Source organism: Anolis sagrei, chromosome 1, assembly GCF_037176765.1.
Source record: "Anolis sagrei isolate rAnoSag1 chromosome 1, rAnoSag1.mat, whole genome shotgun sequence".
NCBI classification, from domain to species: Eukaryota; Metazoa; Chordata; class Lepidosauria; order Squamata; family Dactyloidae; genus Anolis; species Anolis sagrei.
In genome coordinates this window covers 2,013,397-2,084,716 of record NC_090021.1, presented here as the reverse complement: position 1 = coordinate 2,084,716, position 71,320 = coordinate 2,013,397, and the positions used below count along the sequence as shown (strand labels likewise).

Sequence of the window (71,320 nt, the reverse complement as noted above, 5' to 3'; positions counted from 1 at the left end):
CTCTAGGTGCTCTTACTGCCTATTACAGGGAAAACCAGCTGATCCCTAATCCATCTAAAACACAGACATGTGCCTTTCACCTTAGGAACAGACAAGCATCCCGAGCTCTGAAGATCACCTGGGAAGGATCCCACGGGAGCATTGCAGCGCACCCAAGTACCTGGGAGTCACTCTGGACTGTGCTCTGACCTACAAGAAGCACTGCCTGAACATCAAGCAAAATGTGGACGCTAGGAACAATATCATACGAAAGCTGACTTGCACAACCTGGGGATCACAACCAGACACAGTGAAGACATCTGCCCTTGCGCTGTGCTACTCTGCTGCTGAGTATGCATGCCCAGTGTGGAACACATCTCACCACGCTAAAACAGTGGATGTGACTCTCAATGAGACATGCTGCATTATCACGGGGTGTCTGCGCCCTACACCACTGGAGAAATTACACTGCTTAGCCGGTATTGCACCACCTGACATCCGCCGGGAAGTAGCAGCCAATAGTGAAAGGACCAAGGCAGTGACATCTCCAGCTCATCCCCTGTTTGGGTATCAGCCAGCACGTCAATGACTTAAATCAAGAAATAGTTTTCTTATAGAATCATAGAATCAAAGAGTTGGAAGAGACCTCCTGGGCCATCCAGTCCAACCCCATTCTGCCAAGAAGCAGGAATATTGCATTCGAATCACCCCTGACAAATGGCCATCCAGCCTCTGCTTAAAAGCTTCCAAAGAAGGAGCCTCCACCACACTCCGGGGCAGAGAGTTCCACTGCTGAATGGCTCTCACAGTCAGGAAGTTCTTCCTCGTGTTTAGATGGAATCTCCTCTCTTGTAGTTTGAAGCCATTGTTCTGCGTCCTAGTCTCCAAGGAAGCAGAAAACAAGCTTTCTTAGATCTACAGAGACACTCGCTGGAATACCTCAGCAAGCGAGAGTCCAAAAGTGGCAGGCTCAAACCCAGAACCTCAACCTATGGCTGATACCAGATGAGAGACTTCCCCCTGAGCACACAGAAGACTGGGCAACTTGGAAGGTGCTGAACAGACTGCGCTCTGGCACCACGAGATGCAGAGCAAACCTTCAGAAATGGGGCCACAAAGTGGAATCCACGACATGCGAGCGTGGAGAAGAAGAAACCACTCACCACCTGCTGCAATGCAACCTGAGCCCTGCCACATGCACAAGGGAGGACCTTCTTGCGGCAACACCAGAGGCGCTCCAAGTGGCCAGATACTGATCAAAAGACATTTAATCCACTACCAAGTTTGCAAAATCTGTGGGGTTTTTTTATCTGTGTGTTTGTTTTGTTCTGTTAGAAATGTAATACAATGGTCTGGTTGCTGATGACACGATAAATAAATAAAATAAACAATTCTTCCTTGGGTCAAAAGTAATGGTGTTGTTGCCACAGGGCCAGACAGAATTCCTCATTACATTGCTTGACTCCCAAGTAATGTCATCATTCCTAGACAGTTCGGAAAACACCCAGGCAGATCTGCAAGGAAAGCGGAAAACAGACCGACCATTTATTTATTTACTGCACTTGTAGACCGCCGTTCTCAGCCCTAGGGCGACTCACGGCGGTGTACAACATATAAAACCAGGTACAATTTACAACATAAGCAATATCACACAACAATAAACAACATCACTATCAATAATACAATTACACTAAATCATTCGCGACGTCTCATCATTGAATCACAATCCAAATCTCGTTATCCATGTTCCGTTCCAGTCGTCATTGCCAATTGTTGCAGCACTTACTCAAACGCCTTCTCAAACAACCACGTCTTTAGTCTCTTGCGGAATGTCATAAGGGAGGGCGCCAGTCTGATGTCCACAGGGAGGGTGTTCCACAGCCGGGGGGCCACCACCGAGAAGGCCCTGTCCCTCGTCCCCACCAGGCGTGCCTGTGAGGCAGGCGGGATCGAGAGAAGGGCCTCCCCGGATGATCTCAAAGTCCTCGTGGGCTCATAGGCCGAGATGCGGTCAGACAGGTATTTTGGGCCGGAACCGTTTAGGGCTTTGTAGGCCAGCACCAGCACCTTGAATTGGGCCCGGTAGCAGATCGGCAGCCAGTGGAGCTGGTACAAGGGCGTTGTGTGCTCCCTGCGCTCCTGTTAGTAACATGGCTGCCGCGCACTGGACTAGCTGGAGCTTCCGGGCCGTCTTCAAGGGCATCCCCACGTAGAGAGCGTTGCAGTAGTCAAGGCGGGATGTGACCAGAGCATGTACTACCGTGGCCAAGTCAGACTTCCCAAGGTACGGGTGCAGCTGGCGCACGAGACTGAACTGTGCAAATGCTCCCCTGGTCACCGCTGACCATGGCTGCTGCTCTCCTCCCTCTATCACACTGTTATTCAAGTGTGCCCCTGGAACTTGCAAAACAAATGTGAAAGTAGCAGGGAACACAGGACGGTGTTTGTACTTTAAATGTTATTTATTTATTTCTTTATACCCCGCCTTTCTCACCCTGAAGGGGACTCAGGGCGGCTTACATAATTGGCATTATTCCATGCCCAAACAATAACAATTAAAAGCAATTAAACAACAATCTAAAACAACATTAAAACAACTTATGTAAACATTAGATTTATTTATTTATCGTGTCATAGAATCATAAAATCCTAGAGTTGGAAGAGACCTCATGGGCCATCCAGTCCAACCCCCTTCGGCCAAGAAGCAGGAATATTGCATCCAAATCACCCCTGGCAGATGGCCATCCAGCCTCTGTTGAAAAGCTTCCAAAGAAGGAGCCTCCACCACACTCCGGGGCAGAGAGTTCCACTGCTGAACGGCTCTCACAGTCAGGAAGTTCTTCCTCATGTTCAGGTGGAATCTCCTCTCTTGTAGTTTGAAGCCATTGTTCCATTGCGTCCTAGTCTCCAGGGAAGCAGAAAACAAGCTTGCTCCCTCCTTCCTGTGGCTTCCTCTCACATATTCATACATGGCTATCATATCCCCTCTCAGCCTTCTCTTCTTCAGGCTAAACATGCCCAGCTCCTTAAGCCGCTCCTCATAGGGTTTGTTCTCCAGACCTTTTATCATTTTAGTCGCCCTCCTCTGGACACATTCCAGCTTGTCAATCTCTCTCTTGAATTGTGGTGCCCAGAATTGGACACAATATTCCAGGTGTGGTCTAACCAAGGCGTAATAGAGCATGGGGAGCATGACTTCCCTGGACCTAGACACTAGGCTCCTCTTGATGTAGGCCAAAATCCCATTGGCTTTTTTTGCCGCCACATCACATTCCTGGCTCATGTTTAACTTGTTGTCCACGAGGACTCCAAGATCTTTTTCACATGTACAGCTCTCGAGCCAGGCGTCACCCATTCTGTATCTTTGCACTTCGTTTTTCCTGCCAAAGTGGAGTATCTTGCATTTGTCTCTGGAGCCAGAAGGGGAAACTATGCTCTGGAAGGCCAAGGGTTTGAGCGTAAGCCCCATGGAAAGCGCATCAGAGGCTAAAGGTCAGCCACAAGGCATAGAGCCATCAGTTACAAGGAAGATGGTTCCTTGTATTGTCGAAGGCTTTCATGGCTGGAATCACTGGGTTGTTGTAGGTTTTTTTGGGCTATATGGCCATGGTCTAGAGGCATTTTCACCCTTGGAGACAAATACTGGAGCATACTGAGAGTTGCTTAAAACCTATTCTGTGGGTTGGCTTGATGACAAATCTCTTTTCCTTCCTTCCTTCCTTCCTTCCTTCCTTCCTTCCTTCCTTCCTTCCTTCCTTCCCTAAAGACTCCAGCAGCCGAAGCAAGCACAATGCATCCCTTGCACCTGGTAATTTTAAAAAGGAAAGAAAGAGAGAAGATCTGAGGGAGCCTTGACCCAGATTAGTCCTCCTCTGCCTCATCCAATTAGCTCAATGCCTCTCAAAGACGGAATTAGAATCGGGGTCAGCAGGGAAAGAGGCGGAAAGGTGGCAGGGATCGCGCAGAGGGACTTTCCTGAAGAGACGGTCCAGAGCGCTGATGTCCTTTCGCTTGGACAGAGAAAAGGAAAGAACAGCAACCAACAAATGGTCAAAAGGGCCTTCCCTTCCCAAGAACTAGCCGCTCCCAAAGAGCCAGCAAGCCGTATCCATCATCATCATCATCATCATCATCATCATAGACCAATGTCTGATCCCACAGCAAGCTGGCTTCAGGAAAGGCAAAAGCTGCACATTGCAAGTGCTGAACCCGATTCAGCACATAGAAGATGGCTTTGAAAGGCAGCAGATCATAAGAGCTGTCTTCATAGACCTGTCAGTGGCTTATGATACCGTAAACCACCGCCTCCTCCTGAGAAAAATGTATAGTATCACAAAGGACGACCACCTCACCCGCCTCATAGGAAATCTGATACAAAACAGGAGCTTTTTTGTTGAGTTCCAGGGCCAGAGAAGCAGAGGGCGGAAACAGAAGAACGGCCTGCCTCAGGGGAGCGTGCTTGCTCCATCCATGGTCAACATCTACACAAATGACCAGCCACTGCCAGAAGGGACAGAAAGTTTCATCTATGCTGATGATCATGCCACCACCACTCAAGCAGGGAGCTTTGAGATGGTTGAACAGAAGCTCTAGGTGCTCTTACTGCCTATTACATAGAGATGGCACCCAACTCCAAAACTCTGGATGACCTCTCCCAGCGGTTTCATGTAGATGTTAAAAAGCATGGGAGACAGAATGGAACCTTGCGGGACCCCACAGGTCAAAGACCAGGGGTCTGAGCAGCTGTCCCCCAGTTTCACAATCTGGGAGTGGCCCTCCAGGAAGGACCGGAGCCACGACAAAACCGTGCCCCCGAGACCCATCCCGGAGAGTCGTCCCAAAAGGAGACCATGATCGATGGTATCGAAAGCCGCTGAGATTTTGATTATAATAGGAGTGTGTTAATAATATTTACACTAATAACACTATGTAACATGATTTTTTGTTCCCAGGTTATGAATGTCATATGATTTTGTTCCAATTCCCCTTCCAGCTTGCTTTCATCCATTCATTTACTCATTCGTTCATTCAGATTTCACTGCAGAATATCGTAGCATTTCTTCAGTCCTTTGCGGACCCCCTCTGACAACATTGCGGCCCCCCAGGACTCCCCGGACCCCAGGTTGGGAACGACTGCTATGGTGGATATTTGCAACCATACAAATTGAAACGTAATAGAAGTGACACATGCATCCACAGCTTAGTGAACCAGCTAATCCTTTGAATTCTTTTCTTCTGTTGTCACGGATATTCCAGGATGACTCAGGTGCGCAGACAGACCACAGCCAGATGTATTAAAGCTCCCATAACAAACCTTCTGGGAACAGATGTTTGTCAGTTCCAGGAACTAATTTGCACTGAGACACATCAATGAGAAAAATGCCCTCTCTAGACCTGATTTTGCTGAAACAAAACTGTAATTGGGTTTTTTGGGTTATATGGCCATGTTCTAGAAGCATTCTCTCCTGACGTTTCATCTGCATCTGTGGCAAGCATCCTCAGAGGTTGTGAGGTCTGATGGAAACTAGGAAAATGGGGTTTATGTATCTGTGGAAAGTCCAGGGTGGGAGAAAGAACTCTTGTCTGTTGGAGCTATCTAGTTAAACATAAAGGACAAATAAACAAATGAGGTTCAGATACCATTGACTATAAAATTTTAAAGTAATTAAACAAGGAATATTTCACTGCTTTGTACCTGTCATCATCAACTGTTAAGGCTCCCCCAAAATACTTGTCTTTTCCACTCTCTGAAGCAGTTCACGATTTTCAATCATCTGGAGAGGCTCTGCTCGCGATCCCACCTGCGTCGCAAGCGCGATTGGTGGGGACGAGGGACAGGGCCTTCTCGGTGGTGGCCCCTCGACTCTGGAACTCCCTCCCCAAGGACATCAGGCATGCCCCATCGCTAGCAGTCTTTAGAAGGAGCTTGAAAATGTGGATGTTTCAGTGTTCCCAGAATAAGGAAATCCAAGCAATGTGTCCCAAATGTACTTTACGAGAGATTTGGGATTGTCTGCTCACGTACCGATCTCTAAAATATCTGTCCTATTTCACTTGGACATGTCTAGCATTTTTAAAATTTTAACCATTACATTTGGCCCTGCCTCAGGTTTTTAATGTGTCGTGACATTATTGTTATTGTTTTTGCTTTGTTTATGAGTTTATTTATTGTTGTATTGTTGTCGTTGTTTTTTTATTGATGTATTTGGCCTCTTGTAAGTCGCACCGAGTCCTGCGGGAGATGGTAGCAGCATATAAATAAAGGTTTATTATTATTATTATTATTATTATTTCACTTTGTTAGCACACTCTTCCTGAGAATGGATCATTATCAAGCACATTTTGTTCAAGAATCACTTTGCAAGACAGCACCAATACTCAATTCGATGAGACTTATTCCCCACCATGATTTTACAACCTACTGAGCAGACAGAACGTTACTCCTGGAGTTACCATGCTACGTGGACAAGACACACCACTCTCTGGGGGATTGCATTACAATTCCATTGGCCACATGCATTCTGCTCTCCAAGGACTGCCACTATACTTGACAGAAGCTTATTGCAGATCCCAAAAGTTCTCCCAAATCTTCATGTGTGAGAATTCCAGGGCCAGAGAAGCAGATGGCGGAAACAGAAGAGCGGCCTGCCTCAGGGGAGCGTGCTTGCTCCATCCATGTTCAACATCTACACAAATGACCAGCCACTGCCAGAAGGGACAGAGAGTTTCATCTATGCTGATGATCGTGCCATTACCGCTCAAGCAGGGAGTTTTGAGATGGTTGAACAGAAGCTTTCCAAAGCTCTAGGTGCTCTTACTGCCTATTACAGGGAAAACCAGCTGATCCCCAACCCATCTAAAACACAGACATGTGCCTTTCACCTTAAGAACAGACAGCTCTGAGGATCACCTGGGAAGGAATCCCACAGGAGCATTGCAGCGCACCCAAATACCTGGGAGTCACTCTGGACCGTGCTCTGGCCTGCAAGAAGCACTGCCTGAACATCAAGCAGAAAGTGGGTGCTAGAAACAATATCACGAAAGCTGACTGGCACAACCTGGGGATCACAATCAGACATAGTGAAGACATCTGCCCCTGCGCTATGCTATTCGGCTGCTGAGTATGCATGCCCAGTGTGGAACACATCTCACCACGCTAAAAGAGTGGATGTGGCTCTTAATGAGACATGCTGCATTATCACGGGGTGTCTGCGCCCTACACCACTGGAGAAATTACACTGCTTAGCCGGTATTGCACCACCTGACATCCACTGGGAAGTAGCAGCCAATAGTGAAAGGACCAAGGCAAAGACATCTCCAGCTCATCCCTAGTTTGGGTATCAGCCAGCACGTCAACGACTTAAATCCAGACACTGTTTTCTAAGATCTACAGAGACACTCGCTGGAACACCTCAGCAAGCGAGAGTCCAAAAGTGGCAGGCTCAAACCCAGAACCTCAATCCGTGGGTGATACCAAATGAGAGACTCCCCCCTGGGCACACAGAGGACTGGGCGACTTGGAAGGTGCTGAACAGACTGCGCTCTGGCACCACGAGATGCAGAGCCAACCTCAAGAAATGGGGCCACAAAGTGGAATCTCTGACATGCGAGTGTGGAGAAGAGCAAACCATTGACCACCTGCTGCAATGCACCCTGAGCCCTGCCACATGCACCATGGGGGACCTTCTTGCAGCAACACCAGAGGCACTCCAAGGGGCCAGACACTGGTCAAAGGACATTTAATCCACTACCAAGCTTGCAAACTCTGTGTCTTTTGTATGTTTGTTTGTTTGTTCTGTCAAAAACGTAATACAACTGTTCAAACAAACAAACAAATAAATAAATAAATAAGTGAGAATGCCCCAACACCACAGATTTGTGAACTTTTCTGTTGTGGTCTCCAAAGTTATTAAGTTCCTTTCCAATTATACTTCCAGTAAGAGATTAAGCAATGCAGGCTCACAATATAATACAACAGCAATTTTGGTTACTGAGCAGCCAGAATCCTTAGACCATTTCTTACTCAGAGGGATTCTCTTAATGATGGTCTGTGATCTTGTTGGTAACGATAGTAAAAGGCAGGGCACAACTTGAATATGTTTGTGGCATTAAGGCATGAAAGACACGTCAGAAAATCTTCCTTGTGCAAGTGATCACATACTACAAGAAGAGTTTACTTAAGCAAAGAGGAGTTAAGACTAACAACAGCAGCTGTTTACACAAAATATCACATACAGATTGCATATGCAGAAGGCAAAGCTGAAAAGCAGTAACTCAAGGTAGCAACAAAAAAAGCCAATGGGATTTTGGCCTGCATCAAGAGGAGCCTAGTGTCTAGATCTAGGGAAGTCATGCTCCCCATGCTCTATTCCACTTTAGTTACACCACACCTGGAATATTGTGTCCAATTCTGGGCACCACAATTCAAGAGAGATATTGACTCTAAGATGGAATGTGTCCAGAGGAGGGTGACTAAAATGATCAAGCGTCTGGAGAACAAGCCCTATGAGGAGCGGCTTAAAGAGCTAGGCATGTTTAGCCCGAAGAAGAGAAAGCTGAGAGGAGATATGATACCCATGTATAAATATGTGAGAGGAAGCCACAGGGAGAAGGGAGCAAGCTTTCTTTCTGCTTCCCTGGAGACTAGGACGCAAGGGAACCATGGCTTCAAACTACAAGAGAGGAGATTCCACCTGAACATGAGGAAGACCTTCCTGACTGTGAGGAGCCGTTCAGCAATGGAACTCTCTGCCCCGGAGTGTGGTGGAGGCTCCTTCTTGGGAAGCTTTTAAAGGGAGGCTGGATGGCCATCTGTCGGGGGTGCTTTGAATGCAATTTTCCTGCTTCTTGGCAGAATGGGGTTGGACTGGACGGCCCACGAGGTCTCTTCCAACTCTAGGATTCTAGGTACTAAAACAGTTTTACTCTATCCTCCTCCTCCAACCTGCTGACTGAGGGGCCCCTTCCTTCAATTGTTAATTTCAGTATGGAAGGGCCAGGGTTTCAAAGTTGTCAGTTTTCCTGGCACACTGCACTTGCCATAAGGAATCCCACAGCACAAACTTTTGCTTTGTGCTAGTCTACCTTCAGCTGTGCAGTGATAATATGCACTACAAAGGAAGATCTAGACACAGGGGCTGCGGTAATGCATCACTCTTAAGTGGTTGGGGACTCATTGCAGAGCTTGCCCTGCAAAATGTTTCTCAGAAAAGGAGCGCATCCAAAAGCCAAACTGCCAGCCTGGCACCCAAGGCCAGAGTGAAGGGAAAGCGGAAGAGAAGGGCAGGTGGGAAAGGAAGCAGCTGTTTGGCAGGTTTGGCATTTGGGAAAGCCAAGGCAAGCCTTCCAACCCAGCCTCCCTTCAGAGGCCCAGCCTTATATCAAACTGGCCTTGTTTCCCCTTTCCTAAAACTACTCCTGAAGCCTCCTCTGGATGCATCTTCCACACTGTACCACATCTTAACTGTCATGCTTCAAGGCAATGAAATCCTGGGAACTGTGGTTTTATTACTACATAATAATGCCCTCTGCATTATTATTATTATTATTATTATTATTTACACAAAAGCACAGTATAGCGATATTGTCCTCTGCAGCAGCATTATTATTTTTATTATTATTATTATTACATGAAACACATCAAGATTAGCATACAGGAAATAAGATCACTATTCTGGTTGTTGTATTGGATCACACGTCGGACACTTCCCAAGTATCTAGGACTATGTGATGTATCGGCGAATTATGTGTACAGATCCCAGTAAGGTGGCCTTTTGCACCTGGCAGGTGGAGTTTTTGTATTTTTAGGGGTGATGGTCACTTGTTGGCCTGGTAAGTGTCTTATGTCCAAATTTGGAGTCAATTCACCCAGTGGTTTTTGAGTTATGTTAATCCCACAAACGAACATTACATTTTGATTTATATGCCCCTCCACTCTAGAACTCTCTTCTTCCCAGGGAAGCCAGAAGGTCTCTTTCCTACTGTTCTTCAGGCAGCAGGCTAAAATCTTTTTATTTAGACAGGCTTTTAATAATAATAATAATAATAGTAGTAATAGTCCCAGTGGTGATCGGCGACACTAGGTGCAGTGCTTCAAGACCTTGGCCTGCACTTAAACACAATCGGCGCTGACAAAATTACCATCTGCCAGGTGCAAAAGGCCACCTTACTGGGATCTGCACGCATTATTCGCCGATACATCACACAGTCCTAGACACTTGGGAAGCATCCGACATGTGATCCAACGCAACAACCAGCAGAGTGATCTTGTCAGCTGTGGACTCATTTTTTTCTGTTTCAAATAATAATCTATTTGCCACCGAGAAGGAAGGAAGAAGGCCTTATTCTCTCCACCAACCAAGCTTGAGAGGGAGGTGGGACTGAGAGAAGGACCTCTCCTGAAGGGGATCTCAGGGCCAGGGTAGGTTTGTACAAGGAGATGTGGTCAGCCAAATAGCCTGGAACTGAACCGTCTAGGGCTTTAAAGGTCATAACTGGCACTTTGTATTGTACCCGGAAACAGATGAGCAGCCAGTGGAGCTGCTGCAGGAGGGCAGTTCCCTGCTCCCTGTCTCCAGCCCCAGTGAGCAACCTGGCTGAAGCTCTCTAGGCAAGTTGGAGTTTCCCAGCACTCTTCAGAGGCAGCCCCATGTACAGTGCATTACAGTCATCCAGATGGGATGTAACTAAGGCATGGACCACCGTGGGCAGATCTGGCTTCTCAAGGAACACATGCAGTTGGCACACAAGTTTTAATTGTGCAAATTTAATTGTGATTTGAATGCAATATTCCTGCTTCTTGGCAGGGGGTTGGACTGGATGGCCCATGAGGTCTCTTCCAACTCTTTGATTCTATGATTCTATGAAATGCTCTCCCAGTCACTGCCAACACTGGGTCTCCAGGTTCAATGTTGCGGACAGCAGGACTCCCAACTGCGGACTGTGTGACCCTGTCCAACACAAGCTGAATCTCTATTCTCCGGGATGCCTTCCGACTGACCAGGAGCCCTTCTGTCATGTCTGGATTAAGTTTCAATCAGTTTGCCCTCATACAGTCCTTTACTGGTGACAAGTGCTGGTTTAAGGTCAGGACAGCATTGGGTGAAAAGGAGTAGTAGAGCTAGGTGTCATCCGCATACATGTGGCACCGAACTCCAAAACTCTGAATGATCTCTCCCAGTGGTATCATGTATATGTTAAATAGCATGGGGGACAAACAGAACCCGGAGGAAGCCCACAGGATAATGGCCAAGGGTTCAAACAGGAGTCCACCAACACCACCTTCAGGGAACGGCCCTCCAGGAAGGACAAAGCCACTGTAAAACAATGCCTCCCAATCCCATCCCGAAGAAATGGCCCAGAAGGATACCACAGTCAATTTTGTTAAAAGCAGCTGAGAGGTCCAGGAGAACCAAGAGGGACGGACACACTTCCCGTCTAGCCCTCTGTGTAGGTCATCCATCAAGGTGACCAAAGCTGTTCCATAGCCGGACCTGAAACCAGACTGAAATGGATGTAAATAATCCATCTCATCCAGAAATCTCCAGAATTGGGAGGCCACCAAATACTCCAAGACCTTGCTCAGAAAGGGGAGGTTGGACACTGGCAGATAGTTGTCGATTATAGAGGGCTTCAGGGATGGCTTTTCTAATATAGGTCTCACAATGGTCTCCTTTAAGCAAGCTGGAACTTTGTTTTGTTCCAAGAAGGGATTGACCACCCCCTTCACCCACTCTGCCAGTCCCCCTCTGACCTGTTTGATCAGCCAGGAAGGGCAAAGATCTAGAATATATGTGGCAGCTCTTACCTCTCCAAGGACCCTGTCCACATCTTCAGGCTGTACAAATTGAAAGGTATCCATCAACAATGGATTAGGACACTAAGATCTTCTGGGGAGGCCCTGCTCTCGGTCCCACCTTCCTCACAGATGCATTTGGCGGGGACGAGAGACAGGGCCTTCTCAGTGGTGGCCCCTCGATTGTGGAACGCCCTCCCCAGGGATATAAGAGCAGTGCCCTCCCTCCTGACTTTTCGAAGAAAGGTTAAAACCTGGCTTTTGAACAGGCTTTTGCTAGTCCAGCATAATTATACGAAATCACGGAATGACCTGACGATGCAATTGAATAACGATTTTAACAAGGAGACGCACACGATAGTGTTTTTGTGGCTTTGTACGGTTTTTATATTTTTGTATTTTATACAAATGTTTTTAATAGTATTTTATGATTGTTTTATTTGTTAAACAGAGGCCGGATGGCTGTCAGTTAGGGGTACAGTGATTGTTCTTTTCCTGCATGGCCAAATGTGGTTGGACTGGATGGCCCGTATAGCCTCTTTCAACTCTATTATTCTATGATTGTATGAAATGTTTTGAGATGTGAGCCGCTTTAAATCACCGAATGGAGAGAAAAAGCGCAATATAAATAAACATCATAATAATAGGTCACATCCAAAAGCTGAAGAAAGGTGTCTTCTCTAAGAGAATCCTAGAATTGGAAGAGACTGCAAGAGACAGGCAAGAAGATACCATCAAATCCCTTCTGATAGATGGCCATCCAGCAGCTGCTTAATAATACTAATAAAATACCAGAGTTGGAAGAGACCTCTAAGCGGGCCATCCAGTACCCCTGACAGCCATCCAGCCTCTGTTTAAAAGCCTCCAAGGAAGGAGCTGCCACCAGTATCTGAGGTAGAGAGTTCCACTGCTGAACAGCCCATATGTTCAGGAAGCTCTTCCTCATGTTCAGGTGGAATCGCCTTTCCTGTCATTTGAACCCATCGCTCGTAGTCCTAGTTTCAAGGGCAGCAGAAAACAAATCTATACACCGTAAAATATACAAGTATACACCTCTGACACCTGGACCTCCAAGTTCAGCGCTGAGTCCAGGAGGGAAACCTGCAGACCTGGGAGGTTGGTAAGGAAGCGCAGGTAAGAAAATTATATATAAAATAATGTATAAATATTAAAATTAGTATGGCGTTCCTACTTTGCAGATTTTCACTTATTGTGGGTGGTCCTGGAACAGAAACCTCGCAATAAGTGGGGGAACACTGCATTAAAAAAACTCTACAATTATAATAGTAAATAAAGAATGACACCCAAACACAGGGGAACTCCAGACAAGACAGTTATCACTTCTCAACAAAGGTTTCCCCCAGGCAGTAACAATTTATTTATTTTATACACTTTTACCCCGCCCTTCTCCCCCCAAGGGGGGACTCAGGGCGGCCTCACGTACGCATTGTACGATCCTGTCAACACATAAATAACCAACATATAAATAACCAACGATTACTTTAAAACATTAAAAACAAAGCATTAAAACGATAGTCACACCAGTTTAAAACCAAATCTAGCCTGGGTTAATTCAATGTCGCAGTATCTTTCCAATTGCCGCTATCCATTAAACGAACACCTGGTCCCAAAGACAAGTCTGGAGTTTCCTTCTAAAGGACAGGAGGGAGGTGTTCAACCAGATGTCCCTGGGGAGAGAGTTCAACAGACAGGGGGCCATTGCCGAGAAGGCCCTGTCCCACGTCCCCACCAACCACGTTTGCAATGGAGGTGGGATCGAGAGCAGGGCCTCTCCTGAAGATCTTGTGATGGTTCGTAACAGGAGATATGTTCGGTCAGGTAGTCTGGGCCAAAATCATTTAGGAGTTTATGGCTTAAAGCCAGCACTTTGAATTGTGCTCGGAATCAGTGGAGCTGGCGTAACAGAGGAGTTGTATGTTCCCTGTATGCCGCTGCAGTGAGCGACCGTTGGACTAACAGAAGCTTCCGAGCAGTCTTCAAAGGCAGCCCCACGTAGAGTGTACTGCAGTAGTCTACTCAGGATGTAACAAGCCACACCGTGTGAACGCACAGCACGCGTCTGTCCTGGCCTGCCACCCCCCTGCCACCTCACCCGCCTCATAGGAAACCTGCTACAAAACAGGAGCTTTTTTGTTGAGTTCCAAGGCCAGAGAAGCAGATGGCGGAAACAGAAGAACGGCCTGCCTCAGGGGAGCGTGCTTGCTCCATCCATGTTCAACATCTACACAAATGACCAGCCACTGCCAGAAGGGACAGAGAGCTTCATCTATGCTGATGATCGTGCCATCACCACCCAAGCAGGGAGCTTTGAGATGGTAGAACAGAAGCTCTCCGAAGCTCTAGGTGCTCTTACTGCCTATTACAGGGAAAACCAACTGATCCCTAATCCATCTAAAACACAGACATGCGGCTTTCACTGTAAGAACAGACAAGCATCCCTAGCTCTGAGGATTATTACCTAGGAAGGAATCCCACTGGAGCATTGCAGCGCACCCAAAAACCTGGGAGTCACTCTGGACCATGCTCTGATCTACAAGAAGCACTGCCTGAACATCAAGCAAAAAGTGGGTGCTAAAAACAATATCATATGAAAGCTGACTGGCACAACCTGGGGATCACAACCAGACACAGTGAAGACATCTGCCCTTACGCTATGCTACTCTGCTGCTGAGTATGCATGCCCAGTGTGGAACACATCTCACCACACTAAAACAGTGGATGTGGCTCTTAATGAGACACGCCGCATTATCACGGAGTGTCTGCGCCCTACCCCACTGGAGACATTACACTGCTTAGCCGGTATTGCACCACCTGACATCCGCCGGGAAGTAGCAGCCAACAGTGGAAGGACCAAGGCAGAGACATCTCCAGCTCATCCCCTGATTGGGTATCTGCCAGCACGTCAACGACTCAAATCAAGACATAGTTTTCTTAGATCTACAGAGACACTCGCTGGAACACCCCAGCAAGCGAGAGTCCAAAAGTGGCAGGCTCAAACCCAGCACCTCAATCCATGGGTGATACCAGACGAGAGATTCCCCCCTGGGCACTCAGAAGACTGTCCTGTGAGGAAGTTTTTCGCCAAGACTTCCAAGCTTCCTACCGTCCTGGCGGCCTCGGCCCAGGTCCTGCCCTTCCTCTTCTTGCGGCCTTTCTCCCTCATGGCTGCGGGTGAAGCGCGAGAGAGGAGAACCGAGGGGCCGAGCAGGAGGAGAACGAGGGAGGGAAGAAGGGAGGAAGGAAGGCAGCCCTCCCGCTTCAAGAGCTCCTCCGCCTCACGGCCCTCGCTTCTCCCGCTGCTGTCGCTGCTGCTTCTCCTACTCTCGCCGCCATGTTGGGAAATCCAGCAGCCGTCACGTGACCGCCAACAGTCCCTAAGTAACGAGAGAGTGAGGAAAAGGACGGGGCGCAGGAGGGGCCAAAAGTGATTTTCTTGTTTGGACAGGAGGCTCCGCCCACGGTCGAAGGGGATTGGATGATGAGGGATGACGAAAGAGTGCGCCTGCGCACTTGCGAGAGGCAGGAACGAGTCATTTTCTCATTTCCCCGCCCACAGCGAAGGGGATTGGATGATGAGGGATGACGAAAGAGTGCGCCTGCGCACTTGCGAGAGGCAGGAACGAGTCATTTTCTCATTTCCCCGCCCACATCGAAGGGGATTGGATGATGAGGGATGACGAAAGAGTGCGCCTGCGCACTTGCGAGAGGCAGGAACGAGTCATTTTCTCATTTCCCCGCCCACATCGAAGGGGATTGGATGATGAGGGATGACGACATCTCGCGCCTGCGCAGTGGAGATGAATAGAACCGATGCTTCCTTCCTCAGCTTTTCCACGATTTTCCTTCCCCGCCCACGTCGAAGGGGATTGGATAATGAGGGATGACGACACCGTGCGCCTGCGCACTTGCGAGAGCCAGGAACTAGTCTGCTTTTTTCATTTCTCCGCCCACGTCGAAGGGGATTGGATAATGAGGGATGACGACATCGCGCGCCTGCGCACTTACGAGAGCAAGGAACGAGTCTTTTCTTCATTTCCCCGCCCACATCGAAGGGGATTGGATAATGAGGCTCGCGCCTGCGCACTTGCGAGAGCCAGGAACTCGCGCCTGCGCACTTGCGAGAGCCAGGAACGAGTCTGTCTCATTTCCCCGCCCACATCGAAGGGGATTGGATAATGAGGGATGACAACAGCTCGCGTCTGCGCACTTGCAAGAGCCAGGAACGAGTTTTTTTCTTTTCCCCGCCCACATCGAAGTGGTGACGACAACTCGCGCCTGCGCAGTGGGGAGAAACAGAAGCGATGCTTCCTCTGCTTTTCCACGATTCTCTTTCCCCGCCCACATCGAAGGGGATTGGATGAAAAGTGGATGACGACAGCGCGCGCCTGCGCAGTTTGGAGAAAGGGCAAAGAAGCGATTTTTTTTTCCGGCCAGGAGACTCCGCCCACGTCGAAGGCGATTGGACGATGAGGGAATGACGACGGCGCACGCCTGCGCAGTTGAGAGAAACAGGAAACGAGCCTTCCTCCGGCTGCTTTTCCACAACGATTTTCCTTTCCCCGCCCACGTCGAAGGGGATTGGATGACGATGAGAGATGACGAAAGCGCGCGCCTACGCAGTTGGGGAAAACGGGAAGGATGCTTTTTTTTTCTAATGATTTCCTTTTTTTTCCGGCAGGGGGATTGGATGGTGAGGGATGACGACAGCGCGCGCCTGCGCAGTTTCGCTGCTTTTCCACAATGCCCTCTCCGAGAAAGGGGCGTGTCCGACACCACGCATGCGCAGTGCGTTGACAGCCTCCTTGTCACCTGAGGGGGACGTGGCCTCCTGTCATCACCGAGACCACCCCCCTTCGGCCTTCCCGCTCGATTTCCTCACACCGCTGAGGCCCCTCAGAGCAAACTTGGCCTTTCTTCAGCGGATAGAGTTTCCCTCCACACAATAGGTGTGTGTGAGGGGGAATTCTGCAGCACTGCTGGTCACAGCTGACCTCCAACTGGAGCCCTTCCCAGTTCTCAGTGTCTATGCCAGACTTTTTAAGGTTGGCTTTGAGCCCATCTTTCAATCTCTTTTCCTGCCCACCAACATTCTGTTTTCCGTTCTTGAATTCGGAGTAGAGCAACCGCTTTGGGAGACACCGTGGTCAGGCATCCGGACAACGTGGCCGGTCCAGCGGAGTCGATGGCGGAGGAGCATCGCTTCAATGCTGGTGGTCTTTGCTTCTTCCAGCACGCTGACGTTTGTCCGCCTGTCTTCCCAAGAGATTTGCAGAATTTTCCGGAGGCAGCGCTAATGGAATCGTTCCAGGAGTTGCATGTGACAGTCCACGTTTCACAGGCATATATCAGGGTTGGGAGGACAATAGCTTTATAGACAAGCGCCTTGGTCTCCCTACAGATGTCCCGGTCCTCAAACACTCTCTGCTTCATTCGGGAAAATGCTGCACTCGCAGAGCTCAGGCGGTGTTGTATTTCAGTGTCAATGTTGACGTCTGTAGACAGTCCACGTTTTGCAGGCGTATAGCAGGGTTAGGAGGACAATAGCTTTATAGACAAGCACCTTGGTATCCCTACGGATGTCCCGGTCCTCAAACACTCTCTGCTTCATTCGGGAAAATGCTGCACTCGCAGAGCTCAGGTGGTGTTGTATTTCGGTGTCGATGTTGACTTTGGTGGAGAGGCAGCGCTGATAGAATCGTTCCAGGAGTTGCATGTGATGCCTGTAGACAGTCCATGTTTTGCAGGCATATAACAGGGTTGGGAGGACAATAGATTTATCGACAAGCGCCTTGGTATCCCTACGGATGTCTTGATCCTCCAACACTGCACTCGCGGAGTTAAGGTTGTGTTGTATTTCAGTCTCAATGTTGACGTTTGTAGACAGTCCATGTTTCGCAGGCATGCAGCAGGGTTGGGAGGGGAATAGCTTTATAAACAAGCACCTTGGTCTCCCTACGGATGTCCCGGTCCTCAAACACTCTCTGCTTCATTCGGAAAAAAGCTGCACTTGCAGAGCTCAGGCGGTGTTGTATTTCAGTCTCATTGTTGATGTCTGTAGACAGTCCATGTTTCGCAGGCATAGAGCAGGGTTGGGAGGTCAATAGCTTTATAAACAGGCCCCTTGGTCTCCCTTCGGATGTCCCGGTCCTCAAACACTCTGCTTCATTCGGGAAAATGCTGCGCTCACAGAGCTCAGGCGGTGTTGTATTTCAGTGTCAATGTTAACTTTTGTGGAGAGGTGGCTGCCAAGGGAGCGGAAATGGTAAACATTTTCTAATACTACACCATTAAACCGTATTTCTGGGATTGGCTGGTGACTGCTGGAACAGCACTCTGGTTTTTTCAATGTTCAATGACAGGCTGAGCTGCTCGTATGCTTCTGCAAAGGTGTTTAGAGTGGCTTGTAGATCTTCTGAATGGGCACAGACAACATTGTCATCACTATCATCAATGTTGTTCTATAACAGATCTTGTTGTAACCTTGGTTTTTGCTTCTAGTTTGCTGAGGTTAAATAGCTTGCCATCTGTCCGAGAGATGATTTCCACTACAGTGTATATATAGTCGATACACATATATTTGTGTGTCCATGTGTCCACTGTCTGTCTGTCTCCATATCTCTCTCTCTCTCTCTCTCTCTCTCTCTCTCTATATATATATATATATATATATATATATATATATATATATATATACATATATATAAAGCTTCCCACAAGAAAGCTTTATCTGGCCCTGGGGACTTGAACTCATTTAGAGCAGCCAGGTATTCCTGGATGACTTGTTTCCCAATTTGGGGTTGGATGTCCTCCAATCCCTCTTCCACTCCATCTTGCTGAGGTTGAAGATGACTTTCTTTTTGTGAGAAGACCGAGGCAAAGAAGGCATTAAGTAGTTCTGCCTTTTCCCTATCATCCCCTGTCAGCATTGCCCCATCTTCTCCTCAAAGGGGCCCCATCGCCTCCTTGTTCTTCCTTTTTCTACTGACATAAGAAAAGAATCCCTTTTTATTGTTTTTAATGTCCCTGGCAAGCCTGAGCTCGTTTTGTACTTTAGCCTTGCAGACCTTTTCCCTACAAGGGTTGGCTATTTGTTTGAATTCGTCTTTGGTGATTTCTCCCTTTTCCCACTTCTTGTGCATGTCTCTTTTGTGTTTTAGCACTGCCTCCAAAAAAATCCTGCAAATCTCTTGGGAAGAAGACAGGCAGACAAATGTCAGCATGCTGGAAGAAGCCAAGACCTCCAGCATTGAAGCAATGGTCAACTCCGCTGGACTGAAGGCCAAGTTGGCTGAATGCCTGATCACCACCTCCCAAAGCAGTTACTTTCCTCCCAACTCAAGAACAGGAACTGTAGTGATGCACAGGAAAAGAGATTTAAAGTTGGGCTCAAAGCCAACCTTAAAAACTCTGGCATAGACACTGAGAACTGGGAAGCCTTGGCCCTTCAGCACTCTAACTGGAGGTCAGCTGTGACCAGCAGTGCTGTAGAATTGAAAAAGGCATGAATAGAGGGCGAAAGGGAGAAAAGTTTCCAAAAGGAAGGCGCATCAAGTCCGACTGGGACCACCTTCCATCAGAAACTGATATTGTTTTGGTTTTTTCTTTATTGTAATTGTTGTTTGGGCTTGGCCTCATGTAAGCCGCTCCAAGTCTCCATCGGGGAGATGGTGGCGGGGTATAAATAAAGATTATAATTATTATCATTATCATTATTATTAAACTGATGTCCTCATTGGACAGAACATGCGGGTCAAGAATAGGGCTCTACAGTCACCTATGTATCCACTGCCAAGACAATGAGGGGATTGTCTAAGTAAATAAAGTCTATACACACATATATACACACACACTGTGCTGTCGCACGCTGGGCTGTGCTCTTTGTGCCCAGCGGGAAGCCGGGGTGCCTCAGATGAGAGGCCCTATGGGTTTTCCTATACCAAGTCTTTAGAGGCTTAAAAGTTTAACAAAGTTCTTTATTATTTATTTATTTACTTACTTTGCTTCAATACGGCTGTATCTCAATCCCGAAGGCGACTCACAGCGGTTCACAAACAGTAAAAACAGTAGAAACAGCAGTGGTTCCATACAACATATAACAATTGACTTAACACATTATCCATAAATTACCAATAAGCAATTACAATGCACAATTATTACAAAAAACAACCGTACCCAATCTTCTCATCATCCAAGCGTGATCCAAATTCGTCGTCCATTGTTCCATTCCTATGTTCCATTACCAAATTGCACTAAATTACTCAAACGCCTGCTCAAACATCCAGGTCTTCACCTTTTTGCGGAATACCATTAGAGATGGTGCTAGTCTAATGTCCGTAGGAAGGGCGTTCCACAGCCGAGGAGCCACCACCGAGAAGGCCCTATCTCTCGTCCCCGCCAGCCGAGCCTGAGAAGCAGGCGGGATTGAGAGCATGGTCTCCCCGGAAGATCTCAAAGTCCTGGTGGGTTCATAGGCAGAGATGCGGTCAGATAGGTAGCTTGGGCCGGAACCGTTTAGGGCTTTAAAGGCCAACGCCAGCACTTTGAATTCAGCCCGGTAGCAGATCGGTAGCCAGTGGAGTTGGCGCAACAGGGGGGTTGTATGCTCCCTGCGCTCCGCTCCTGTTAAAATCATGGCTGCCGAGCGTTGGACTAGTTGGAGCTTCCGAGCCGTCTTCAAAGGCAACCCCACGTAGAGAGCGTTGCAGTAATCTAAACGGGATGTAACCAGAGCGTGGACTACCGTGGCCAAGTCAGACTTCCCAAGGTACGGGCGCAGCTGGCGCACAAGCTTTAGCTGTGCAAATGGTCTTCAACAAACAATCTTAGATCTTCAACAAATCAAACAAATTCTTCTTAACTCGTCTACAATAGACAGGCTTGAAGAACTATTTCTTTCCTTTACGAGGAAAACCCTTTTTAACCCCTCCCTGGGCAATCTGCTTTCTACGCTTTGCTGATGTGGGCTCTACTCCCGGCTCCAAAATGCTTCTTGGGTACCCGAGTAGACCTACCAGCCTAGGCTCTGAAGAAGACCTACAACTTTCCCAAGAAAGTTGTAGGTCCGTTTCTCCAACCCCAACAAGGGTTCTGCTGTAAAGTTGTTTCTCTTAAAAGCCTTTCTTTAGAGACTGTTCTTAAATCTGCGAGGCTGTAAATTCCCCAGCCAGAGCTTTTGGGACTGTTATCCCCCGGACTTTGTAAGAAACGAAGCTGCTCTACAGGTAGAATACTTTCGCATCCTATAGCTGAGCTTCCAACTGTAAGACAGAACTAAAATGCTTCCCTTTCCCTCCTGTACCTGGAAAAAAGGGCGGAACTAAAGGTTAACGATGATAGACAGGTGGCTAGCCCCATGACTGCAGCCTACCAGGAACTGTTGTGGTTCAGCCTGAGTTTGAACTTGAACCTGATTCTCTGTTTGTTCCTCCTGATGCTAATGAAAGTATATTTACTGATGCTAATGAAAATGTACCTTTTGATGCCAATGCTCCTGAAATTAGTGAGGAAGAAACTGCTGTAGGTTTGGAAAATGCCAATGTTCCTGAAATTAGTGAGGAAGGAACTTCTGTAGATTTGGAAAATGAAAGTACCAGTGTTCCTGAGAATGTTGCAGAGGGAGACCTTGAACTTTCCCTCCCTTCTGCACCTGGTAACTGTAATGACAACAGAAGGAGCCAAATTTGGGAAGACAGAAGTAAATCACTCAGTCGATCCTCCCGAATTCAAGAATTAAAAACATTGGCTTCAAAAAAGAAGGGCGGTTCACAGAACCAATTCTTGAGTTAATTGCCTTCCGCTGAGCTGACTGTCTCAGTTCAGGCATCGTTTCAGAATTGATGAAGACCTTGGCAGTTCTCCCGGTTCCCTGGCCATAGTTTGGGAAGATTTCTAGGATATCAAGTACGGTTAGTGGGTTGCTAACAGGTTCCAGTATTTTACAGTGTGGCTTTGGGTTTTGTTCTTGTCCATTTAAATTCATGTTTGCTGATTTTGCTGTGGCTTTTGACTTGCATTTTTCCTTTATTTTGTAACCATTTTCCTTCAATAAAAAAAGGATTGTTTTTCACAGCCAAGTGTGGTGGATCTTAGGGCCTCGTTCCCTGCTCCGGATTGCAACAGGAACCATCCAACTGCAAAATGCATGGCCAGAACAAGCACATGCAAATGCTCACAGAACGAAAGTGAGTTTGGAGCTCCTGGTACAGCCGTACCAGCACACACACACCCTTATATATCTGCCCCCCCAACCCCTACCACCACGATGCTGATGATGGTGACAGAGAAAAGGAGAGAACGTGTTCAAAAAAGCTTGGAAATTTTTTTATTGAAGTTTTATTTCATAATAGGGTTTTTTTGAGTTCTTTTCTTCTCTTAAATACAATAAATATTTCACCAGTAATAATAATAGCATGTCGTGGCTCAGAGTCCAAACCCACGGTGCATTAAGACAGACACGGATCGGGACGAAGAGGGCGGCCCCTCCCCAAACACACACGTTTCCTATTACAGTTTCAGTCAATAACAGTAGTAGTAGTATTGTTGTTATTGTTCTCCGCCATGGCCAGATTTGCCTTGACCTTGGCCACAGCCTGGGGGCCATTAGAACCAAGAAAGGGGGGCCCCTCCTTGGCCGCATTCTCTACAAAGAGCACCAATGAGACACAAAGGGAAATCCCCCCCCCCCAAAATAAAAGACCCAGACTTGGGTCACCCACCTGGACAAACCTGATACAGAGACGGACCCCCCTCCCCACCCCAAAATGTTGAGACCAAACAGTCCCGTCACCCAAATGCAGCCACAATCCTTGCAAGCAAACTATCCCCCCCCCCCCAAAAGGACAGATCAAAAGGGGATGGCACTGAACTCCGAACCCCAAACGTTGTGGTCTCTGACAAGGAAGGGGCACCCCAGGTCCACTTCCTTTTGGGGGGGGTCAGCTAATTCCTTTGTGGGTGTCCAGACCTGGATTCAAGGGGGAGGAAAGGGAAGGATCAGACCCAGCCTGCACTCCAATGGGGGTCAATGGGAGCTAATTCAAACCCCTTCCATCTCTCCCCCCACTCTAAAAAAAAAGTTTGGCTTCATTGGGGTGAGCCCAAGTTTTGGGGTGTCCCTTGCCCAGCACACTGGATCTGAGGTCAGATTGCACCTGTCTCAATAAATTGAGGTTTGCTCCAAAGAAAACTGAGGTTCACGCTGAAACAAAGGACGTTTAATGCCAAAGCAAACTGGGGTTTCACTTCAAAGCAAATTGCGATGCGTCCCAAAACAAATTGGGGTTCACTCCAAATCTAACTGGGGTTCACTCCAAATTGGTGATTCCTCCAAAGAAAATTGGGGTGTGTGCCAAAGCAAAACGGGGTTCACTTCAATCCAAATGAGGTTTGCTCTGAAGCAATCTGGGGTTTGTGCCGAAGCAGATTTGGGTTCGCTCCAAAGTAAATTTGGGTCGCTCTAAAGCTAATTGGGGTTTGCACTGAAGCAAATTGGGGTTTGCTCCGAAGCAATTTGGGGTTTGCGCTGAAGGAAATTTGGGTTTGCTCCAAAGTAAATTTGGGTTCGCTCTAAAGCTAATTGGGATTCATCCAGAAATAAATTGGGGTTTGCACTGAAGCAATTTGAGGTTTGTGCCAAATCTAATTTGAGATCGCTCTAAAGCTAATTGGAATTTGCTTCAAAGCAAATTGGGGTTTTTACTCCAAAGTAAATTTGGGTTCGCTCTAAAGCTAATTGGGATTCATCCGGAAATAAATTGGGGTTTGCGCCAAAGCAAATTTGCGTTCGCTCTAAAGCTAATTGGGATTCGCTTCAAAGCAAATTGGGGTTTGCTTTGAAGCAATTTGGGGTTTGCGCTGAAGCAATTTGGGGTTTGCACTGAAGCAATTTGGGGTTTGCGCTGAAGCAATTTGAGGTTTGTGCCAAAGCAAATTTGAGTTCGCTCTGAAGCTAATTGGGATTTGTTTCAAAGCCAATTGGGGTTTGCTCTAAAGCAATTTGGGGTTTGCACTGAAGCAAATTTGGGTTCACTCCAAAGTAAATTTGAGTTCACTCTAAAGCTAATTGGGATTTCTCCCAAAGTAAATTGGGGTTTGTGCTGAAGCAAATTGGGGTTTGCGCTGAAGCAAATTGGGGTTTGCTACACAACAAATGGGGATTTGCTCCAAAGCAAATTGGGGTTCATTCCAGAACTGACCTCTACCCCCAAATGGACCTGGACCTTGCAAAGTAGGTTGATGTGGCCACTGTTCCCCCCCCCCCCCCCCAAATATATATATATCCAAATTGAAGAATGGTTTTGAGGTGCCCCTGCCTTCATGGGGACAAAGGGAGCATGAATCAGGGGGAATGAAGAGTGGAGGGTGAAGGGGCAGCGTCCCTTCAAAAGGTCAGTGGTGATAACTCCAAAGGACCCTAAAACTAACAGAAGAGGACCCCTGCCCTGTTTTGCCCTGGATTCTCACCCAATTTGCAATAGTCTTTCAACGCATTGAATAGCAACTCAATATAGCTTCCCCCACAAAAGCGTATCAGAAATGCCACTTTGATTGACTATTCCTTTTAACTAGGACTTTAGAAAATACTTTTGGCCTCAATTTTAGGAGTCGTTTAAGGCACCAAGTTCCTTCAATGCAAAATCCAGATGGGGGGGGGGGGCACAATGGATAATAGATGGAGAAATGGGCCTCCAAAGGAACGCCATTGTTTGTTTGTTTGGGGGGTTTTTTTTGGGGGGGGGGGGTTGAATTAATGCAGCCTCCAAACCCTTATTTCCAGCTTTCTTAAATCAACTGCTCGGTTTGCTGGGGCTCCAAAGCTGCAGCAATTGGGGGGGGGGGGGGGGGTGGGACGACGACAATATTTTGGGGAGAAGGATTTGCCTCCTTAATTCCTTCTTTTTCCTCTCCTGGCATTAAGGACCCCAAGACCCTGTTTCCAAAACAGTAACAACAACGTATTGTCGAAGGCTTTCATGGCTGGAATCACTAGGTTCTTGTGGGTTTTTTTGGGCTATATGGCCATGTTCTAGAGGCATTTCTCCTGCATCTATGGCAAGCATCCTCAGAGGTTGTGAGGTCTCATTGATCAGAAACTGAAGCTGGATTACTGCAGCACCACTATCATGTTGGCAGTAGCATTCGACTCCTGGCCGACCAAAAAGCCTTAATGCTCCAGTCTGAGTCCCAATCGCAAGTATCTTCTGAACAGGATCAAAAGCCAAGGCCGAAGGCTGATAAGGAAAACCATGGCGTACAGTCTTGCAGACTGTACATCAGGAAGGTCCTGGACGGACTGACAGCCGGCTCGTCGTCGTCCTCTTCGGCTTCCTCCTCCTCGCAGCAGCCACAGCCTGCGACCCGGGAAAACGACATCCCAGAGACCCTCCAGCTCTGCAAGACTGTATGCCATGGTTTTCCTTATCAGCCTTCGGCCTTGGCTTTTGATCCTGTTCAGAAGATACTTGCGATTGGGACTCAGACTGGAGCATTAAGGCTTTTTGGTCGGCCAGGAGTCGAATGCTACTGCCAACATGATAGTGGTGCTGCAGTAATCCAGCTTCAGTTTCTGATCAATGAGACCTCACTACCTCTGAGGATGCTTGCCATAGATGCAGGCGAAACGTCAGGAGAAATGCCTCTAGAACATGGCTCTATAGCCCGAAAAAACCCACAAGAACCTAGTAACAACAACAATAATAATACTAATATATATCCCCCCCCCCCAAAAAAAAAGAGACACTGAGCCACACACTTGCACAATGATTCCTTACTCAAAACACCCCCCAAAACAGACTCTTTGGGGGGGTCAAAGGCAGCCCCCCTCCCCATTTCGTAATGTTGCTTGTACGATTGACAAATGATTACTGAATTACATTCCAAATGCGACATACCACCCGGTCGTCAAGCACGCTTCGCTTCTTTTGTTTTCTTGTGCAAAGTAATTTCATTTTTTCTTTAAAAGAAAAAGAAGAAGAAGGCAAATCTCCCCGAACCTCCTCGATTTCACAGCCACAAAAACACAAAAAAGGATGAGACAAATCAGCAAAAATCAGGATTCTTTCCTCGCCTAGGCCCCAAATCCAGTCCTTTCTCCGCTGATTTTTGGAACGCTCACCTCGTAAGACGTCGAGCCGACTCTCCTTTCGCTTCCCAAAACGCCAATCGTGGCCAAACTCAAGATGTCTTTTTTTTTCCCCCATCAAAGTAAGACTTATTTACAAGGGAAGGGGAGCGAGGGTCTCCGAGGATCAAGGGTCTCCGCTTGGACGTTGCTCTCATCGACATAATGCTTCAAGTTTACAAAGGAAAAGATAAATAGCCGTTCGCGATTCCAACAAGGGAACCCCGTTTCCCTGCCCTCCCACCCCCCCACCCCACATGAAAACCCACCGCCCTGCCTTCGATTCCATAGGAATATCTTTGCTGTGCTCCGTTTCTTCCGGGTGCGGCCCTTCCAAGGCGCCTGGGTTGAGGCCGCACTCTTCATACACGCACAAAGGACACACACAAAGGGGAAGCAAAATATTCTTCGTCAAATAAGGCTGCCGACAGAAAAAAAAAAGGGGGGGGGGAATGGACCTCTCATCCTCACCGATGGGAAAAGAAAAGGAGACGGGGAAGTGGCTCCCCGAAAACGCCAGGAAAACGTTGACGGGAATCCAATTCGGGGGGTTTCTTTTGCCAAGGAAAGCTTCCGAAAGGATGGAGAGACGGACACGCAAGGGTCTGCGGAAGGGTCATCCTCCTGTTCACCTCCCGCGTCCATCTTGGCACAGCATACGGTCCCTTTGGCCACACTGTCATACAGGAGGAGGAGGAAGAGCTGACCGTTCTGCTCCGTAACAGGGGATGCTCACAGCACGATTTTTGGGGTCCTGTCCAAGTCCTGGACTTCAAGGAGGAAGAAGAAGGTGAACGTCAGAAAGCTCTCCTTAAAGGACTCAGCTCATGTCTCAGTCGTGGTCATGCGTGCTCCCTTCCAGACATGAGGTTCCTCATCTTTCTTCAAGGCATGGCACTTGAGTCCTAGCATTCAAGCAAATGGCTGCGTGTTGGTGGAGAATGCAGCCTAAACGCCACTGGTGGTGGTCATCCCAACCCCAACGTGGGCCCTTCCAAAATATCAGGACATGGAGCAAACACCATCTGCCCAAAGACACCAACACAGCCCCGTTCCAAATAGTTCCAAATACCAGGCTCCTCCTGCTTCTTCTCTGGCGTGGATGAACTTGCCATTTCGGACACGGAGTGGTCACCCTTTCCTCCTCCAAACCCCAAACGCTTTCACAAGACTGTGGCCACCCCACAGCCTCAGAGTCTTTATGGACGGTATCTCAATGGCACAACCCACAGCTGGAGGACAAAGTGGCCCCACCGACCTCTGTCCACTTTAGTGGCGTGGCCTCCTGCCCAAAAGGTTGCAGTGTCAGTAATAACGAAGGAAGGAAGGAGGGAGTGGAGGAAAGACGCCCCCGCAAGCCGCCACGCCTGGCACGTCCTCTGCTCCACGGCTGTCCAGAGTGGGTCCAAATCCAGTTCTGTGGTGAAGGCGAAGAATATTTACAGGACAGGCGTCCGGATTTACAACTCCTCGGCCGAGCGCAGGGCGACCTTCTCCTCGGCTCCGGCCGCCATGGCCTCCTCCACGCCTAGTCAGTCCGAACTGGGCTTCCGGAGGGAGAAGGTCCGGATGTGGAAATGCTGGCTCAGCTGGCTCACCTGGAAGGAAGGAAATGGTGAAATGAGGCCTCAGGGATTCATGGACCCAGTGTTTGAGGGTGAAGCACCACAAGACAAGACACATTCACTCCTGTACACAGAGCCATTGGGGACAGAGGGAAGAAGATCTACGAGTTGGAAGTGAAGACACATCCACACTTGTATACTAAGCCATTGGGGACAGAAGGAAGAAGGCATAGGAGATGGAAGTGAAGACACATCCACGCTTGTATACTGAGCCATTGGAGATATTGGGAAGAAGGTTTAAGAGTTGGAAGAGAAGACATATTTACACTTGTACACACAGCCATTGGAGACAGAGGGAAGAAGGTCTAGGAGTTGGAAGTGAAGGCACATCCACACTTGTATATTCAAGTGCCATTGGGGAAAGAGAGAAGAAGGTCTATCTAGAACAAGGGTTCTCAACCTGTGGGTCCCCAGATGTTTTGGCCTTCAACTATCAGAAATCCTAACAGTTGGTAAACTGGCTGGGATTTCTGGGAGTTGTGGGCCAAAACACACAGGTTGAGAACCAGAAGTTTGAAGTGAAGACACCTCTACACTTGGATGCTGAGCCATTGGAAATATTGGGAAGAAGGTCTAGGAGTTGGAAGTGAAGAAACATCCACATTTGTAGCTTTTAAGCAGAGGCTGGATGGCCATCTGTCAGGGGTGATTTGAATGCAATATTCCTGCTTCTTGGCAGGGGGTTGGACTGGATGGCCCAGGAGGTCTCTTCCAACTCTTTGATTCTATGATTCTATGATTCTATGTATATAAAGAGAGCCATTAGGGACAGAGAGAAGGTCTAGGAGTTGGAATTGAAGACACATCCACACTTGTATCCTAGGTTATTGGGGACAGAGGGAAGAAGATCCAGGAGTTGGAAGTCAAAACACACACAGACTTGTATATTAAGCCATTGGAAATATTGGGAAGAAGTTCTAGGAACTGGAAGTGAAGACACAACCACATTTGTTTACTGAGCCATTGGAGAAATTGGGAAGAAGGCCTAGGAGTTGGGAGTGAAGACACACCCACGCTTGTTTACTAAGCCACTGGAGACAGAGAGAAGGTCTAGGAGTGGGAAGTGAAGACACAGCCACAGTTGTATATACAGAGCCATTGGGGAAAGAGGGAAGAAGGTCTAGGAGTTGGAAGTGAAGACACATCCACACTTGTAGATACGGAGCCATTGGGGAAAGAGGGAAGAAAGTCTAGGAGTTGGAAGTGAAGACACATCCACACTTTTATATTAAGCCATTGGGACGCAGGGAAGAAGGCATAGGAGATGGAAGTGAAAACACATCCACATTTGTATACAGAGCCATTGGGGACAGAGGGAAGAAGGTCTAGGAGTTGGAAGTGAAGACATATCCACACTTGTATAATAAACCATTGGAGATACTGGGAAGAACATCTAGGAGTTGGAAGTGAAGACACATCCATGCTTGTATACAAAGCATTGGAGATATTGGGAAGAAGGTCTAGGAGTTGGAAGTGAAGACACATCCACACTTGTATGCTGAGCCATTGGAGATATTGGGAAGAATGTAGAGGAGTTGGAAGTGAAGACACATCCACACTTGTATACTAAGCCATTGGAGACAGAGGGAAGAAGAAGAAGACACATCCACACTTGTATATACAGAGTCACTGGGGAAAGAGGGGGGCCCTGTGGTGCAGACTGTGTTGCACCTCTGTTTCCTAGACCTATATATCTCAAGGTGGTTTTGCTTCTTGCTTGCATCTGTTAGTCCTTCTTTCCCACAGTCTTGTGCTCTTTACCTTTTTTTTTGAGGTGGGAGTGCTAGGAGGGCCTCTCTCTGTTTCAAGACGCCCTACACATGACATGACAGTCAACATTAGGGATTCTTCTCCCAAAGTTAAGGAGCTCTTTCTTTTATCTACTCTTTTATCTGAGATGTATCACCTGTAGGTTTTAATTTGTTTAACCCTTAGCAGAGCCTACTTCCTCTCCTGTTTCCTCCCATAAGGTCATACATCGCCCTGGCCACACTGCACCCTGTTCTGCTCTTGACACTGAATATCCTTCCTGCAGAAATGGGGCTCCTGACCCCATTCTTCTACCAAAGTTAGGGAACTTTCTTTTATTCATCTACTCCTATATATGAGGGATATTCACTTATCTATGTTTTTATCTGAGATATACTATATTTCCTCACTTAGTAGTCGCAATCCCCCTCCTTTAATCAAAAAGGGGGATGCGACCATTACGTGAGGAAAAAGATTTTCTTCATGTCCTTTTTAAATAAAATGCCTTATTTCCGAAAGGGGAGGAGCAGGAGGAATGATCCAGACTGAACAGAAACAGCTCCATTTCTGTTGGTTTGTATGTAAACTGCAGGGCCATTTGGGGCTGATTTTTTTCCTTCTTTCCTCCTTTCTCCGAAGGCAAAGCAGTTTCAAAACTCTAAAAGGGTGGTCTCTCCAGCTGCATTCCATGGCCATAAGGCAGTTTACTAAACCTGGATTGGAACTCTTTGGAGAATGGAGGAAAGAAGGAAGATCCAAGTTCCAGAAATCTGAATTTTGTTGTTTTTAAACTGTCCCGGAGAAAGAGGAAGGAAGGGAGAATCAGCCTTAAATGGAGGTTGCGACTATTATGCGAAGAAAACAAAAATTCGTAATTTTTGGTGCCAAAAACATGGGGTGTGACAATTATGCGAGGAAATATTACCTGCAACAAGAAACAAGAAGTCTGATCTGGCCACAGTGGTCCACGCTCTTGTCACATCCCGAATAGACTACTGCAACGCGCTCTACGTGGGGTTGCCCTTGAAGACTGTTCGGAAACTTCAACTAGTCCAGCGAGCGGCAGCCAGATTGCTCACCGGAGCGTCATACAGGGAGCATACCACCCCCCTGTTATGCCAGCTCCACTGGCTGCCGATTCAGTTCCGAGCACAATTCAAGGTGCTGGTTTTGACCTACAAAATCCTGTACGGTTCCAGTCCAGCGTATCTGTCCGAACGTATCTCCCTCTACGTCCCACCCCGGACCTTGAGATCATCTGGGGGGGCCCTGCTCTCGACCCCACCACTCTCACAAGTGAGGCTGGTGGGGACGAGGAGCAGGGCTTTCTCAGTGGTGGCTCCTCACCTGTGGAACTCACTCCCCGGGGAAATCAGGGCAGCATCATCCCTCCTCACCTTTAGGAGGAGGGCAAAGAAGTGGTTGTGGGACCAGGCCTTTGGGCACTCCAGCAATTAAAGCAGACATTCAGGCGAGTAAGACCAGCAGGACTGATGTAGTGGAACAGGAAACTAGAACTATGAATGAGCAAACGCTGACCATGTAAAAGGAGAAATTGGGTTTGTATGGGGTTTTTATTGATTTTATGGGAATAATGTATGAATTTATGTATGAATTGTTGTTAATTGTGATTTGATGTAATTTTGTGTATACTTGTTTTATGATGCAGGCACCAAATTGTGCCTTTGCTACTGTAAGCCGCCCTGAGTCCCCTTCGGGGTGAGAAGGGCGGGGTAAAAGAACCCCAAATAAATAAATAAATAAATAAATAAGATCCCCTCCTCTTTTCTAAACCCTACCAGAGCGTATCCTGCGTATTTTCCCACCCGTTTCCAGCATAAGCTCATAAATAGCACAGGCAACACCGCACTCTGTTATAGAGACTGATATTATTCCTAGTGATTATGGACCCAGGGCAGTTCTGCTGAATCCGGTTCTGCCACAGATTTCGAATGTTCCTTCACTGGGGGGGGGGTGTATGTCCCTCACTTACCACGCTGACACCGTAGTGGATGTGGGCCGCAGTGATGAGGCAGGTGAGCAGGTAGAGGAGGAGGGTCTCCTGCTGGGCCAGGACCCCCGAGACGACCGCCAGGATGACCAGCGCGAGGGGGAGCAGCAGGATGTTGAGGGGCTGGCAGCGGGTGCTGCTCATCTGGCAGACAATCAGCCGGCACTAATGGGGGGAGATGGGAAAGGCACTCCGTGAGGGGCGTTCAAGGGAGGAGGCGGCACCAGCACCTCCCCATTCGCAGCCCCCCAACAAGGGCAAGGCCCATGCAAAGACTATTGGAAGTCAACCACATCCTGCCATGTTGGTAGTCCTCATCAATGAATTAGGCAGAGGACTTACTTGGCAGATAATTTCCCCCACTGGCCTCTCTGTCTGCCTGTCAGTCTCTCCTGACGTTTCACCTGCATCTAATGCAGGCATCCTCACTGCCTCTGAGGATACCTGCCATAGATGCAGGTGAGACATCAGGAGAGAATGCTTCTAGAACATGGCCATACAGCCTGAAAAACTTACAACAACCCAGTGATTCTGGCCATGAAAGCCTTCAACAATACATGCAAGAAAAGCTGTTCAACAGTGGAACTAGGTGCCTCGAAATCTGTTGGAAGCTCCTTCTTTGGAGGCTTTGAATCAGAAACCGGATGGCCATCTGTTGGGGCTGCTTTAATTGTGCTTTTCCTGCATAACAGATCTGGATGGCCTTTGAGGTTGCCAAGTCTAAGATTCTATTGATGTTGTTGTTGTTGAGCAGAGGCAACTTTGCTTGTGCTTTTCCTGCATGGCAGAATTGGGTTGGACTAGATGGCCCATGTGGTCTCTTCAAAGTCAATTACTCTATGATTCTATGATTCCTGCCTCCATGGGACCAGTGCCTATCATGTTATTTACCTGTGTTTCATCAAATACATCATTTCTATGCATTTCCTAGGTCCTCCAGTGCAACTGTATGGCATGCGTCTGCCAGAGGCTAGTTGTAGTATCCTGCCAGAAGGCTCAGCAATGCTCAGAGATGCACCTTCTGAGGGCATTTCCCAGCTCCTCCTGGGCCCACGGGGGTGCGTGGCCGGAGGGAGACTGACCAGTTATCCCCATGATCGGTCAGTGAGGCCCTGAGAACTGCAGAAGCAAGGATGTTGCACTCACCGAGATGTTGGCGAAGGCGGTGCCGACCATGAAGTAGAAGAGGCGCGGATGGGCTTCCAGGATGTCGGTGGGCGACCAGAAGATCCAGGCAGAGCACAAGGCGAAGAGCAGGACCGGGGAGAAGAAGGGCAAGAGAGCTTCGTAGGCGGAGCGGTGCTTCAGCGTCTTGCTCTTGTAGGCCCTGCAAGGGGGACAAAGGGGGGTGTTAGAGAAGGAAAACAGTGTTAGAGATAGCACAGTGAAAGGGTCTTTGAGCGAAATTAGCAATGGCTAAGCAAGGGGCTTTGAATGAAATTAGCAACGAAGGAGAAATGTACCCCTTCTCTGTAGAAAAGGAGCAGCATGAAAATGTTTTAAAAACAAGAGGTGACATATAGAGGTCATACAAAGTTCAAGCTTACATAGGAAGTTGGTTTGTGGTTAAGCGCAAAGTGTGCAGGTGCAAGAAGGTACTTTCCATCAAAAGGTCAAGGGAGGGGAGCTGGAAAGAGAGTACTTTCCATGACCAAAAAAACCCTTATATTACTTGAAAATAAAGGTTTGCAGAAAGCCGAGGAGGGGGCTGCAGTCTGTGGGAACACTAAATGTTTTAAAAACAAGAGATGACATATAGAGGTCATACAAAGTTCAAGCTTACATAGGAAGTTGGTTTGTGGTTAAGCGCAAAGTCTGCAGGTGCAAGAAGGTACTTTCCATCAAAAGGTCAAGGGAGGGGGGCTGGAAAGAGAGTACTTTCCATGACCAAAAAATCCGTGTATTACTTGAGTATAAAGTTTTGCAGAAAGCCGAGGAGGGGGCAGCAGTCTGTGGGAACATTTACAGAAGTGCTGTCTGTCCGCCTCATGCTGATCAGCTTGAATAAACAGGGTCTTGCCTGAACCTATTGGATTTCTTTGAAAAGGGACCCCGCACCCTAAACCCGTGATCCCTTACATTTCTAGTCATATAAAAATACTGCTTGATGAACATGTGGAATATTGATAGCACCGGAGTAGTGATGCAACAGGTGGCTATAAAAAAGGATGAGAGAATCCAGCTTTCTTTCTCCTGTGTGACTCAGTGTGAGTCTATGTTGTATGTGACTATCTGATTACGCGGATTGTTTGCAAGAATGAGGGAAGTGTATCCTGTTTGTACATTTGCATGTATTGCAACAGTGAAAATGAAAGCTTCCGGATATTTTGGGTGAAACCTGAATCCGTGAGTTTACTAAACAGTGTGTAGATAAAGTTGGTGGCAGTGGAACTCTGCTAATAGATGGGCCGAAGTGTCGATTTATTGACCTCTTGAGCATCTGCTCAAAGGCACAAAAGCAAATAATGAAGCGAACTACTCCAGTCAGCTCCAAAACCTGGAGTGACTCTTATCTTTTATTCCAATTAACACTATATACAGAAGCGGAGACATTTCCGTTCAGAGAGGACTTACTTGTAATAATTCAAGAGGCTCATGGGGACGGTCACCGTCAGTGCGCAGCCTGGAGAAAGAGGAGGAGACATAGAGGGAGATGTGAGCCCACTGAAAGTCCCACGTTCCTGCAAGGAAGGTAGCTGCATGCATCGTGTTCACTATATGCATCATGTTCACCGGGATTGTGGCGCAGCTGGCTGAGTGTCTGCTGCATTAAGATCACTCTGACCAAAAGGTCATGAGTTCGAAGCCAGCCCGGGTTGGAGTGGGTTTCCAACCAATTGTGTGTAGCTTGTTGTCGACCTTTGCAACCCGAAAGACAGTTGCATCTGTCAAGTAGGAAAATTAGGTACCACCTTAAAGTGTGGGGAGGCTAAATTAACTGATTTATGAGGCCATAAAGAAGACTCCAGCAAAGCATTCCAGCGGGGAAGCATGCGGGGAATGCGGAAGGGCTTCATCAGCGTCGCAGATGGACGAGGAAAGCGACAGCTCCCCATTAGGTACCACCTTAAAGTGTGGGGAGGCTAAATTAACTGATTTATGAGGCCATAAAGAAGACTCCAGCAAAGCATTCCAGCGGGGAAGCATGCGGGGAATGCGGAAGGGCTTCATCAGCGTCACAGATGGACAATGAAAGTGGCCAGAAAAAGTTAAATAGCCTCTGTGTATGTCTGTATATGTTTGTATGTCAAAATTTGGCATTGAATGTTTGCCATATATGTGTACACTGTAATCCGCCCTGAGTCCCCTGCGGGGTGAGGAGAAGGGCGGAATAGAAAAGCTGTAAATACAAATAAATAAATAAAATTGTGGAAAAATGGGGGGGGGGGGGGGAAGGAAAGAGGAAGAACTGGTTTCTAAGCTCTCAGTACACAGACCTATAGATATTATAGATATTATTTTAGGCATACTGATATTATTATTATTATTATAGATATTATATAGCTGTTATTATTACAGATGTATACATATTATATGTATATAGATATTATTATTATTATAGACATAGATATTACACATATAGCTATTATTATTATAGATGTACAGATATTATTGGCAGATAGATAGTATTATTATAGGCATATAGACATTATTACAGACATATAATTATAGGCTTATAGATATTATTATGATAGATGTATAGATATTATTATTGTAGATATTATAGCCCAGGGTTGCTATAAAGTCAAAATGGATGGCCGTCTTTCGGGAGTGTTTTGATTGTGCCTTCCTGGACAGTCTTTCCTGACTTCCTGTTTTTGTCCTTTCTCTGAATACTGGACTTCATTTCCCAGAATTCCTTCCCATTACTCAGTATGGGTGAGCTTTCTGGGAGCTGGAAGTATGGAGAGATACGTATGTGTGCATATAGGTGTGTGTGTGTGCCTACACATACACACACATATACACACAGAATCCCTTCCTAGTGAGTTCCCGGCAGCCCAGCGGAGGCACCTCCATGCTGCCGACAGCCAAGAGGGAAATGAAAGGAAGGGGAGGGGGTGGATCTGGAGGAGGGTGTCCTCTCTCTCTCTCTCTCTCTCTCTCCCTCCTTCCCTCCCTCTCTTTTAATCTATTACATCTAGCCCTGCCATAGTGTGTTAAATCTTTGTGTGTTCATACTGCTTATATGTTCATACCTTGGGAAGTCTGACCTGGCCACAGTGGTCCACGCTCTTGTTACATCCCGAATAGACTACTGCAACGCACTCTACGTGGGGTTGCCCTTGAAGACTGTTCAGAAACTTCAACTGGTCCAGCGAGCGGCAGCCAGATTGCTCCCCGGAGCGACATACAGGGAACATACCACCCCCCTGCTGTGTCAGCTCCACTGGCTGCTGGTTCAGTTCTGAGCACAATTCAAGGTGCTGGTTTTGACTTACAAAACCCTGTACGGTTCCGGTCCAGCGTACCTGTCCGAACGTATCTCCCTCTACGTCCCACCTCGGAGTCTGAGATCATCTGGGGGGGGGGGCTGCTCTCGACCCCACCGCTATCACAAGTGAGGTTGGTGGGGACGAGGAGCAGGGCCTTCTCGGTGGTGGCCCCTCACCTGTGGAACTCACTCCCGGGGGAAATTAGGGCATCAACATCCCTCCTCTCCTTCAGGAGGAAAGTAAAGATGTGGTTGTGGGACCAGGCCTTTGGGCAATCTGACAACTAGATATGGACAGCCAGATGGATAGGACTGAAAGGACTGACAATTGTGGAGTTGGAATTTGGACTATGAGATAGCCAACGCTGACCGTCAATGAGGAGAAATTGGTTTGTATTGGTTTTATTGGTTTTATGGTTGTAATGCAAGAATTGTTGTTAATTGTTAATTGATGTTATTTTGTTTTATTGCTGTTATGTGATGCGGGCATCGAATTGTGCCTTGTTTTTGTAAGCCACCCTGAATCCCCTTCGGGGTGAGAAGGGCGGAGTAGAAGTAACCGAAATAAATAAATTATTATTATTATTATTATTATTATTATTACCCAATACAACAGCCAGCAAAGTGATCTTGTCTGCTGTGGACTCATCTTGTGTTTCAAATAATAATAGAATAATACCCAATTTATTACCCGCCTCTCCTTGCAGCTCAAAGTGAGATACAACACCATTAAAGCAAGAGATAATAAGGCATTATTAAAACATATATTATTATTATTATTATTATTATTATTATTATTATTATTATTATTCTTTATTTGTACCCCGCTAGCATCTCCCGAAGGACTCGATGCGGCTTACACAGGCCGAAGCCTCAGAAACACAGTACAGCTCCACAGTACAGCAAAACATAACACAACAGCAAAACAGAAGCAAATCAAATAGTTAAGCAAAATAACAACAACAGTAACAATACATCAGGACACTTTAAAACTGGGCCGGCCAGAGCAGTGGGTACAGGGTTAAAAGTGCTGAAATGGCAGGAGGATAGAATCATAGAATCATAGAATCAAAGAGTTGGAAGAGACCTCATGGGCCATCCAGTCCAACCCCATTCTGCCAAGAAGCAGGAATATTGCATTCAAATCACCCCTGACAGATGGCCATCCAGCCTCTGCTTAAAAGCTTCCAAAGAAGGAGCCTCCACCACACTCCGGGGCAGAGAGTTCCACTGCTGAACGGCTCTCACAGTCAGGAAGTTCTTCCTCATGTTCAGATGGAATCTCGTAGGATTAAATAAGTGCAGTGTGCAGCGATCTTAATTATACTAAAGTGCTTCTAGGACTTGGTGATGGGGAATTCCTAATCTGAGAAGGCACATCGGAACAGCCAAGTTTTTAGATTCTTTCTGAAAACTGCCAAAGTAGGGGCCTGTCGAAGGTCTTTTGGGAGGGCGTTCCAAAGCCGGGGGGCCGCCACAGAAAAGGCCCTGTCCCGTGTCCCCACCAAGCGCGCTTGCGATGTGGGTGGGATCACGAGCAGGGACTCCCCAGATGACCGGAGTGAGCGTGTGGGTTCGTAGATGGAGATGCGGTCGCGCAGGTAGGGTGGTTCAAACAGTTCAGGGCTTTGTAGGTGAGCACCTGCACCTTAAATTGGGCTCGGAAAATAAATGGCAGCCAGTGGAGCTCCTTAAACAGAGGGGTAGACCTCTCTCGATAATGAGCCCCGGTTAGCATCCTGGCTGCTGCCCGCTGGACCAATTGGAGTTTCCGAGCCGTTTTCAAGGGCAGCCCCACGTAGAGCGCATTGCAGTAATCCATTCTAGAGGTGACCAAGGCATGGACCACCCCGGCCAGATATATCCCAAGATACAGAGAGTTAAAAGACAATTGAAAGCCCACGGATGAAATGCATTCCTTACCGATGATCATGGCGACAAAGAGGTCTCGGTAGAAGAAGTTGAACAGGAAGGGCTTGTACCAGGCCTCCACCCCCACGATGGAGGTCACGATGTAGACGATGGAGATGGTCTGGGGAAGGAAACGAGAAAAGAGCTCGCTCACCAAAGGCCAAAAGTGTTTGCCTGGCTGCAGGACGGTGTTGCAACCCAGAGCAGGAAACCGGACCCTAAGACAACAATCCACCACACTTGATTTCAGGAAAAACAATCCTTTTTTATTGATGAAAGATGAGTACAAAAATAGAGGAAATATGCAAGGTAAAAAGCCACAGTAAAAATCAGCAACAAGAAATGTCCATGAACAAGATAATTAAAAAAAAAAACCCCACAGTAACACTGCCAAATCCTGGAACCTGTTAGCAATCCACTAACCGTACTTGAAGCAACTAGGAAGCCTCTTAGGAATAAGGCCACTGGAATCAGGAGACCTGCCAAAGGTGATGCATGCCTGGTCTGAAGATGCATCCAGGCGAGAGGTACTTAAGGCCGAGAAATCTATTACGTGACATGCCTGAAGGCTTTGTTTGCATTTCTCTCAGTCTAGCTGACCTTCGTAAACTTTGAGATTCTCCCCTGCTCTGCCAAATCTGCCCTCTCCTATCCTCATTGGAGAGCCCAGGTGTCAGATTCTCTGGAGAGCTAAGACTGGGAGGAAAAGGGAGTGAAAGTTCATGTGGCATGAAATCCTGTTCAAGGGGTCTTCTTCCTGTGGAGTTTTTTAGTCTTTTGGATTGTCTTTGCCACCTGTTGATTCCTGTCTGGATTAATGCTGTCTTGGATTGCTTTTATTTCTTGTGTGGACATTGCTTTGTGCAACTGCCTTTTATGGACATTACTTTTTGGAACCTTCTGATTTACTTGCAAGCATTTATTTCTTCTGGCTATTTACTAAGCTTCAATAAAGAAGACTTGTTTCTTCACTCTTTGTGTGATGTGTTCTAAAGTCAGAGGGCTTCTTCCTTACCTTTAGTCACCCTCCTTCTTCCTGAGGAGGGTGACTAAAATGATCAAGGGTCTGGAGAACAAGCCCTATGAGGAGCGGCTTAAGGAGCTGGGCATGTTTAGCCTGAAGAAGAGAAGGATGAGAGGAGATATGATAGCCATGTATAAATATGTGAGAGGAAGCCACAGGGAGGAGGGAGTAAGCTTGATTTCTGCTTCCCTGGAGACTAGGACGCTGAATAATGGCTTCAAACTACAGGAGAGGAGATTTCATCTGAACATGAGGAAGAACTCCCTGACTGTTCTGAGAGCCGTTCAGCAGTGGAACTCTCTGCCCTGGAGTGTGGTGGAGGCTCCTCCTTTGGAAGCTTTTAAACAGAGGCTGGATGGCCATCTGTCAGGGGTGATTTGAATGCAATATTCCTGCTTCTTGGCAGAACGGGGTTGGACTGGATGATGGCCCATGAGGTCTCTTCCAACTCTTTGATTCTATGATTCTATGACCTGGAGTACAACAGTTTTGGGAGGCTTCTCTCATGTCCCCACATGGGGAGCTGGAGCTGACAGTGGGAGCTCATCCACACTCTCACCGGTTTCGAACCTGCAACCTGTCAGTCTTCAGTCCTGCTGGCACAAGGTTTTAACCCACTGTGCCACTGGGGGTCCCATATAATTCTGAAACTGGATTATATGGCAGTGAAGGTCCTATCTTAATCTATGCAACAGTAGAAGACAAGCTTTCCCCTTCTCCTCAATGTGACCTCCTTTCAAATATTTAAACATGGCTCTCATGTTCCCTCTTGCTATTCTGTAATGACTATATGGTCCCTCCTGCAAAGCAACTGGACCCTACCAAGCCATGGCCCTCATCCCATCTCAGTCCCCTGAAGAGCACCCAACGTGTTTTGCAGTGCTGAAAAGATGAACTCTGCTAAAGCTGGGCAGCGAAGCAGTGTTTGGGGAACGTGACTTACCACCTGGCTGATGTCGTAGCCCCAGGGCAGGAAGAGGATGCCGGTGTTGTACTTCTCCCAGTGGGAGAGGATGAAGGAGAAGAGGACCACCCAGAGGAGGAGGTAGAGGACGAAGACGCTGACCCCGTTGGGCCCCCGGCCAAAGGTGGAGTAGACCGTCACCACGAAGAACATGCAGGCCCAGCTGTCCAAGCCGTGGTCAAAGAGCTCCCCCAGTGGCGTGGAGGACTGTGTCCGGCGGGCCTGCTTCCCATCCACTCCGTCTGCAAAAGAGCGGGAAAGAGTGACTTGGGGCACCAGTCATGGCAGCTACCTTGTGTTCCACCTGTTTCCTGGACCGATGTAACTTAAGGTGTTTTTGCTATCTGCCTAGATGGAGACGTCACTCTACCTCCTTGTTGGGAATCAGCCTGTGTTTGTGTTTCAGGATTCTGATGTGGGACATGATGAGGGAAATGATGGTGCCGAGGCGTAGATACAAGATGGAGATGGTTTGGTCAATGATTTTCAGGCAGACAATGACAGAGAGGCCCCAGTGCAAAGGGCAGTTTCTCATGAGAACATCCCTGCTGGGCTGAAGGATGATGGTTCACTCCCTCTCTGTGAGCTCTCAAGATTTGAGTTTGGAAAACAGTCTGACACCTGGGAATTTTAATGAGCAACCAGAGCCAGATAGGGAGCTGAAGAATAGGCGGCTGGAGTTTAGCCAGGATCGACAGCAAACTCAGTGTTTACGTCGCTCCGAAAGACTGCCCCAACTCTGGCAGTCTTTAGGAGGAGCCTGAAAACATGGTTGTTCCAGTGTGCCTTCCCAGAATAAGGAAAACTCTCAGTAATACGCCCTCAAAATGCACTTTACCACTGATTTAGGACTGACTGCATTCCCTCATCTCTCTTTGAAAAACCCTATCCCAGTTATATCCTACCTTGTTCATGCCCAGCATTATTTTTTAGATTTTAAATTATTACATTTAGCCCGGCCATAGGTTTTTTAAATGCTTGTGTGTTATTGTTATTGTTTATTTTTTGTTTATGTGATTTATATTAATTGTTTTGTATTCATTGTTTTTGTTATTGCCTTTGTTTACTGATGTACTGTGGGCTTGGCCTCATGTAAGCTGCACCGAATCCCTTGGTGCGGCTTGGGGAGTCGGTGGCAGGGTATAAATAAAGTTTTATTTATTATTATTATTATTATTATTATTATTATTATTCAGATAAAGGGTAAATGTGGGGGAAAGTGAAACCAATTTCTGAGTTTGGGGATATAAAGTTTGCTTCAAGGGGAAACCTGTTAGATCAGGCATCGTTTGGAAACCAAGTTCATGTGCCATGGAAATCCTGTTCAAGGGGTCTTGTTCCTGAGGAGTTTTGTAGCCTTTTGGATTGTCTTTGCAAACCGTTTGATTCCTGTCTGGATTAATGCTGTCTTGGATTGCTTTTATTACTTGTGTGGGCATTGTTTTGTGTTACTGCCTATTATGGACTTATTACTTTTTGGAACCTTCTTATTTTCTTACAAGCATTTGTTTCTTCTAGCTATTTACTACACTTCAATAAAAGAAGATTTGTTTCTTTACTCTTTGTGTGTTGTGCTTTAAAGTCAGAGGGCTTTTTCCTGACTGCAACACTCCTTCCCAAAAGGCTTTAGTGCAGGCATGGGCAAACTTTGGCCCTCTGGGTGTTTTGGACTTCAACTCCCACAATTCCTAACATCTGGTAGGCTGTTAGGAATTGTGGGAGTCGAAGTCCAAAACACCCAGAGGGCCAAAGTTTGCCCATGCCTGCTTTAGTGAATGCAAAGAGAGCACTCAAACCTTACCAGAGCATTATCCTGAGTATTTTCTCTCCCATTTCCTACCACAAACTCATATATACAGCACTGGCTGATAGAGAGGCCAAATGTTTCTACAAAAACAATCCACTGGCGAAACTGGCCACAGAAAAGTCAAGGTAAAGATTTCCCCTTGACCTTAAATCTAGTCGTGTCCAACTCTGGAGGTTGGTGCGCATCTCTGAAGAGCTGGCGTTGTCTATAGACGCCTCCAAGGTCATGTGGCCGGCATGACTGTATGGAGTGCCATTACCTTCCTGCAGAAGCTAATGATCTACTCTATGATTCTATCTATCATAACAATCATTCAAAGTGTGTGCCAGAACGATCAATGATTCATCACATTGGCCATGGATTCCTCAGGATCACAGGCCAGACATGTTTTTAGACTCACCCAGGTGGCCTGAAGAAAGGGGGCTAATCTAATTTCTTTAGGGAGGGTATTCCAGAGCCAGAGAGCCACCACCAAGAAGGAAGGCCCTCTCTCTCGTCCCCACCAACTGTGCTTGAGAGGGTGGTGGGACCGAAAGAAGGGCCTCCCCAGCAGATCTTAATGCCTTCGACGCTTTGTAGACGGAGATGTGGTCTCGAAGATAGGTTGGACCTGAAGCGAGTAGGGCTTTATAGGTAATCACATACATATTGTTGCAGTTGAGTCTACTGGCAATGTTACAACTGAAAGTAGGAGTAGCAGAGGAGGGAAGAGAGGTGCTCAGGTGTTGGATGAAGAGCAACAAAGAAAGAGAATCAGGGAAATATTCATGTCACCTACAGATGAAGACTCTTTCGAAGGCTTCTCAGAAAGTGAAATGGAGGAGGAGGGAGATGGGAGTAGAGGTGTAAAAAGGACTTCTTGCGAGCAAGAGTCAGACGAGGAGTGTCAGAGGAAATGGATCCGTGACATACTTACCGCTCCAACTGAGGAGGAGGATTTTATGGGCTTTACTGGAAGTAATGGGTCTGGGAGTAGTGAGGACGAAGGGGAATCATTGGATTGGACTCAAGTGCAAGAAGTCAGGAAGGTGTGCATGCAACCCACCTCCAGTGATACTTTTGGAGGGTTCTCTGGGGATTGGCAGTCTGGTGATACCAGGGAATCATGGGGAGACCGAAGTCTTGACAAAAGGTGGAAGAGTTGGAGAGATGGGTGTTGGCGCTCAGCTGTAATGGGTAAGACAGCTAACAGCGATGAGGAAAGGGCAGAGGGCAGCTCATCAACGGATGATGAGTTGTAGGATAAATGAAGGCACTGAAAGTTTGGAACTTTGCAGTAGGCAAAGTGTTGGATTTGTGGCTTGGCTTCTGTCGCTGCCGTTTCTCTTGTTGGGCTTGGGTCCTGGAACTGCAGGTTGCGGTTTCCTCCGTGTATCGACTGGCTTGGATTCTCGTAAGTGCGGATTTCCCCTTCTCTTCGACCTTGGATTGTTTTGACGACGACGCTGCGTTTTGGACTCTGAATACTTCTTCTGGAATTTCCTCAACCTTGGACTGCTTTTGGACAACGGCTTTTCTTCACAGCTCTTTGTTTGTTTGCCTGCTTTGAACTGTGTGATTCTGGGGCATTTTTCTTGAACTTTTGTTTATCCCAGATTATATGTCAATTTAATCTGGATTATTTTCCAAATTAAGTTTTTGATGTATTGTCGAAGGCTTTCATGGCTGGAATCACTAGGTTCTTGTGGGTTTTTTTGGGCTATAGGGCCATGTTCCACAGGCATTTCTCCTGACGTTTCGCCTGCATCTATGGCAAGCATCCTCAGAGGTAGTGAGGTGAGTTTTTGAGCTGCAAACTGCTACAGATTTTAAGTTTTGACCATAGCCGCTTAAGTAAGTGTCTCTGAGTCCTTTTGTTGCCTTAATAAACTGTTGTTTTGAGTTTACCCCTGTGTCTGGCTCTTTAAAGGCACCTGGGTTCCGACACATATTGTGCTTAAGGCTCTTCATAAAAGGGTTGTCGGGATAAAAAAGGAAAGGAAGGGCGGCCCTTGGGTCCTATGTGTTCAGATTGAACCAAATGCTCGTTTAAGCCGTGTGTTTTGCACCTAGCGTAGGTTTTGCACTTACCGAGTGTGTAAGCCATGAAGTTGAGGAGGCCCACCACGACCCAGATGGTGTTCGGGACGTGCTCCCGGTCGGGAGCTGAGAAAAGAAAGAAAGAAGAAGGAAAGGTCAGTGAATTGTTGCCCAAGGAGCATAGCGACCAGCAGAACATGCATGGCTCTTTTGCATCCCCTTGACCACCACAACAACCCAGGATCTCCATGTCCCAGGCAGCAAGAACCTCCTACCATGCTTCCCCCAATATATATTAATTTTTGCTCCAAAAGATGCACGAGGGCTCATTTTCAGGGGATGTCTTATTTTTTCATATACAACAATAAGGTAAAGGTAAAGGTTTTCCCCTGACATTAAGTCCAGTCATGTCCGACTTTGGGACTCTGGTTCCCATCTCCATTTCTAAGCTGAAGAGCTGGCGTTGTCCATAGACACCTCCAGGGTCATGTGGCCACTGGCATGACTGCATGGAGCATCGTTTTCTTCTCACCGGAGCGATCCCTATTGATCTACTCACATTTACATGTTCTCAAACTGCTAGGTTGGCAGAAGCTGGAGCTAACAGAGGGAGCTCAGCCTGCTCCCTCTGTTAGCCTTGTGGTAAACTGTGTGCCTTGTGTAAATCCTTGTGTGCACCGGGATTGTGGCGCAGCTGGCTGAGTGTCAGCTGCATTAAGATCACTCTGACCAAAAGGTCATGAGTTCGAAGCCAGCCTGGGTTGGAGTGGGTTTCCAACCAATTGTGTAGCCTGTTGTCAACCTTTGCAACCCGAAAGACAGTTGTATCTGTCAAGTAGGAAAATTAGGTACCACCTTAAAGTGTGGGGAGGCTAAATTAATTGATTTTGAGGCTATAAAGAAGACTCCAGCAAAGCATTCCAGCGGGGAAGCATGCGGGGAATGCGGAAGTGCTTCATCAGCATCGCAGATGGACGAGGAAAGCGACAGCTCCCCTGGAAGCCAGAAAAAAAGTTAAAATAGCCTCTGTGTATGTCTGTATATGTTTGTATGTCAAAAATTGGCATTGAATGTTTGCCATATATGTGTACACTGTAATCCGCCCTGAGTCCCATGCGGGGTGAAGAGAAGGGCGGAATAGAAAAGCTGTAAGTAAGTAAGTAAGTAAGTAAATAAATAAATAATAAATACAAAATTCTAAATTGAGTGGGTGGGTCGCCTTCATGGGTCACTCCCTGTTGCAAAACCAGGCTAAAGAGAGCAATGCCATAGGATCAAGACCCTGCCAATCAATGCACAGGATCAGTGCCACACGTTGATCGTACTGCATGTCATTCGTAAATCTAATACCCCACCACCAGCAATAAATTTTGGAAAGAAAACAATGTGCAAATTTAATAAAATGTGCTTACCAGAAGCGTAAAAGTCAGGGTCAAAGTATGCCATGAGGAAGAAGTTGAAGACAAGCAGCAGGAAGCCACAAAACGTTATCAAATTGGGGGCCAGCCAAGTGGGGAAGATCTAGGGGGAAGGAAGCAGCAAGAAAGACATGCGGAAAACACACACGTTAATGCGCCGCGGTGAGATGGTGTGCGCCTCCTCAAACAGCGGAGACCGTTAGTCACAGGCCACAGCAAGGTTGGAACTCACTGACAATTATCTCTATTATTAATTAACTATTAATTAATTAGTTTTTGAATCAATAGAACGGTGAAGGCAGAAGATCACTGCAACAAGTTTATTTGAGCAAGCCACTCTGTTGGGTGGAAAGTGCCACATGAATTGAAGGGCAGTTCGGTTTTTAAAGTCAATACTTTTGGCTGATAATTTTATATTTTTCTTGGCTCTAGTTCAGGCTTGGGCCAACTTCGGCCCTCTTCGAGGTGTTTTGGACTTCAGCCCCCACAATTCCTAACAGCCTACCGGCTGTTAGGAATTGTGGGAGCTGAAGTCCAAAACACCTCGAAGAGGGCCGAAGTTGGCCCAAGCCTGCTCTAGCCCCCTCAGCAAGATACAGGGACCCCCATCTCAGCCAAAGGCACAGAGAGTACATGCTGTGCGCTCCCCATTCTCCAAAAACCACTCACCTTGACCACGGTGTTCCAGAAAGGGTGCATGACGTAGAGCGAGAGCGGGTTGCTATCCACCGCACTGTACTGCAAGGGGAGACAAAAGGGAGAGAAAACGTCAGAGGACAGCAGACAAGGAGCCCCGTTTCGGCAGGAAGGACAAATTGGTGTCAACAACAGAACAGCACAGACAGTAGTCCGGTACCCTGTTCTCTCCAGAGAACATACATAACTGGAAAATAAGTGTTAGCATGACCATTTTTCTGCAGGAAGCTCGTAATATAAGCCCTATCCCCCAAATCAAGCCCCAGTTAAGATCATCAGCCAGACAGATGCATTTACTGGTGGTATAAATGTTGCAACACATGATGTATTGAATTACAAAATAATATATTTATTTGTTTGTTTGTTTGTTTGTTTATTTAGAGCTTTTATAACCCGGTCTTCTCGACCTCCGAAGAGGGAGTCAGGCCGGTTCACAACAGGAGATTCATAGACAATAGTATAAAACATCACAACCTCATAATACATTAATGCATAAAATACAAATCATATAATTACATAAGGCCAGGTCGTCTGAGTAAGATCACAAATTCATCACCATCTGTCAGTGTGGCGAAGAGTTATGGACTCAGTCATCATTCTGCAAATGCCATATTCCAAAGCTTTCTGAAAGTCAGGAGAGAAGGGGCAGATCTAATCTCCAACAGGAGAGAGTTCCAGAGCCGAGGGGCCACCACCAAGAAGGCCCTGTCCCTCGTCCCCACCAGACGCGATTGCGAAGGTGGTGGGACCGAGAGCAGGGCCCCTCCAGAAGATCTTAACAACCTTGATGGTTCGTAGGGGAGAATCCGTTCGGACAGGAAAATAAGGCCAGAGTCATTTAGGGATTTATAGGTCAGCACCAGCACTTTGAATTGTGCTCGGAAACTGATTGGCAGGCAGCGGAGCTGACGCAACAGAGGAGTAGTATGCTCCCTGTACCCCACTTCTGTTAGTAATCTGGCTGCCGCTCGTTAGACTAATTGAAGCTTCCGGGCAGTTTTCAGGGACAACCCCCAATTTTTATTTTTATTTTTGCAAAGGCATGAGGAATGGGAAAGGGTGTAAGAGTGGATATAGAACAGGGACATTTTTAATATCTTGCATCTTCATCTTCAATTGTTATCTAGCGCAAAAAATCTATTATTATTATTGACAGAAAAGCCCAGTATGTCACAGCAAACGAGATCTCTCTGCTGGATTTCGTATCACAAAATCACAAGTCGAACCCTTCCCAAGGATTGTGTGATGTATTTTCGAATGATGTGCGCAGATCCATGTCAGGTGCCCTTTTGCAGTTGACAGGTCGTGATTTTGTCAATGTTTATTGTTTCCAAATGCCGGCTGAGATCTTTTGGCATGGCACCCAGTGCGCCAAACACCACTGGTACCACCTGGACTGGTTTATGCAATCAGAGCCTTTGCAGTTCGATTTTGAGGTCTTGATAGTGGCTGAGTTTTTCCTGTTGTTTTTCCTCAATGCACCTGTCACCTGGAATGGCGACATCAATCATCCAGACTTTTTTCTTTTCCACAATTGTGATGTCTGGTGTATTGTGTTCCAAAACTTTGTCAGTCTGGATTCGAAAGTCCCACAGGATTTTTGTATGTTCACTTTCCACGACCGTCGCAAGTTGATGATCCCACCAATTCTTTACTACTAGCAGGTGGTACTTGTGGCATAAGTTCCAGTGAATCACCTGGGCCGCAGAGTTGTGCCTCTGTTTGTAGTCCGTCTGTGCAATTTTCTTGCAACAGATGAGGAGATGGTCCATGGTTTCCTCCGCTTCCTTGCACAGTCTGCATTTTGGGTCATCCGTTGATTTTTCAATCCTGGCCTTAATGGCCTTGGTTCTGATGGCTTGCTCCTGGGCTGCAAGAACCAGGCCTTCTTCCGTCTCCTTCTTCAGGTTCCATTCATGAGCCATCACCAGGTCTTCTCCTTGTCAACTTTTCTTTCAGTTTTGTCAAGGAACTGCCCATGCAATGCTTGGTTGTGCCAGCTGTCAGCAATGGTTTGGAGTGCAGTTTTCTTGTACAGGTTCTTTGTCTGCTGTGTTTTGAGGAGTTTCTGATTACTGACTTCGATTAAAGCAGGTTCTTGGCTCTCCTTGACATATTCTGCCAGGGTATCATGTTTTTCTTCTTCAACTGCTTGTTTGACTTGTAAGTGTCCTCTGCCACCAGAATTTCTAGGCAGATTGAGGCGATCAACATCACTGCGAGGATGTAATGAATTATGAATGGTCATGAGTTTTCTAATTTTTCTGCCCAAAGTGTCCAGTTCTGCCTGTGTCCAGTTTATGATGCCAGCAGTATATCTTATGACAGGTATGACCCAGGTGTTTACGGTCTTGATGGTGTTGCTTCCATTGAGGTTGCTTTTGAGATTTTTTCTGACTCTTTGAATGTATTCTTTGCTGACCACAGTTTCCACATGTTCATGTTTGATATTGTCCAGCTGAAGTATGTCCAGATATTTATAGGCTTCTGGCTGGTGACACTTGATCGCTTGGCCATTGGGCATATTTATGCTCTCACTTTCAATTATTATTATTATTATTATTATTATTATATACGTAACAAGATTAGTACACGTGGTTCTGTCACAAAAATCATCAATAATGAGATAGAATCATAGAATCCTAGAATCCTAGAGTTGGAAGAGACCTCCTGGGCCATCATCCAGTCCAACCCCATTCTGCCAAGAAGCAGGAATATCGCATTCTAATCACCCCTGACAGATGGCCATCCAGCCTCTGCTTAAAAGCTTCCAAAGAAGGAACCTCCACCACACTCCCTCCAGGGCAGAGAGTTCCACTGCTGAACGGCTCTCACAGTCAGGAAGTTCTTCCTAATGTTCAGATGGAATCTCCTCTCTTGTAGTTTGAAGCCATTCTTCCCTTGCGTCCTAGTCTCCAGGGAAGCAGAAAACAAGCTTGCTCCCTCTTCCCTGTGGCTTCCTCTCACATATTTATACATGGCTATCATGTCTCCTCTCAGCCTTCTCTTCTTCAGGCTAAACATGCCCAGCTCCTTAAGCCGCTCCTCATAGGGCTTGTTCTCCAGACCCTTGATCATTTTAGTCGCCCTCCTCTGGACACATTCCAGCTTGTCAATATCTCTCTTGAATTGTGGTGCCCAGAATTGGACACAATATTCCAGGTGTGGTCTAACCAAGGCGGAATAGAGCATGGGGAGCATGACTTCCCTGGATCTAGACACTAGGCTCCTCTTGATGCAGGCCAACATCCCATTGGCTTTTTTTGCCACCACATCACATTCCTGGCTCATGTTTAACTTGTCGTCCATGAGGACGCCAAGATCTTTTTCCCACGTCCTGCTCTCGAGCCAGGCCTCGTCCCTCATTTTGTATCTTTGCATTTCATTTTTCCTGCCTAAGTGGAGTATCTTGCATTTGTCACTGTTGAACTTCATTTTCTTAGTTTTGGCCATTCATCTCTCTAATCTGTCAAGATCGTTTTGAATCCTGCTCCTGTCCTCTGGAGTCTTGGCTATCCCTCCCAATTTGGTCCCGTCTGCAAACTTGATGATCCTGCCTTCTAGCCCTTCATCTAAGTCATTAATAAAGATGTTGAACAGGACCGGGCCCAGGGGGGAACCCTGCGGCACTCCACTCGTCACTTCTTTCCAAGATGAAGAGGAAGCATTAGTGAGCACTCTCTGTGTTCATCCACTTAACCAATTCCAGATCCACCTCACCGTAGTTTTGCCTCATCCACATTGGACTAGTTTCCTTGCCAGAAGGATTTATGGGGGACCTTGTCAAAGAAGGCCTTCCTGAAATCCAGGTACGCCACATCCACGGCATCATTCCCCGCATCTATCCAGCTTGTACCTTGGCAGATTGCCTGTGTTCCATGGCCTGCATTCCCAGAGGCTTCTAGTTTTCAAGTACAGTTAGTGATATGCTAACAGGTTCCTGGTTTTGGTATTGTGGCTTTTGGAATTTTGCTCAAGTTCAGAGATTTTCCTGACTGCTGTGTTTCTACTGTGGCATTTTGACTTTGCATTTACCTTTCTTTTGTAACCATTTTTCATCAATAAAGAGGATTGTTTTTTCCCACAGTCCAGTGTGGTGGATTTAATCTTATGGTCTCGTTTCCTGATCTGGGATGCAACAAATAATCAATAAAGAAATAATAATGAAATTTTGAAAGTTTTGTTAGAGTTCTGAAATTTTCACCACCAGAACTTTAGCAACACTGTAAACGCAAAGCACCAGCGCCCCCTAGTATTCACCACCAGAACTTTAGTTTTGTAAATGTTTTAGAACTATTTAGAAGCATGGATTGCACATGCCTATTAAGGAAAGCAGAGACTGGGACAGGAGCAGCAGTGAGCTTGCTTTCAATGGTGGTTGAGGTCACTAGAAACCTGCACTGCAGTCCAAAAAAGTCTGGTGTCACAAGACAATCATAGAATCCTAGAATCAAAGAGTTGGAAGAGACCTCCTGGGCCATCCAGTCCAACCCCATTCTGCCAAGAAGCAGGAATATTGCATTCAAATCACCCCTGGCAGATGGCCATCCAGCCTCTGTTTAAAAGCTTCCAAAGAAGGAGCCTCCACCACACTCCCTCCGGGGCAGAGAGTTCCACTGCTGAACGGCTCTCACAGTCAGGAAGTTCTTCCTCATGTTCAGATGGTCAACCCTCGTATTCTTCAAAAGTGCTGAAGGCAAAAGGACTGAGATAAAAGGGCAGGGCAGATGCACGAGTTCAAAGGACGGCTGGCGTTTGGACACGGGGCGCGCAAAGGTTGTGCTGTGTCTTCCTCCCGCGCCCAGCAATAAAGGCCACCTTTGGACAGTGCGTCTTCCAGGAGGCATCAATGCACCAGAATGGCGGAAATGCCAGCGCAAGGGAGATCAAAGGTGTGGACAGTGCTCGAAAGCAGGTCTAAGCAAACTTGGGCCCTCCGGGTGTTTTGGACTTCAACTCCCACCATTCCTAATAGCCGGTAGGCTGTTAGGAATGGTGGGAGTTGAAGTCCAAAACACCCGGAGGGCCCAAGTTTGCTCAGACCTGATCTGGACACTGTATTCCTCTTGACGCATAAATAAACATCCTAAGCATAATAAACAACATTCTGGGGGGCCCACACCAAACTACAGCTTCCAGGGTGCTATATCACTGAACCACGGCAGCTCAAGTGGTGTCCAAACCGGTTTAAATCTACAGTATAGATGCGCCCTGGCCTCCTCGCTGGACCTTTTTATCGGAGGCCCATCTCTGCAGCAAAAAGGGAACAGGCGTTGTCATTGACAAGAAAAGCAGGTTTCCAGACAAGACAATCCATTTTTTCAGGTCCCTCCAGGACATCGGTTGCAAAACATGGCAAAGCACTTGTTCCACCCAGATGCGCCAAATGCATGTTGCAAGGGCTCCTGCCCTTTTTTCTACAGTGCAGAATGGAAGCATTTAAGGTGGAATCAGGTGTCAAACAGGGATGTGTTATTGCCCCAACTCTATTCTCCATCTTCATTGCTATGATACTTCATCTTCTTGACAGGAAGCTTCCCACCGGAGTGGAAATCATCTATCGGACAGATGGCAAGCTATTTAACATCAGTAGACTGAAAGCCAAAACCAAGGTTACAACATTTGTTATAGAACTCCAATATGCTGATGACAACGTCACCTGTGCGCATTCAGAAGGAGACCAACAAGCCACTCTAAACACCTTTGAGGAAGCATATGAGAAGCTCAGCCTGTCATCAAACATTGAGGAAACCAAAGTGCTCTTCCAGCAGTCACCAGCCTATTATTATTATTATTATTATTATTATTATTATTATTATTAACCGTATTTATACCCTGCTCTTCTCAACCCCAAAGGGGACTCAGAGCGTCCCTCTCTAATGCCAGAAACACAGCTTAATGGGGTAACATTAGAAAATGTCGTCCATTTCCACTCCCTTGGCAGCCACCTCTCCACCAAAGTCAACATTGACACTGAAATACAACACCGCCTGAGCTCTGCGAGTGCAGCAATTTCCCGAATGTAGAGAGTATGTTTGAGGACCGGGACATCCGTAGGGAGACCAAGGGGCTTGTTTATAAAGCTATTGTCCTCCCAACCCTGCTATATGCCTGCGAGACATGGACTGTCTACAGATGTCAACATTGACACTGAAATACTACACCGCCTGAGCTCTGCGAGTGCAGCATTCTTCCAAATGAAGCTGGGAGTGTTTGCGGACTGGGACATCCATAGGGAGACCAAGGTGCTTGTCTATAAAGCCATTGTACTCCCAACCCTGCTATATGCCTGCGAAATGTGGACTGTCTACAGGCGTCACACTCAACTCCTGAAACTATTCCATCAGCGCTCCGCTATGTCACAAAACCAAAGCGCTGTTCCAGCAGTCACCAGCCAATCCCTCTCCAATGCCAGAGGTACAACTTCATGGTGTAACATTAGAATATGTTGACCATTTCCGCTCCCTTGGCAGCCACCTCGCCACCAAAGTCAACATTGACACTGAAATACAACACCACCTGAGCTCTGCGAGTGTAGCATTTTTCCGAATGAAGCAGAGAGTTTTTGAGGACCGGGACATCCGTAGGGATACCAAGGGGCTTGTTTATAAAGCTATTGTCCTCTCAACCCTGCTATACGCCTGCGAGACATGGACTGTCTACAGATGTCAACATTGACACTGAAATACAACACCGCCTGAGCTCTGCGAGTGCAGCATTTTTCCGAATGAAGTGTTTGAGGACTGGGACATCCGTAGGGAGACCAAGGCGCTTGCTTATAAAGCCATTGTCCTCCCACTCCTGCTATACGCCTGTGAAACGTGGACTGTCTACAGACGTCACATGCAACTCCTGGAACGATTCCATCCCCGCTGCCTCCGGAAAATCCTGCAAATCTCTTGGGAAAACAAGTGGACAAATGTCAGCGTGCTGGAAGAAGCAAAGACCACCAGCATTGAAGCGATGGTCCTCCGCCATCAACTCCGCTGGACCGGCCACGTTGTCCGGATGCCCACGCAGTCCATTCTACATCGTAAAGTCCAGCCAAAACTCGGTTGTGGTCAGACTGTGGAATCAGGGAGAAGAAACAAGTGGAGATTCCAAAAGCAGACTCCGGCCCAAGCCACCACCTGTGGCCATTCCCACCCGACTGAGAGGATTTGAGAACGTGGCCAGTTCTGCTGACCTCACTTCGAACCACATTGCAAGGGCCACAGCCTGGTTTGCAATGGTCAGTTTTGCAGCTGCATCCAACCAGCTCAGCTTCCCTTCTTGCACCCGGAAATATTGCAAGAAGTGCTTTGGGCTATGCCTATAGAGACCAGGGTTCGAATCCATTGAGCTTGGCCCTGAAAGGGACTTATAAGAGACCTTATAATTATAGTGTTCCCTCACTTATCGCAGGTGTTATGTTCCAGGCTCACCTGCGAAAAGTGATAATCCGTGCAGTAGGGACACTGTATATATATATGTGTGTGTGTGTGTGTATACACACACACACACACACACAAGCTGTACCCACCACACTTTGCTGTGGCCAATCTTCCCTCCTGCTTTCCTTCTTTCCCTCCTTCCTTTGCTCCCTCTTTCCTTCCTTTCCTTATTTCTTTCCTTCCTTCCTTCTCTACCTCTTTCTTTCCTTCCCCTTTTATTTTCCTTCCTCTTTCTCTCCTTTCTTCCTTCTCTACCTTTCCTTCCTTCCTTAGTTCTTTGCTTCCATCCTTCCCTCTCTCTTCCCTTCTTTCCTTCCCTCCCTCTTTTTATGCTTCTTCCCTCCTTCCTTCACTCCCTTTCTTTCCTTTCCTTTTTTTCTGCCCTTCTCTCCTTCCTTCTCTACCTCTTTCCTTCCTTTGCTTTTCGCTTCCTTCCTTCTCTCTTTCCTTCTTTCCTTCCCTCCCTCTTTTTATGCTTCCTCCCTCCTTCCTTCGCTCCCTTTCTTTCCTTTCCTTTTTTTGCCCTTTTCTCCTTCCTTCTCTACCTCTTTCCTTCCTTTGCTTTTCGCTTCCTTCCTTCTCTCTTTCCTTCTTTCCTTCCCTCCCTCTTTTTATGCTTCTTCCCTCCTTCCTTCGCTCCCTTTCTTTCCTTTCCTTTTTTTCTGCCCTTCTCTCCTTCCTTCTCTACCTCTTTCCTTCCTTTGCTTTTCGCTTCCTTCCTTCTCTCTTCCCTTCTTTCCCTCCCTCTTTTTATGCTTCTTCCCTCCTTCCTTCGTTCCCTTTCTTTCCTTTCCTTTTTTTGCCCTTTTCTCCTTCCTTCTCTACCTCTTTCCTTCCTTTGCTTTTCGCTTCCTTCCTTCTCTCTTTCCTTCTTTCCTTCCCTCCCTCTTTTTATGCTTCTTCCCTCCTTCCTTCGTTCCCTTTCTTTTCTTTCCTTTTTTTGCCCTTTTCTCCTTCCTTCTCTACCTCTTTCCTTCCTTTGCTTTTCGCTTCCTTCCTTCTCTCTTTCCTTCTTTCCTTCCTTCTCTCCCTCTTTCCTTCCTTTCCTTATTTCTTTCCTTCTTTCCTTCTCTACCTCTTTCTTTCCTTCCCCTTTTTATTTTCCTTCCTCTTGCTCTCCTTTCTTCCTTCTCTACCTTTCCTTCCTTCCTTAGTTCTTTGCTTCCATACTTCCTTCTCTCTTCCCTTCTTTCCTTCCCTCCCTCTTTTTATGCTTCTTCCCTCTTTCCTTCGCTCCCTTTCTTTCCTTTCCTTTCCTTTTTTTTGCCCTTCTCTCCTTCCTTCTCTACGTCTTTCCTTCCTTTGCTTTTCGCTTCCTTCCTTCTCTCTTTCCTTCTTTCCTTCCCTCCCTCTTTTTATGCTTCTTCCCTCCTTCCTTCGCTCCCTTTCTTTCCTTTGCTTCTGCCCTTCTCTCCTTCCTTCTCTACCTCTTTCCTTCCTTTGCTTTCCGCTTCCTTCCTTCTCTCTTTCCTTCTTTCCTTCCCTCCCTCTTTTTATGCTTCTTCCCTCCTTCCTTCGCTCCCTTTCTTTCCTTTCCTTTTTTTGCCCTTTTCTCCTTCCTTCTCTACCTCTTTCCTTCCTTTGCTTTTCGCTTCCTTCCTTCTCTCTTTCCTTCTTTCCTTCCCTCCCTCTTTTTATGCTTCTTCCCTCCTTCCTTCGTTCCCTTTCTTTTCTTTCCTTTTTTTTTGCCCTTTTCTCCTTCCTTCTCTACCTCTTTCCTTCCTTTGCTTTTCGCTTCCTTCCTTCTCTCTTTCCTTCTTTCCTTCCCTCCCTCTTTTTATGCTTCTTCCCTCCTTCCTTCGTTCCCTTTCTTTCCTTTCCTTTTTTTTGCCCTTTTCTCCTTCCTTCTCTACCTCTTTCCTTCCTTTGCTTTTCGCTTCCTTCCTTCTCTCTTTCCTTCTTTCCTTCCTTCTCTCCCTCTTTCCTTCCTTTCCTTATTTCTTTCCTTCTTTCCTTCTCTACCTCTTTCTTTCCTTCCCCTTTTTATTTTCCTTCCTCTTGCTCTCCTTTCTTCCTTCTCTACCTTTCCTTCCTTCCTTAGTTCTTTGCTTCCATACTTCCTTCTCTCTTCCCTTCTTTCCTTCCCTCCCTCTTTTTATGCTTCTTCCCTCTTTCCTTCGCTCCCTTTCTTTCCTTTCCTTTCCTTTTTTTTTGCCCTTCTCTCCTTCCTTCTCTACGTCTTTCCTTCCTTTGCTTTTCGCTTCCTTCCTTCTCTCTTTCCTTCTTTCCTTCCCTCCCTCTTTTTATGCTTCTTCCCTCCTTCCTTCGCTCCCTTTCTTTCCTTTCCTTCTGCCCTTCTCTCCTTCCTTCTCTACCTCTTTCCTTCCTTTGCTTTCCGCTTCCTTCCTTCTCTCTTTCCTTCTTTCCTTCCCTCCCTCTTTTTATGCTTCTTCCCTCCTTCCTTCGCTCCCTTTCTTTCCTTTCCTTTTTTTCTGCCCTTCTCTCCTTCCTTCTCTACCTCTTTCCTTCCTTTGCTTTTCGCTTCCTTCCTTCTCTCTTTCCTTCTTTCCTTCCCTCCCTCTTTTTATGCTTCTTCCCTCCTTCCTTCACTCCCTTTCTTTCCTTTCCTTTTTTCTGCCCTTCTCTCCTTCCTTCTCTACCTCTTTCCTTCCTTTGCTTTTTGCTTCCTTCCTTCTCTCTTTCCTTCTTTCCTTCCCTCCCTCTTTTTATGCTTCTTCCCTCCTTCCTTCGCTCCCTTTCTTTCCTTTCCTTTTTTTCTGCCCTTCTCTCCTTCCTTCTCTACCTCTTTCCTTCCTTTGCTTTTCGCTTCCTTCTCTCTTTCCTTCTTTCCTTCCCTCCCTCTTTCTATGCTTCTTCCCTCCTTCCTTCGCTCCCTTTCTTTCCTTTCCTTTTTTTCTGCCTTTCTCTCCTTCCTTCTCTACCTCTTTCCTTCCTTTGCTTTTCGCTTCCTTCCTTCTCTCTTTCCTTCTTTCCTTCCCTCCCTCTTTTTATGCTTCCTCCCTCCTTCCTTCACTCCCTTTCTTTCCTTTCCTTTTTTTCTGCCCTTCTCTCCTTCCTTCTCTACCTCTTTCCTTCCTTTGTTTTCGCTTCCTTCCTTCTCTCTTTCCTTCTTTCCTTCCCTCCCTCTTTTTATGCTTCTTCCCTCCTTCCTTCGCTCCCTTTCTTTCCTTTCCTTTTTTTCTGCCCTTCTCTCCTTCCTTCTCTACGTCTTTCCTTCCTTTGCTTTTCGCTTCCTTCCTTCTCTCTTTCCTTCTTTCCTTCCCTCCCTCTTTTTATGCTTCTTCCCTCCTTCCTTCGCTCCCTTTCCTTTTTTTCTGCCCTTCTCTCCTTCCTTCTCTACCTCTTTCCTTCCTTTGCTTTTCGCTTCCTTCCTTCTCTCTTTCCTTCTTTCCTTCCTTTCCTTTTTTCTGTCCTTCTTTCTCTACCTTGAAGAGGGAATACCATAAAAACACAATCCAAAGCAGAAGAGAAAACTGGCTGAAGAAGACTCTCTCTCCATGGACAGCTCCTGGGAAAAATTGAGAGCCAAATTGAGAAGGAAAAAACATGGCTGTGGCTCACAAATGGGACTCTGAAAAAGGAAACAAAGGAGGGCCTGATTCTGGCAGACCAAGAACAAGCCATTCGAACCAATGCTATCAGAGCCAGAACTGAAAAGTCAACAACAGATCCCAAGTGCAGACTCTGCAAAGAAGCAGATGAAACCATCGATCCCATCCTGAGCTGCTGCAAGAAGATCACGGACAGACTCCAAGCAGAGGCACAACACCCTTGCTCAGATGATTCATTGGGACTCATGCCACAAACACCATCTGCCTGCGACAAAGAACTGGTGGGATCACAAGCCGGAAAATGAACACATCAAACTCCTCCGGGACTTCCGAATTCAGACAGACAGAGTTTTGGAGCACAACACTCCTGACCTCACGATAGTGTTAAAAAACAAAGTATGGATTGTCGATGTCGCAATCCCAGGCGACAGCATGATTGCAGAGAAGGAACTGGAAAAGCTGACACGCTATGAGGATTTAAAGCAGTGGTTCTCAACCTTCCTAATGGCGTGACCCCTTAATACAGTCCCCCATGTTGTGGTGACCCCCCAACCATAACACTGTTTTTGTTGCTACTTCATAACGGTCATTTTACTACTGTTATACATCATAATGTAAATACCCGATATGCAGAATGCATTTTCATTCACTGGACCAAACTGGGCACAACTACCCAATGCACCTACATGTAAATGCTAGTGGGGTTGGGGGAGGATTGATTATGTAATTTGGGAGTTGTAGTTGCTGGGATTTATAGTTCACCTACAATCAAAGAGCATTCTGAACTCCACCAGCGATGGATTCGAACCTAATTTGCCACACAGAACTCCCATGACCAATGGAAAACACTGGAAAGGTTTGGTGGGTATTGACCTTGAGTTCAAGCCGATATAGGAAGTAGTTGTGTTGTGGTTAAGTTCAAAGGTTGTGGTTAAGAGCATTCTGAACTCCACCAACGATGGACCTGAACCAAACTTGGCACACAGGACTCCCCCAACTAACAGAAAACACTTTGGAGTTGTAGTTCACCTATATCCAGAGAGCACTGTGGACTCACGCAATGCTGGATCAGAACCAAACTTGGCACAAATACTCAAAATGTGCAAATGTGAACACTGGTGGAGCCTGGGGAAAATAGACCTTGACTTTTGGGAGTTGTAATTGCTAGGATTTATAGTTCATTACAATCAAAGAACATTCCGAACTCCAACGATAGAATTGGCTCAAACTTCCCACATGGAATCCCCATGACCATCAGAAAATACTGTGTTTTCTGATGGTCTTTGGCGACCCCTCTGACACCCCTTCGCGACCCCCTCAGGGGTCCCGACCCCCAGGTTGAGAAACACTGATTTAAAGATTGAACTGCAAAGACTCTGGCACAAGCCAGTCAAGGGGGTCCCAGTGGTGATCGGCACACTGGGTACAGTGCCTCAAGACCTTGGCCTGCACTTAAACACAATCGGCGCTGACCAAATCCCCACCTGCCAGCTGCAAAAGGCCACCTTACTGGGATCTGCACGCATTATTCGGCGATACATCACACAGCCCTAGACACTTGGGAAGGGTCCGACGTGTGATCCAATTCAACAGCCAGCAGAGTGTCTGCTGTGGACTCATCTTGATGTGTTTCAAATAATAATAATAATAATAATAATAATAATAATAATGTTCGACTTGTGATTTTGTGATACGAAATCCAGCATATAGATCTCCTTTGCTGTGACGTGCTGTGGTTTTGTGTCAAAAAAAATAATAGAATTATGGAAAATATAGACCCCTGCCTGATTCCACAGCAAGTTGGCTTCAGAAAAGGCAAAAGCTGCACATCGCAAGTGCTGAACCTGACTCAGCACATAGAAGATGGCTTTGAAAGGCAGCAGATCACAGGAGCTGTCTTCATAGACCTGTCAGCGGCTTATGAGACTGTGAACCATCGCTGCCTCCTCCTGAGAAAAATGTGTAATATCACAAAGGACAACCACCTCACCCGCCTCATAGGAAACCTGCTACAAAACAGGAGCTTTTTTGTTGAGGTCCAGGGCCAGAGAAGCAGATGGCGGAAACAGAAGAACGGCCTGCCTCAGGGGAGCGTGCTTGCTCCATCCATGTTCGACATCTACACAAATGACCAGCCACTGCCAGAAGGGACAGAGAGCTTCATCTATGCTGATGATCATGCCATCACCACTCAAGCAGGGAGCTTTGGGATGGTAGAACAGAAGCTTTCTGAAGCTCTAGGTGCCCTTACTGCCTATTACAGGGGAAACCAACTGATCCCCAACCCATCTAAAACACAGACATGTGCCTTTCATCTCAAGAACAGACAAGCATGCCGAGCTCTGAGGATTACCTGGGAAGGAATCCCACTGGAGCATTGCAGCGCACCCAAATCCCTGGGAGTCACTCTGGACCGTGCTCTGACCTACAAGAAGCACTGCCTGAACATCAAGCCAAAAGTGGGTGCTAGAAACAATATCATACGAAAGCTGACTGGCACAACCTGGGGATCACAACCAGACACAGTGAAGACATCTGCCCTTGCGTTGTGCTACTCTGCTGCTGAGTATGCATGCCCAGTGTGGAACACATCTCACCACACTAAAACAGGGGATGTGGCTCTTAATGAGACATGCCGCATCATCATGGGGTGTCTGCGCCCGACACCACTGGAGAAATTACACTGCTTAGCCGGTATTGCACCACCTGACATCCGCCGGGAAGTAGCAGCCAATAGTGAAAGGACCAAGGCAGAGACATCTCCAGCTCATCCCCTGTTTGGGTATCAGCCAGCATGTCAACGACTTAAATCCAGACATAGTTTTCTAAGATCTACAGAGACACTCGCTGGAACACCTCAGCAAGCGAGAGTCCAAAAGTGGCAGGCTCAAACCCAGCACCTCAACCAATGGCTGATACCAAATGAGAGACTCCCTCCTGGGCACACACAAGACTGGGCGACTTGGAAGGTGCTGAACAGACTGCGCTCTGGCACCACGAGATGCAGAGCCAACCTTCAGAAATGGGGCTACAAAGTGGAATCCTCGACATGCGAGTGTGGGGAAGAGCAAACCACTGACCACCTGCTGTAATGCAACCTGAGCCCTGCCACATGCACGATGGAGGACCTTCTTGCAGCAACACCAGAGGCACTCCAAGGGGACAGACACTGCTCAATGGACATTTATTCCACTACCAAACTCACAAGTTGTGTATTTTCTCTGTTTGTTTGCTTTGTTCTGTTAGAAATGTAATGTAATTGACTGGCTGCCCTGACACGAGAAATAAAAAGTAAAATAATAACCATAATTGTTATCTACCCGCCTCTCCTTTTGGCTCAAGGCAGAGCACAGCATAGTTAATTAAATGCATATATAAAACCACCTGCTAAAATGTAGTTAAAAAGCATTGCACAACAGCCTATAGTTAATGAGACACATATTAAAATGCATGAGACCTATTGTCAAAATGCAATAAACAAAGGACGTAGCCGTAGGAAGTAGAAGCCTACTGTGGATAGAACCGTACTATGGATTGATGCCAATCGTAAAATTCTAGAGCCAGAAGGGTCTCCCAGATGCCATCTAGTCCAACCCCCTTCTTCGGCCATTTTGCAGGAAGGCACAACTAAAGCATATGCAGCAGATGGCCATCCAGCCTCCATAGAAACTAGGAGACTCCACCAGAACATGGCCACCTGATGCCGAGAACATTTGGCTGCTCCCAACCACCAAATGTTCTGGGATTAGAGAACATGTACTTGGCAACTTTGGCAAGGTTTTTAATCAGATTTAAGGATCTTAACTGTTCATTCTCAATGCCGTCAGCGTTTAATTCTATTTTGATGTTTGTATGTTTTTGAGCTATAATTGCAGAGTTTTGCTTTTACTGGAAGCTGCTCTGAGTCTGTATAACGTTATATCTGTATAAGGACCAAGTAGTAACAGTAAGAACTGGGAGAACAAGCCCTATGAGGAGCGGCTTAAAGAGCTGGGCATGTTTAGCCTGAAGAAGAGAAGGCTGAGAGGAGAGGAGACTAGGACATAATGGAACAATGGCTTCAAACTACAAGAGAGGAGATTCCACCTGAACATGAGGAAGAATTTCCTGACTGTGAGAGCCGTTCAGCAGTGGAACTCTCTGCCCCGGAGTGTGGTGGAGGCTCCTTCTTTGGAAACTTTTAAGCAGATGCTGAATGGCCATCTGTCAGGGGTGATTTGAATGCAATTTTCCTACTTCTTGCCAGAATGGGGTTGGACTGGATGGCCCATAGGTTCCCTTCCATCTCTAGGATTCTATGACAATAGCTTTGTAAACAATCATCTTGGTCTCCCTAGGTAAAGGTAAAAGGTTGTCCCCTGACATTAAGTCCAGTCGTCTCCGACTCTGGGACTCTGGTGCTCATCTCCATTTCTACGATGAAGAGCCAGCGTTGTCCATAGACACCTCCAAGGTCCCGTGGCCAGCATGACTGCATGGAGCACTGTTACCTTCCCACCGGAGCCGTACCTATTGATCCACTCACATTTGCATGTTTTCGAACTGCTAGGTTGGCAGAAGCCTTGGTCTCCCTACAAAGATCCCAATCATCATCATCATCATCATCATCATCATCATCATCATCATCATCATCTTTAATTACTTATTAATCGCCCTCCATCCGAGATGCTCCAGGCGATTTACATTGCAGAAATTATACAGGATAAAACACGTCCTCAAACACTGTCTGCTTCATTCAGAAAAATGCTGGACTTGCAGAGCTCAGACAGCACTTCTATTGCAGTGTCAATGTTGAATTTTGTGGAGGTGGCTGCCAAGGGAGCGGAAATAGTCAACGTTTTCTAATGTTACACCATTAAGCTGTATTTCTGGCATTGCAGAGAATTGACTGGTGCTTTCTGCAGGTAGAGGAGCATTTGAGAGGCCAAGCTTTTCGTACGCTTCTGCAAAGAATCCTAGAATCCAAGAGTTGGAAGAGACCTCCTGGGCCATCCAGTCCAACCCCATTCTGCCAAGAAGCAGGAAAATTGCATTCAAATCACCCCTGACAGATGGCCATCCAGCCTCTGCTTAAAAGCTTCCAAAGAAGGAGCCTCCACCACACTCCGGGGCAGAGAGTTCCACTGCTGAACGGCTCTCACAGTCAGGAAGTTCTTCCTCATGTTCAGATGGAATCTCCTTTCTTGTAGTTTGAAGCCATTGTTCCATTGTTCCATCCTAGTCTCCAAGGAAGCAGAAAACAAGCTTGCTCTCTCCTCCTCCCTGTGGCTTCCTCTCACATATTTATTATACATGGCTATCATATCTCCTCTCATCCTTCTCTTCTTCATGCTAAACATGCCCAGCTCCTTAAGCCATCTGTCAGGGGTGATTTGAATGCAATATTCCTGCTTCTTGGCAGAATGGGGTTGGACTGGATGGCCCAGGAGGTCTCTTCCAACTCTTTGATTCTACGATTAAGCCGCTCCTCATAGGGCTTGTTCTCCAGACCCTTGATCCTTTTAGTCGCCCTCCTCTGGGCACATTCCACCTGGTCAACATCTCTTTTGAAAGGTGTTCAGAGTGGCTTGTAGGTCTTCCTCTGAATGAGCACAGACTATGTTATCATCAGCATATTGGAGTTCTAAGGAAGACACAACCGCCTTTGACATCCAGCCTCTGTTTTAAGTCTCAGGGTTCCCATATTGTTCAGATTCCGGTTGGAAATATATCCTGCACTCCGCTATGGTCAGGAGACTGGGATGCAACAGAGCCACGGAACCAAATTGCAGGAAAAAGGGATTGCTCCTAAACATTAGGAAGAACTTGTTGGTGGACAGAGCTGTTTGAGAGAGAATATGCTTCTGCCTGGGAATCCATTGGAGTCTCCTTTTTGGGAGAGGGGGGGTTAAGCAAAAGTCAGATGTCCATCTGTTGAGAAGACTTTGATGGTATCTTCTCTGGAAGCTTTTAAACAGAGGCTGGATGGCCATCTGTCAGGGATTACTTGAATGCAATATTCCTGCTTCTTGGCAGAATGGGGTTGGACTGGATGGCCAACTTTATGATTCTATGATTCCTGTGTGGCAGAAGAAAGGGTCTGGACGAATGGCCTTTGGGAACCTCTCCCAACTCTTTGTTGTTGTTCATTCGTTCAGTCGTCTCCAACTCTTCGTGACCTCCCGGACCAGCCCACGCCAGAGCTCCTTGTCGGCCGTCACCACCCCCAGCTCCTTCAAGGTCAGTCCAGTCACTTCAAGGATGCCATCCATCCACCTTGCCCTTGGTCGGCCCCTCTTTCTTTTTCCTTCCACTTTCCCCAGCATCATTCCCTTCTCTAGGCTTTCCTGTCTCCTCATGATGTGGCCAAAGGACTTCCACTCTGTCTCTAGTCTCCTTCCCTCCAGTGAGCAGCCGGGCTTTCTTTCCTGGAGGATGGACTGGTTGGATCTTCTCGCAGTCCAAGGCACTCTCAGCACTTTCCTCCAACACCACAGCTCAAAAGCATCGATCTTCCTTCGCTCCAGCTCTCACATCCGTAGGTGACTACAGGGAAGACCATGGCTTGGACTAGGCAATGGATCTTGGTTGCCAGTCTGATGTCTCTACTCTTGACTATTTTATCGAGACTGGACATTGCTCTCCTCCCAAGAAGGAAGCGTCTTCTGATTTCCTGGCCACAGTCTGCATCTGCACTCATCTTTGCGCCCAGAAATACAAACCCTGTCACGGCCTCCACGATTTCTCCCTGTATTTTCCAGTTGTCAATCATTCTTGTTGCCATAATCTTGGTTTTTTTGACGTTTAGCTGCAACCCGGCTTTTGCGCTTTCTTCTTTCACCTTGATTAGAAGGCTCCTCAGCTCCTCCTCGCTTTCGGCCATCAGAGTGGTGTCATCTGCATATCTGAGGTTGTTAATGTTTCTTCCAGCCATTTCCACCCCAGCTTTGCATTCCTCAAGCCCCGCACATCCTCGCATGATGTGTTCTGCATACAGGTTAAAAAGGTTGGGTGAGAGGATGCAGCCTTGCCGGACGCCTTTCCCAATCTGGAACCCGTCTCCTGTTCCGTGGTCAGTTCTGACTGTTGCTCTTTGGTCCTTGGACAGATTCCTCAGGAGAGAGGGAAGGGGGCTTGGGATGCCCATCCCACCAAGAACTTGCTACCATTTAATATGATCCACACACTCTCAACTCTTAAGATCCTACGATTTCTAAAGAAAGCCAGGCCCGCTCTTCTCATTCCTCCAAGCTGCAAGGAATGTGAGAATGCTATGTGAGAATGTATCTGGGTGCAACCAACTTTGCAGAGCAAACGGAGGTGGGGAGGGGTCTTCCCGGCAGGAAATGCATCCAAAGCCACAGATAAGGAGCCATTGGTGCTGTGTGGGCTCCTTATCTCGGGATGTAAACAACCAGCAAGCATCCCTCCCTTGGAGAGGCCAGACTGACCACTAGGTTGCAAAACCCAACGTTGCAAAGCGGGGCTCGACCCCATTCCTGTGCCTCTGTCTCCTTATGCAAATCAATGTAATCAACATCTAACTTATACACAGATAACATCAACTAACTATGAATTATGATGACAATGAATGCCTTGCCCAAAGTAATTTTCCAAGTTCTGCCTATGGAAAAAAAACCCGAAGGGGGATTTATAGCGGCAGATTAAATGCTGGAGAGGAGCCACATGCCTTCCCAAGGAGGGAACTAGAATTACGCACAGAAATGGACTCTGGACCCTTAAGACTGACCGCCATGCACAACTGACCGCTGTTCCCTTGAGCTGCAAGGAAAGGGGCAGCAAGTCGGGGCAAAACCTCTTCAGTGCAAAATCCTCAGTTTCTGAACCCAGGAGGTAGGCTGTTAGGAATTGTGGGAGTTGGAGTCCAAAACACCTGGAGGGCCAACGTTTGCCCAGGCCTGCTCCGCACTGTATTGTATGCAATGTCCGTTCTGTTGGCAATTACACTGTCCTGACATCCACCCAGCCAGGTGAATAAAACCTTTGCTACTGCCTTCAGACTCAGTGGCTTGGTTAGGTAAACCCTCATCCCAACTTGGGGGACACGGAAAGAGCCAACAGGAAATTGAAAGTCACCGGGGAAGGTCAAGAGCTTGAACACTGTTTCCATTCTAAATAAGTATTGTGTATACCTAAATTGTTGTAAACCGCTCTGAGTCGCCTAAGGGCTGAGAAGAGCGGTATACAAATAAAGTAAATTAATAATAAATAAGTAAATAAGTAAATATCTCGGTGTCACCTTAGATCGAACACTAGCATATAGGAAACACTGCTTGAACACCAGGCACAAAGTAGCTGCACACAATAACATCCTGCGGAAACTTACTGGCAGCACATGGGGTGCAGGCCCACAATTAGGAAGAACATCAGCCCTGGCCTTGTCTGACTCAACTGCTGAGTATGCCTGCCCTGTTTGGCACAAGTCTGCCCATGAAAAGCAGGGGAACACAGCATTGAATGAAACATGCAGAATAATCACAGGATGTCTTAAACCTACACCTCTTGATAAATTCTCATTGAATGAAACATGCAGAATAATCACAGGATGTTTTAAACCTACACCTGTTGATAGAATCTACAAGCTAGTTGGCATTGCGCCCCCCCCCCCCCGAAGTGCAATGCGAAGTTGCTGCTAAATGTGAGAGAAATAAGGTCGAATACTGTGAAAGCCACCCACTGCATGGCTACCAGTCTCCTCCCAGTAGACTCAAATCAAGGGAAACCTTTATGGGGGAACGACCACTCCATGCAAACCAGGTGAACATAGCACTGAATGAAACATGCAGAATAATCACAGGATGTCTTAAACCTACACCTGTTGATAAACTCTACAAGTTAGCTGGCACTGCCCCCCCCCCCCCGATGTGCGATGGGAGGTTGCTGCTAAATGTGAGAGAAATAAGGTCGAATACTGTGAAAGCCACCCACTGCATGGCTACCAGTCTCCTCCCAGTAGACTCAAATCAAGGGAAAGCTTTATGGGAACGACCACTCCATGCAAACCAGGTGAACATAGCATTGAATGAAACATGCAGAATAATCACAGGATGTCTTAAACCTACACCTGTTGTTAAACTCTACAAGCTAGATGGCATTGCCCCCCCCCCCCGATGTGCGATGGGAAGTTGCTGCTAACTACGAGAGAAATAAGGTTGAACACTGTGTAAGCCACCCACTACACGGCTACCAGCCCCCTCCCAGTAGACTCAAATCAAGGGAAACCTTTATGAGAACTACCACTCCATGCAAACCAGGTGAACATTGAATGAAACTTGCAGAATAATCACAGGATGTCTTAAACTTTCACCTCTTGATAAACTCTCATTGAATGAAACATGCAGAATAATCACAGGATGTTTTAAACCTTCTCCTGTTGATAAACTCTCATTGAATGAAACTTGCAGAATAATCACAGGATGTTTTAAACCTTCTCCTGTTGATAAACTCTCATTGAATGAAACATGCAGAATAATCACAGGATGTTTTAAACCTTCTCCTGTTGATAAACTCTCATTGAATGAAACTTGCAGAATAATCACAGGATGTTTTAAACCTTCTCCTGTTGATAAACTCTCATTGAATGAAACTTGCAGAATAATCACAGGATGTTTTAAACCTTCTCCTGTTGATAAACTCTCATTGAATGAAACATGCAGAATAATCACAGGATGTTTTAAACCTTCTCCTGTTGATAAACTCTCATTGAATGAAACTTGCAGAATAATCACAGGATGTTTTAAACCTTCTCCTGTTGATAAACTCTCATTGAATGAAACATGCAGAATAATCACAGGATGTTTTAAACCTTCTCCTGTTGATAAACTCTCATTGAATGAAACTTGCAGAATAATCACAGGATGTTTTAAACCTTCTCCTGTTGATAAACTCTCATTGAATGAAACTTGCAGAATAATCACAGGATGTTTTAAACCTTCTCCTGTTGATAAACTCTCATTGAATGAAACATGCAGAATAATCACAGGATGTTTTAAACCTTCTCCTGTTGATAAACTCTCATTGAATGAAACATGCAGAATAATCACAGGATGTTTTAAACCTTCTCCTGTTGATAAACTCTCATTGAATGAAACTTGCAGAATAATCACAGGATGTTTTAAACCTTCTCCTGTTGATAAACTCTCATTGAATGAAACTTGCAGAATAATCACAGGATGTTTTAAACCTTCTCCTGTTGATAAACTCTCATTGAATGAAACATGCAGAATAATCACAGGATGTTTTAAACCTTCTCCTGTTGATAAACTCTCATTGAATGAAACTTGCAGAATAATCACAGGATGTTTTAAACCTTCTCCTGTTGATAAACTCTCATTGAATGAAACATGCAGAATAATCACAGGATGTTTTAAACCTTCTCCTGTTGATAAACTCTCATTGAATGAAACTTGCAGAATAATCACAGGATGTTTTAAACCTTCTCCTGTTGATAAACTCTCATTGAATGAAACTTGCAGAATAATCACAGGATGTTTTAAACCTTCTCCTGTTGATAAACTCTCATTGAATGAAACTTGCAGAATAATCACAGGATGTTTTAAACCTTCTCCTCTTGATAAACTCTCATTGAATGAAACTTGCAGAATAATCACAGGATGTTTTAAACCTTCTCCTGTTGATAAACTCTCATTGAATGAAACATGCAGAATAATCACAGGATGTTTTAAACCTTCTCCTGTTGATAAACTCTCATTGAATGAAACTTGCAGAATAATCACAGGATGTTTTAAACCTTCTCCTGTTGATAAACTCTCATTGAATGAAACTTGCAGAATAATCACAGGATGTTTTAAACCTTCTCCTGTTGATAAACTCTCATTGAATGAAACATGCAGAATAATCACAGGATGTTTTAAACCTTCTCCTGTTGATAAACTCTCATTGAATGAAACATGCAGAATAATCACAGGATGTCTTAAACCTTCACCTGTTGATAAACTCTCATTGAATGAAACATGCAGAATAATCACAGGATGTTTTAAACCTTCTCCTGTTGATAAACTCTCATTGAATGAAACATGCAGAATAATCACAGGATGTTTTAAACCTTCTCCTGTTGATAAACTCTCATTGAATGAAACATGCAGAATAATCACAGGATGTCTTAAACCTTCACCTGTTGATAAACTCTCATTGAATGAAACATGCAGAATAATCACAGGATGTTTTAAACCTTCTCCTGTTGATAAACTCTCATTGAATGAAACTTGCAGAATAATCACAGGATGTTTTAAACCTTCTCCTGTTGATAAACTCTCATTGAATGAAACTTGCAGAATAATCACAGGATGTTTTAAACCTTCTCCTGTTGATAAACTCTCATTGAATGAAACATGCAGAATAATCACAGGATGTTTTAAACCTTCTCCTGTTGATAAACTCTCATTGAATGAAACATGCAGAATAATCACAGGATGTCTTAAACCTTCACCTGTTGATAAACTCTCATTGAATGAAACATGCAGAATAATCACAGGATGTTTTAAACCTTCTCCTGTTGATAAACTCTCATTGAATGAAACATGCAGAATAATCACAGGATGTTTTAAACCTTCTCCTGTTGATAAACTCTCATTGAATGAAACATGCAGAATAATCACAGGATGTCTTAAACCTTCACCTGTTGATAAACTCTCATTGAATGAAACATGCAGAATAACCACAGAATGTCTTAAACCTACAACTGTTGATAAACTCAACAAGCTACCTGGCATTGCCCCAGGCAGTATATAAATACTGTAAATAAACAAATAAATACATTTTGGTACGAAATAAACAAATCCCAACCTGTGACCTTCTTTCCACATATGCGTCCATGCGTATGGATCTACACACCGTGGAACCAATGCGGTTTGCACACTGCTCGAACCACCAAGGTCCAATACTATGGAAGGTATAGTTTCGTAAGGCCTCCTCATCAAGTGCCTTACCAAATGACTACAGTTTCCATGATTCCTCATAGCCTTGAGCCATGGGGCTGTCAAAATGCATTCATTCCACAGTGAAAATGTGCTTTTGTGAAGGACTACAAAACCCATCCTTCTTCCTCCTCCTCCCTCAGCCGACTTGTACTGCTTTCCTTTCCCCCATTCCCTTGGACTACATCTCCCATGGTCCACAGCCACCAGTGCCAGCCTTGTGCTCACCAGAGTTCTTGCTGCGATGGGGGATGATCGGCATCGCGGTGCGGCTCATCCATGCCAGATGGTGGATAGAGAAGGGTGAATAACAACACCCATCATCCCTGTTGAGACCCGCTGTTCAGTAAAGTGCTGTAGAGCTAGCACTGCTGGCTGTGAAGCATGGGAGTTGTAGTCCAATGACAGGGAAGTAATGCTGTGCGGTTAAGTGAGGGAGGACGGTGGGAGCTGTAGTCCTGAGGAGTAAGGCGATGGTTTGGGGGTGATGAGAACTGTAGTGATAGCTGAGGATGCTGGGATATGCAGTCCTCCACGCCTAGAGCTTTGATGTGGAACATGTGAGGTGTAGTCAGGAAGGAAGTGATGGAGAATGGTGGGAGGTGTACTCCTATGCAGCAGTAAGGCAAAGTGGGGAGGATGGGAGCTGCAGTTAGACACACATGAGATGTTTGGGGATGTTGGGAGCTGTAGCCCTCACCTAGGGCTTTAATGTGGAGCATGGGAGGTATAGTCGGGAAGGGAGTGGTGGAGGATGATGGGAGGTGTAGTCCTAGGCAGCAGTTAAGGCAAAGTGGGGAGGATGGAAGCTGCAGTGAGACACACTTGAAGTGGGTGAGGATGATGGGAGTTGTAGACCTTGCCTAGGGCTTTGATGTGGAGCATGGGAGGTGTAGTCCAGAAGGGATGGGAGTGAGTGAAGGAGGATGGGAGGTGTAGTCCTCTCGTAGGGCTTTGATGTGGAGCATGGGAAGCGTTGTCCAGAAGGAAGTGAGTGAGAGGACGATGTGAGGTGTAGTCCTCACCTAGGTCTTTGATGTGGAAAATGGGAGATGTAGTTGGGAAAGGAGTCGTGGAAGGTGATGGGAGGTGTAGTCCTAGACAGCAGTAAGGTAAAGTGGGGAGGACAGGAGCTGTACTGAGATATACATGAGGTGGGTGAGGAAGATGGGAATTATAGTCCTCGCCTAGGGAGTGAGTGAAGGAGGATGATGAGAGGTGTAGTCCTCGCCTAGCGCTTTGATGTGGAGCATGGGAGGTGTAGTCCAGAAGGGATGGGAGTGGAGGAGGATGGGAGGTGTAGTCCTTGCCTAGGGCTTTGATGTGGAACATGGGAAGTGTAGTCCAGAAGGAATGGAAGTGGGTGAAGGATGATGGGTGGTATAGTCCTTGCCTAGGGCTTTGATGTGGAGCATGGGAAGTGTAGTCCAGAAGGGATGGAAGTGGGTGAAGGAGGAGGATGGGAGTTATAGTCCTTGCCTAGGGCTTTGATGTGGAGCATGGGAGGTGTAGTCCAGAAGGGATGGGAGTGAGTGAAGGAGGATGATGGGAGGTGTCGTCCTAGGCAGCAGTTGTGGCAAAGTGGGGAGGATGGGAGCTACAGTGAGAGGCAGATCTGGTGGGTGAGGATGATGGGAGTTGTAGTCCTCATGCTGTGGAGCATGGGAGGTGCAGTCCAGATGGGAATGAGGGAGGGTGATGGGAGGTGTAGTCCCAGGCAGCAGGAGCAAGGTCAAAGGGAAAGGGTGAGGCCAGATGGAAGGGGGGAGGATGGGAGTTGTAGTTCACATCTCCCTTGGTGAATGGGGATGCTGGGTGCTGGAGTGTTGCCTCCCCTGCAGTGTTGCTCACCTTGTACTTGTCGAAGCCGGCCAGCTGGTCAGCGCTCACGTACTCGTAGCCGGCCATGGCCCCCTCCTGCCCTTCCTTCCCTCTCAAGGAAGACTCAGGAGAAGGAGAAGCAGAAGGAAAACGCCCGCGCGGCTCCCGCGTGTCCCTCGGCGGCGCCCGTACTCCGCCCTGCCCGCCTCCCGCTCGCAGGCCCAGATCAGCCCACACGTGACGTCACCCGCGACGCCGCCGACGCTCTGACGCTGACGCTCTCTCTCTCTCTCTCTCTCCCGCCTCCGCCCGCCGGCGCCATCTTGGGAGAGGCACGACAGGCAGGGGAAGGGAGGCCACGCCCACCCCCGTGACGTCAGCGTATTTATCCTAGAAAGGAAGAAGGGAGGGAAGGAGGGAAGGAATTAAAGATGGAAGGAAAGAAATAAAGAAAAAAGAAAAAAAAAGAAAGAAGAAGGGAAGGAAAGAAGGAAGGAAGGAAATAAAAAAGTAGGGAGGGAAAGAAGGAAGGAAGGAAGGAAGGAAAAAGGAAGGAATAAAAGAAGGAAAAAAGAAGGAAAGATGGAAGAAATTAAAGATGGAAGGAAAGAAGGAAGGAAATAAAAAGTAGGGAGGGAAAAAAGGAAGGAGGAAAAAGAAGGAAGAAGGGAAAGAAAAGGAAAAAAGGAGGAAAGAAGGAAAAAAAGGAGGAAAGATGGAAGGAAAGAAAGATTGAAGGAAGGAAAAAAGGAAGGGGGAAGGAAAGAAGGAAGGAAGGAATTAGGAAAGGAAAGAAGGAAAAAGAAAGGAGGAGGAAAAGAAAGAAAAAGTAGGGAGGGAAAGAAGGAAGGAAGGAAAAAGAAGGAAGAATGGAAAGAAAGAAAAAGGAATGAAAGAAGGAAAAAAGGAAAGAAAGATGGAAGGGAAGAAGGAAAAAAGGAAGGAGGGAAGGAAAGGAGGAAGGAAGGAAGGAAAAAGAAGGAAGAAGGGGAATAAAGAAAGAAGGAGGGAAGGAAAGAGGGAAGGAGGGAAGGAAAAAAGGAACG

The 71,320-nt window shown here is 46.7% G+C and overlaps 2 protein-coding genes across 4 annotated transcripts in view; both read right to left on the bottom strand.

Moving 5' to 3' along the window:
• Positions 1-15,243, bottom strand: part of ASXL2 (ASXL transcriptional regulator 2) — a 53,323-nt gene extending 38,080 nt beyond the window's left edge. For both annotated transcript variants that reach the window (XM_067470736.1, XM_067470761.1), the window contains exon 1: positions 14,898-15,243. In XM_067470736.1, coding sequence (XP_067326837.1) covers positions 14,898-14,957 — 60 coding nt within the window. In that variant the 5' untranslated portion in view covers positions 14,958-15,243. The remainder of the gene's footprint in view (positions 1-14,897) is intronic.
• Positions 15,244-27,280: 12,037 nt separating this feature from the next.
• On the bottom strand, positions 27,281-70,510 carry SELENOI (selenoprotein I). 2 transcript variants are annotated; one of them, XM_060754791.2, is made up of 10 exons: positions 70,305-70,510; positions 45,546-45,614; positions 44,871-44,979; positions 43,510-43,584; positions 39,612-39,874; positions 37,657-37,765; positions 33,873-33,921; positions 32,445-32,625; positions 31,281-31,463; positions 27,281-27,511 (listed from the first exon to the last, which is right to left on the bottom strand). In XM_060754791.2, exons 1-10 carry the CDS (start codon positions 70,359-70,361, stop codon positions 27,374-27,376), a joined length of 1,233 nt encoding a protein of 410 aa, XP_060610774.2. In that variant the 5' UTR covers positions 70,362-70,510; the 3' UTR covers positions 27,281-27,373. The 2 variants fall into 2 exon arrangements, with proteins under 2 accessions (XP_060610774.2, XP_067326784.1); XM_067470683.1 differs by having other exon boundaries at positions 27,446-27,511; positions 70,305-70,388.
• Between the last annotated feature and the right edge of the window lie 810 nt (positions 70,511-71,320).

Coding starts and splice junctions, on each gene's coding strand:
- SELENOI (XM_067470683.1), bottom strand. CDS start 70,361: ATGGCCGGCTACGAGTACGTGAGCGCTGACCAGCTGGCCGGCTTCGAC. Junction 44,980..45,545: donor TCTGGAACACCGTGGTCAAG/GTGAGTGGTTTT, acceptor CCTTCCCCCTAG/ATCTTCCCCACTTGGCTGGC. Junction 32,626..33,872: donor AGCCTCTTGAATTATTACAA/GTAAGTCCTCTC, acceptor TCCCCCTTGCAG/GGCCTACAAGAGCAAGACGC.